Here is a 72,089-nt window from a genome sequence, read left to right as displayed (position 1 = left end):
TGGTATCTCTAAGTTTCTCGATATTTACTGCCTAATATTTATTTATTATATATGCTAATATTTATTTGGCTTACTTACAGTCTGAAAATACATCAAGCTTCCTACGACTTATCTATACGACACTTTACAACCATAATTGCCTACACTACCTTCGCTCCAATTCGTCTCGATAGGTGCAGAAACACTGCTTGCATCATTCATCATAAATTTCTCTAGTATACTTTCAATATACCTGCTTTGATGAATGAATATCGCACCATCTTCTAATCTACAAATTTTAACTCCAAGAAAACTCTTTACTTCTTTTGTACTTGTATTTTTGTACTTTTGCATTCGATTGAAATGAAAGTGTCCTTGCGGTGTCGAAAAAGCGGTATATTTCTTAGATTTCTCGTTCATTGGAATTTGGTGAAATCCTGAGGATAAATCAAGTGCCGAAAAGAATTTTGCGTTTCCTAGTTGTGTTAAAATGTCGTCTATATCAGGTAAAGGGTAAGCGTCTTGTTCTGTGAGTTCATTTAGTTTCCTGAAATCGATAACTATCCTCCATTTCTGTTTTCCTGAGGCGTCTAATTTTTTCGGAACTACCCATACTGGAGAGTTATAAGGGGATTCGGATTCTTCTATAATTTTTTTCTTCAACATGTCTCCTATTTGTCGCGAAATCTCGTCTCGATGACATTCCGGTGCTTCTCTCTAATTATTATATTGCTCAGTGGCTTGATAGTGAGGGGTAAGGGAACATCATATTTTGCGGATTGCAGTAGAGCTTTTGACACGACTAATCATAATTAATTTGGAGCGGTGTCCTTTGGCGTGACTAGTTCCATGCTCCTGTGACATCGACTACACCTTAATCCACGTCAGAGATAAGACTCTTTTGCACACGGCACCACCTTATCATCATGACCTACATCGAGCCTCACAACATTCCCAAACCAAAACATATATAAGCCGAGACTTCAGCAAGCTCAGGCAGTTCTTGTTCAGCCTTTCTCTGAATACTGATTCAGTATATTATTTTACCTCTGTAAAACCATTGTAATCATTGAATTTATAATAAAGTTTGATAAAAGAAAGTTAAGAGTTAGGTTACGGCTCAACCTTCTTTTTTTTATAATCTAAGCCACAAGTTTACGTGGCACTCCCCTGATTGCCATGTTATCTAAAAGGTCGTGCTCAAACAGTTAGATGTGCCAATACATTCTCTAGACAGAGAGAAGCTTCCTTCGGAATACCGCAAGATCCTAACATTGGTCCTCTTTTATTCAACTTATTTATTAACGACGTTGAATCTGTAATTACACGCTGTCATTAAAATCCATAAGCAATATTCCGAAAACTTGCTATAATTACGATACGATTCTAAGCTCGCTTGGAAAAATTTCATTTTGTTATTATGTTGTTATCACAACATTTTGGGTCCAGTTCAATTTAATGCTCTGCTCAGGAATCTTGGGTTTTATCCGTTATTCTATCTATCTCCACTAACTAACTAACTAACTAACGTTGCTGCTAACAATTGCATTAATGGACAGGAAGATTCGTACACTCACTATCTCAACCTTTCGGCTGTACTTTTCCTTCATTTTTAAGTCGTACAAAGTCTTTGTTACGTAAGTCTTTGTTTCTTTCTGTATTGATCTTCTCAAAAAGTATAAAATACATAAGTAAATAAAAATTCATTGGTATAATTTCAATTATTTCGCCACAACTGTAAGTCTTAGTTCCGCTAAAATATAGTATTAATCAATATTCTTCGTAATATTGTCAAAATATAATACTAACGTATAGTAAGATCGGTCATGTCACGAACGTTGTAAGTGGCCGCGTATATGAAAAATGTTCAATCTTAATTTTCTCGAAAACGAAGCAGCAAATAGAAGATCGTTATTGTTACAGTCAGTGGATAGAATTTTGATTGGAAATTTTCAATGTCGCGCTTTATACCAGCGCATTTGATAAAAAAGTAAAGCCCACCTCGTACTCGCGGTTTCGAAGTGCACCGGGAGTGGTGTCTTTGATATTCTGGAAAATCTCCCAAAAGAAAAATTCCTAGTGATCGCAATTCCCTTTCCGATTCTCGACTTACGAACTCTCCGTTTTACCGTTTTCTGCGGTGATCGCAACACGGTTTTCCCGATGAAGCCCAGTCCTTTCGTATGAAACGCCCTTTAACTTCTACCGCTTCGAGCGTAAAACTCGAATATCGTTACTCACGATACATCCTAATACCAGCAGCTCACAGTTCTACTTCGAGGAAACTTTATGCACGTTCACAGACACGCCGACACATATGCGTATCGAGAGAAGAACTCAGCTAGCTGCAGCCCCGGCGCGATTGTATTCGTATTGGATGGCGTTCTACCAACTGCCAAGCTTTTACGACTTACGTGCTACGTTGCTCGCTTTACGTTTATGTTCTATACGTAACGTTATGTCCTCGTAACTTCGTCCAAGCGTGTCGATTGCACCGTCGAAACTTCCAGCTTCGAAGCATCGACGATATCCACAGGGAACGGGAGAGCGGCTTACACAATAGACAAAAGCAAGGGACAATGACCGGAAAGAAATAAGAATTAAGGGACCGGTAAAGACATCGATGAAAATACACTGACGCCAACATAGATTCGGATACTTGTAATATGAAAGCCACAAATGAAAAATATGATCCGCCACATGTTTCATTTCTGATGAAAGAGCAATTTTTAAATTTCATATGCACCTGGGTCTCTTATTATGCGGCACATTTTTCATACGATACACTTTTACACGGTTTTCTTTACGCAGTTTATTTACTTCTACACAGTTTTCTTACCACGTGTTTATTACCTTTTACATGGTTTATTTAACACGTTTTGGTTACAGATACGCGACTTTTTTAACACGTTCATATTGGCACGATTTTCTTAATACGTTTTACTCATTTTTCTCTTCAAATCCAGGAGATCGACAGACGCTTTCGACAAGATACAAATCATATTTTGTTATCTCTGTGATATAGACAAACAGGTGTTTTAGAATTAGAATAGGAGTATATGTTCAATAAGCATCAGTTTGAACGTTTTGTACTTGAACAAGCAAAGCGAATTTGCTTTGAAGACAATTGAGATTATATTCTTTTAAATTTCTTAAATCTGTATAAGATACAAAACATAATAAGGAGTGACGATGAATAAAATTTCGACTTTTGAAAAAAAATATCTTTCTTATTTATCTGAACACGCTACCATTTCTCTCGTGTATGTATTGAATAAAATGTTGTTATCGAATGCATTTTTGTATGTTAAATTGCTTTTTTCACTGTTTGCACGAGTTTATAGTTTATAGTTTAGCACGAGTTTTACGCTTTGTTACAAATTAATCACGACCTTTTCTATACGACTTTTCTTATACGATACACGTCCATCCTGTAAAGAGAGTTTGGTTTTTGGAACATTAAAAAGATGTTAATAATAATTGCACTGAAAGTAATTAATAATAGTAATAATTGTAAAGCTAAACTAATATAACAACTGAACTAATGATAATTAATATAGCTTTCTCACAAATGTATCATTTGTTCTCTAAAAATTTATATTTCATATTAAAATATATGTCGGAGAGGAAAGAACACCGGAGCCTCTGGAATTCTGGATAATCCCGCAACATTGTAATCTAGAGTCTACTATAGCTGTAATTAAACAATTGTAGTTATTCAACCCAATTGTAATTGTCCGAGATTTGTGATAGTGAGCTTGGGCTCGAGGCGACAGTCAGTCGCCAACGTGCCCGCGATCAAGGGGTGAACGCTTTACCTAACAAAGGTATGGAGTAATTCTATAGCTGTCCTTAAAAGAAATATTTGTCGCGGCACGCGACAGTAAACATTCCAACGGTTTAGGTCCCGTGACCTGCCACACGCAGACCCTATTCTTCGAGTAAGATGATTGCCAGATGTCGATGCGTCTCCGCAGTACATGTTCAGCTAGCCTGAGGACCCGTCATAAATCTTACGATTTAGCTAACTAAAGTCTTCCAAACAAACAGTCTTTGTCCCAACTACGAGAAGATAGAGGAGACCTATTTTCAACGAACGACGTCTCCCACCAGCAACTTTTCCTCGAGGGTAGCTAGCATCTTTTTCTAACCGCCGATATGGAAATTGACCAATTAGCAGCAACGCCAATTTCCCTTACTTTCTGAACGAAGGCTATCCTCGACGAATCCGATGATCTCGTGCCCTTAGACACACCCCGATATAGTTTCCCTCTGTGGTATCATCGGGACGGGAAAGGCTTTCTCTCGCGGGATCTCATCGACTAAAGAGTAACGTCTTTATGACCTGTAATTGTTCAGACTTCGTGAGAACGTTCATCCATCATCCCGTTGACCGCGGATTCGTTATCGAACCCGAGACCATAGTCACTAATATCGCGAGTGCCGAATCGCCGTGGTCGATTGTCAAATTTGTATCATCCACACTTGTGCTAATAAACTGTATCTTTATTATACCGCAACGATGGCTAATTTCAATGAAGACTCATTAAACACCCACAACCCTATCCACAACGCCACCCCGACATATACATAGTTCTTCCTATTAGCCATCAAACGACATAAAACGAATTCAATAAAAATGGACTTTTCATATATTTCTGGTATGGTCTTCGTGTGTAATAGAATTTTGAGTTGAGAAATATTTTTTTTTTATTTACAAGTACTTTACAATCAATTCTCGCATTGAGAATTCTGAGTAAGTTTCTCTGACGTGGCGCAATGACATGACTAATTATTTGTAATAAGTTTATTTCTAGCCGAATCTAGTGCTTAGATCTAAAGGATAGTGTTTTCTTAGCCTGCGGATTTGATGCGACGTTTTAAGTAATTGAGTAACTAGGGGGTTTCGACGATTGCTAACTCTTATGATATATCTATCACTACATTTCGTTATTTCCTCTTTGACTGTGGGTATCTTGAGGTCGCGATGTATCGTTTCGTTGTAACATACCAGGGTGCATCTATTAGGGATCTTAGACTTTTCGATTGGAAGTGTTCAAGTATTTCAATTTTTTTTTTTATTTAGTTGTTTACATTCACAATTTGTCCGATTTGGACATTTGGTAGAATTAAGTATTTCAATGTTGGAATTACTTGCTGTTCCCCATAGTTGTGTAGTATCATAAAAAAAGTTTAATTTTAGATCGGTCGAAAATAGAAAAAACCGTGCATGTCGTCCTTCTGTGGTTCGTTCACATTTAAGAGCGCCTATGTGACTAAAGTCACCTAGTTCTTGCAGAGGTATGCGAAAAACGATAAACAGCGTTAGAACAAAAGGACGGTTTCGGGTTCAAGGAGCGATGACCGAGAAGTCAGAGTATGCGAGTCGAAAAGCGAGTGTGTTGCGAGGATCAGAGCTAATCGAGTCGTCGAAGAATAGAGTCGTTAGAGTTGATCGAGTTCGCATTTAGTTTCGATTAAACAAACGTCGTTTTCTGTCCTACTAATATTTGTATATCCAATTTACTAATAATAAATTGCAAGTAATCGGGAAAAATTTATATCTTAATTTTCCGATACTACAGTTGGATTCCATAGGTCCACACAGGTTTTATTATGGTCTTATAGAGCGTAATTTTGCTCTGTGTGCTTAAGTTGGAACGTCGGCCAATGAGTCAATCTGCAAAAAATAAATTTCTTCGAATCCAGCTCAATACTATGAATAATATAAAAGTTATATTACGGAAACTATACGGAAATTTGTATGAAAGATAGGAGAAAGGAATTAGGTATAAAAAATATTCAGAAAATTCAAAAAGACTCAATGATAGAATACTTACCATTGTTCCATAATACAATAGAGCATAAGCTTTTTATGTGATTGACAATATCTAAGAGCAAGCTTTGAATGTTTTAAACATGTATATACAAAGGTATAAAAACCCATCAAGGATCAAATAAAAATACGACGAAGTAGAATTGGATGATAAAATTGAGTAATAAAAAAGGAATTGGCACTAGACCAAAAGCAATAAAATGCACAATGATGATAAAGAAAGTAAAAACAGCCGAAGAAACTATTTGAAATAGTTAGGAAATTTAAAGTATACAGAAACATAGGAAACAAGAAGCGTAAATAAAATATTTGTGAAGCTATATAATGTATAATATTAAAACAACGTTAAATTATATTTCCTGTATAGGGTGTACCAAATATACGGATGTAACTTCAGGAATCTGAATTCAATGCATATCTCTGTATAAACTGGTTTATGATTTCACTCGAGTGTTAGTTATATCTACAGTCTCCTTTTCTAACCCTCCATTATCCATATAACATTCTTCCGGTCCTGTTTAACGCATTACAATGGGAGAATGTCTGGTCTCGCATACCCGGAAAGTGATCAAAGTTATTTCTATAGTTTAGATTTTAGATTGCGAATGTTTGCTCATTTATAGAAAATTTAAATATATGTACATCTATTATAATATTTAGAGCGTAAAGAACAAATCTCCATACAGATTCCATTTCTTTAGTTCTATTCATAAAAATCTGAATGTATATAAGCATTTACAGTTTATTTATGTTTGTTACGTCCTGTGAAATGATCCGGGCGACGTCCTTCAGTGTCTGACCGTCAAGGCCCAAGTCCCTGTGACATCATTTACCTCTCAACCCCATCAGAGATAAGACATCGACCCCCGACTTTCGGACACCATGGGGCTGTGACGCATCTTAGTCCCCATCAGAGATAAGATCTCAACCCCCGACTTTCGGACCCCTTTGGAACCCACACCGAACCCCTCAACATCCCCAAGCCAGGCTGTATATAAGCTGAGACTTCACCCAGCTCGGGCAGTTCTTGTTCTAGTTGCTGTTCTTGTACAACACCCCTTTTTCGGGTCAACGTTATTCTATTGTTGTAAGTGCCAAAATTATAATAAAGTTCGATAAAAGGAAATTAATAGTTGGGTTACGACTCAGCTTTCTTTTCTCTTATAACCCAAGTATCGATTTTACGTGACACTCCATTCGACAGACACTCAATAAACCTAAGGCCCCACCATAAACCGAATCTTATTAGCTTGCAGGAACCTTTAATCCTGCAAATATTTTCGGTTTATAACTGGCCACGTCGGTAGGAGGCTTCCTCCTCCAATCTTCACTTATTAATATTGGCTATAACCAATGGGCATCGCGGATCGTTACCCTCACTGTCCTAACGAAAAGTGTAAACAACGAATCCACGTCCCTAGTTCAAAAGACACACCCACTCCGAGCTTTCCTCCGTAATCGCATAAGAACGAACTTCACTTATTATTGATCGTTAGAATAGTCAACATGTCACTACCGGGTTTCGATCCTTAAATCAATCACTTACTTAACTTATACATACGCCTCAGTGTAACTATCTTCTTTACAAAGTTGTTGGAAATATAAATTTTATGACCCTGTGATTCGCAGCGTTATACCACCTCAACCACCCCTATTCTCTCAACGGAAATCAGAGGATCGATCTATTCGCGGCGTCGATTATTATAATAGTAACGGGAATTTACGACTTCCGTTGACGTGTTTCCTCGCGATTGCGTCTCTCCGCGACTGGTCAAATAAACAATAACATTTTCAAAATACTAAATACTTTGTTGCATTTTTTGCGCGGACCACTATCAAGACATTAATTCCTAAGAAAGATGGAAAGACGCATCCTTTTCAATGATAAACATAAGATAAAAGAACATGCGACTACCCATTTTCGAAGTAATATTTATTACACACCTTTGTACACACACAAACAGTTCTTGTTAGAACCACTGTAATGTACAAAGTCTGACAAATACATTGGATAGTGCCAATGTCATCGCCATATCGAGTTTGACATTTAATATCGGAGAATATCGAAATTACTGTACTATACTATAATATTGTAAATTAAATAAAAATCAATAAATTGGCGGAACATCATCGAATATTAGAAAAGTAACCACGTCCAGTTTCGTTTGACACGTGTTTGCGTGTCGATGTATTTACGTTATTGCTGCGTAGTATTTTTCGATTACGTTACTTTGTTGGACTGATTTTTGTATTTAGTTTTCAGTACAAGTGTTATTCTTTCTTTTTAACTCTCTTCTTGTCGTCATGTTTATATTATGATCTTAATTTCTTTTTCCTTGTGAAAATAGATAGTACAAGTGAAAACTGAAAGTTAAGGCGTTTTCCTTTAAGCGAAGATTTATCCTCAAATAAGAATGCGCTTGTTGCGCAGACTAATTTATCTCCGATAAATACCCAAGATTACTCCGATAACGGTAATTTTTCATCTATGTATTTTAAATTATGCAGTAATTACTGCTGCAATTGGTTCTTCAAAAAATTGTGAAAAAGTAATCAAGCGAAACCCATATGTCAACGACTTCCGAGCACCTCTAAACGAAATAATATAGAACCAAAAAGAAAAATTAATTCGAAAGGAATAGGAATGAAATCCGGACGAGCTGAAGCCTCTAAAAGTTTTCAACGCAAGGATCTCATTGACTAGATAGTCGCTACGGAATGGGTGAATGTCAATCTAAAACAGAAAGACTCGACGCTCTGGATAGCCAAATGAAATCAATAAACTTTAACATTCAAAAGATTCTATCACGAGAGATCAATCCAACCTACAACAAACAGATGCTCACGATCAAGAATGGTCCTGTAGTATAGACGAAAATCAGAACCACGATAATTCATTCATCTCAAACCCGAAATTAAAAGAAAATTCTCATTTTTGTACTACGTTTAATTTCAACTGAAACATCGTTTGCAACACTACGTCGCAAGAAACAACGTTGAATCGGAACTAGTTAAATCCAGTTCCAAGAGGACAACAAACAACTATCATCCGTCTCCGATAAATTCGAAACGCCCCTCTACTAACGATACAAAACCGATTTTGAAGGCTTTCGTAAAGATTAAAGTGAATCCCTGACACACCGACAACGAGAGATCTAAATAACAAAATTCTGCCTATCAAAGTTTTCATAGACGCCAACAATCTAATATTTAAAATATTTTCCGATGATGATTTGATCCGGAGTTCGTTATTTCTTGAATCTATCAGATCGAAACAGCGTTAACAATAAGGTTCTAAGGCATAACAATATGAGTCATTCCCAATTCGAATCGTCCGATGACTCACGTGCCGCTACAACTGTAATTCTTCTAAAAAATCTTATCGATGGTTTTGAGTCTGAAGAAGTTTTACCCGAACTCAAGAAGGTTTCTCTGAACAAAGTTCAATTCATTTCCGTTCATACACATTCAACTATATACATTTTTTAATACATTAACACCTTGACTACCACGCCGAATCAGATGTTTCGCTCAAGACGCCACGGGAGTATTTTTATTATTCAAAGCATATAATGGCAAAATAATAATAAATTGATGATGTAAGACAACATTCTGCCCCAATGGATCGTTTATCTTATTGGTGGTTACGGATGACCACCGTGGCGCCTTGATAACAGTTGATAGCGACATATTATAACAAGGCTTCGTTTATTTCAACAAACCATTCGTATTCGTTATTTCGTTGTAAGTAAAACGTCCAGAATATATTGTTGAAACGTGTAGAAGATATTAGTAAACAGTATTTGCTCATTCTATATATAATAGCAAGGTACGTGCACATTTCTAACTTCAATTATATGATTATAAAGCAGCATTTACGATTATTTTCTAAGCTGTGTTTATAATATTATTCGTAGATTACCCTTCAAATATATAGATGCAAATACAGTACACCGTTAGATGCAAGATTTATTCTCATTTTTTTTCTTATTGATGTTCTAATAAAAATGTTTAATTGTTCAATGGGGCACTTTTTATTTCAAAGTATCTTCTATTTATCGATTATATTCAAAGTGCCCTAACTGTCAATTTTCATACAATTTTTACAATTGTAAGAAGTTGAAGCGCTCCGGTCACCAATGACCACCGCGGCGTCACAGGAGAAACCGTGGTCATATATGACCAACGTGGCAGTCAAAGTGTTAATCAATCTGTCATCACGTTCTCTATAAAAAGTATTAACATATGTATTTTTGTCGACAATCTATTAGTAGCAGACAAGCAAACTTTTTGGTAAGGTTGGAAAACGTAAATAAAGTCGTTAAATTCCGTTAACAGGTTTCCATTGAATATCAACAGCCAAACATACAGGTAGTACTTTATAGTAGAAGATTTTTTCATCGTTTTAATGTCAATTATTTATATTTATATGATATTAGATTCTAGCAGTACACGTATGTATTTATTATTTAAAAATCAGAATTTGAAAAGTTTAAAGTATTCTTCCTTATACTTGAGAAGGTTCATTATATCGGCTTGGTGATGGTCACATTTCGACAAAAACAGATTTCAACAATCTGTTCCATCTCGAACACGTCCTTAACTCATCGACACTGAGATATAACTGAGTACATTTGTAGTAAACGACATTGCTTGCAAACAATGTAGATACGTCTTTGGCGACTATCGATGAACAATGTATACAGACAATATCCGTCAATATAGACGAAGATTTGGTGAACTGTTTTCCAACTCTAGTATGGATAGGGTGCAACTTTTATTAATGAACAATTTACGAACGAATTTACTCACAAACAATTCGCAAACAATTCTGGCCAGTGTGAATGTAGCATAATACTATGTCGAAAGCCATTTGCAATTATTAGAAAATAGATGTATGTACACGTGTATTGTACGAGCGAGGAATGAAAGAGAGGAAGACATAATTGTTATATATAAAATAATTATTTTGTTCTAAGTAAATTTTGTATTTAATAAAACGTTATATATTATAGTTTTACTTTAACAGTAATAGAAACCTTAACTTTGTCACAATTTTGTTTCTTAAAACTACTAATAAACATAATGAATTTTTAAGAAATCGACGACCATATACACAGGATGTCACAAAATACGTGGATAATTGCAGAGTCGGTGAGGCAAGTTCATGTATAAAAATGATTCAGGCACATCTTTCGAGTTATAAACGATTACATTTTACGTTAAAAACTTACTAGCATCAGCTGACAATCTTCTTTTCATGTTTCTTACTTTAAGACTCACCAACTGACAAACAAATGACACCAAGGCACAGGAGATTTCGATTGTTATATTGCGGCTCCTCCTTCTGGATTCCTGATAAGTTCACCGCCTATTCTTATCCTTTCCTCAAAGACGTTCTCTAGGGAACCTACTCTATCTCTTTGAAACGTGTACCTGAATTACGAAAGTGTGCGAATCTTTGACTGTTTGTGGCAAATACCTGGGGAAATCGACAACGATAAGATGACGAAGTAGTGATGGCTACGTGTGAAAGAACAGAATATACTGATACGCCCGCGTATTTCATTCGCAATAGCAGTGTTTGTAAAAGCAAAAACTTTTATTTCAATACGAAAGATCGAGTGATCAAAATACTATTCTGCGAACAAGATGATTGTCAGATGTCGATACATCCTCACAGTATATTTTCAGCTAGCCTAAGGACCCGCTATAAATCTTAGGATTTATTTAGCTAAGCTTCTTCTAACGAACAAATAGTCTTTGCCTTAACAGTCCCTAAATCTATCACCTACTATGGGAAGATACGGAAAATCTGCTTTTCTCACGTACGATGCTTCCCACTAGCAACTTTCTCTCAAGGGCGGTTAGCATCCTTCTTCAACCACCAACGTAGAAATTAACCAATTAATAGTAACGTCCATTTCCCTCACTTTCCGAACGAAGGCTTTCCTCCACGAATCCGATGATCTCGTATCCTCAGACTCACCCCATCGTAGTTTTCCTCTGCAGCATCATCGTGACGGAAAGTCAGTCGTTAGACGTCAGTCCGAGTCGATAATTGGTAGTTAGCAGTAATAATTGATCCGAGTTTCTCGACTTCTTAAGCAATCACCATTCGAATTTGTAATCGCGAATCGCGAACCGCTAATAGTAATCGCGAGTTCTACGCAAAGTGTACATATAGAGTATATATTAATAAATATATATTGTTAAATACACTCAAGTGTTTCTTCCGCACCTATCACGACCTATCCATCTCAACTTCTTTGTCATAAAACCTTAAATAGGATTTGAAAAATACGGTAAACGAATACATTTAATAGATAAAGAACATATTTAGTTACTGACGGGGTATTAAAGCTATAAAAAAAAAACGTTTTAACAAAAGCTGTTTGACTTAAAGGGAACATCATATAGCGTAAGTGACTTTTCTGCAGATCCAGCAGTGGGAGAGATTTAAAAGCCAACTTCGCTTTCTTAAATCGAACCATATATTTCTGCATGCATCTTGGTATTTCCTATAAAAAAAGTATTAATCTATTCAAGTCAGGAAACTATTATTAGTTTATATAGATATTTTAACTTTAATTTGTGAAATTTAATGTATTAACGTATTAAAATTATTAATGTATTAAAGAATATATGGTTGTATGCAAAAAGATGAAATTGACCTTAAAATCTCCCTCGCTACTAGTAGCAAATTTTAATTTGCACCATATGATGTCCTAATGATAAAGAGATATTTTTGATAATCTTAATCGTTGATATCCTATCGTTCCTACTCAAACACTTTGCATATTCATCATATTATTTTTTAAAATTCAAGTAATTATTCTAAAAGTTGTCTCGACAACTGTAAGGTAATTACTCTAAAATTATTCCTCAAAATGTCAGATAATTATCTAGTAAATAGATACATACACTATCATTAATTCACATTATTTTTAACCACTAGAAACAAAAATTTACACATCTAAAGTATTTGAAAGAAGAACGTTTAGCTGCACACCCATTGCTTCTTTAGAAAATATTAAACGCAGTAAAACGTATAAAACAACGATTGGGGAAAGCACGTAGATTCCGTGGAAATTAATTATTAATATAACGACTTCATTCTTTTCCGAAAGATCTAAAGATATATTATGTAGCAAACCTGTTATTACTATCGATATTTACAACAGCTATTAACACTGTCAGACGTTATTCAATAAATTAATATTATAACGATAAAAGATTTGATAAACTGATATTTGACAGTGTAACAATTGATGATCGCTAAACATATGATGAATTTTACTTTATAATTTCTTATATATCCTTTCGATTCTGCCAACTAATCGATTTATTTTTGACGAAAGGACACGAGTGCGCAACACAAATCAACAAAGAGAGTTATTTAGTGGAAACCTCCGTCAATGTTGTTATCCTGTGAAATGGGCGCGCAATTCCGCGTCACCTTGCTCGACGAGAATATCCCACCTCCACAGAGGATCCCGAGGGAATCAGAAGGACTCCGATCGTTAAAGAGACACTGTGAATCCTCTCCTGACCGCCTGATACGGTAGTCCCGGATTTTCGGGCAAATCGGAAGTTTTTCTAGCTTCTAGTTAAGCCGAACAGGCGTATTTTCCGATATCTTCGAATAGCAGCGTCGACAGCCGATCCGGATTTAAGATTCTGTAAGATGCAAGAATTTCCTAGAGAAGAATGATATCTTATCGATGAAAAACCGCTTCGTATTCAGAAACGATTTAAAGCAGTCGTCGAATGATTGAGCGAGCGAGTCCGTCGATTTCCAACGTCGATTTCCAACGTCGATTTCTCTTTACCTTTCTACCGAATTGTCCTTCGATATTCTTGTCTTTCACGGTATCAATTATGCTAGCCCGTTGGGTCAAAAGCATTTTCATCGGTCTCCGCATACGTCGTTATAAACAGGAAGACATGTAACGAATGGAGCACCCTTAGCCCACATCGATACTGCACTAACACAGAAACATTCATCGACGCCGCGCCACCGCGACAATGTTTCACTGCGCACTGGTACTGGCATCCTTTTCCTAATAACGACACGAATTCGCTTTGAACAAGACTTCCCGCATTAACACGTTTGTTGCTCATTGCATTCTCATTACGTACGTTCTTTGTTTCAGATTTACTTCTATATCTTAACATTTTATAACTATATTTAACATAAATCATATTTATTTCTGCAAAATTTCCAGACCTTTAATGAAATCCGAAATATTTAATCGAAATCACACACATATAAAACTAAATGTCGGTTCAAAAAGTTTTCAATAAATGGGTTAAACAGGGAAGAACTTATTACATGATCCTTACAATTGTTATGTTTCTGCAAGACGATTGTGATTTGTACGTAATTCATAAATTACAAAAAAGTTGAGCTCTACAAACAATAAGATAAAAAGTAAATTTATAACATGTACGTACATTGCAAATATTTATTTCCGTAAATGTAAAGTGACATTGAAAAAGACATTCAGATGATGGTGTTCAAGAAAGATATTAATTTAAGAGTAAAGAGTATTAATAACCATAAATCTTTTTCAAATAACTGGACGTAATTAGAAACATTTAAACTTGCTATGATTTTCGGATTTTTATATATTAATCTTGTTCTCGTTTTAGGAAATAAAATTGGAACGAAAAGTCCTACATTCATATTTTGTTCAAACTCCAGATACTTTTTAGTGTTGACAAAAAAAAAAAAAAGAAAAATAGAAATTGGATCGAAAATAATTAAAAGAATATAGCAGAATTAAAACTGTAACTAGACATTATACAATCACAATTCATATGTGGCAAATTCCTTTTAGTTCCTCGGCTTTCGTGTAAAATGACAAGACGTAGAAAGAGAACGGGAATTTAAACTCATTGTGAATCGACAAGATAATTACTATATCAAATGCAAGTACCATTGACATATTGTTGAATATAAAAGTTTCTGATTTGTGGTTAGTTCCGAATTGTATTTGTACTTACGTGAAAACATCACATCAAGATGAAAATGAAGACACCGTGTTGGGTTTTAGGATACAAATCTCCTCTCTCGTTACAAAACAAATGACTGCTATATAAAGTTACGATCATCCCAATATGAATGTATGGTATCTATTTGGACTGTGTTAAGAAAAAATAATCTGGATCTTATACAGAGATTTTAAAATCAAAACCTTGAATGCAGTATAAATATTAAAACAAAATATTGTATTTGTAACATTTATTTCAAAGCTTCTTTATTTTTTCGCATACATTTATTACGTGCATATTTATTTTCAATTATTTGATTTCAAGAAATTTGAAATATTTCATAAATCGAAGATACTGATAAAAATGTACAATATATAAAATGATACAATAAATTTAGAAATATTTAAAAAACTTAAAATTTAGTTTGACAGAATGTTTAATTTCCTTGTTTCGCTGTAAAAGTTTTTCCTATGGATATAATATAAAAGAAAATGAACATGTCCCATAAAATGAAATGCAACGATTAATTTCTAGAAATACCTATGCGATCGAAGCATGGAGAAAGAGTCGATACTTTTACAAAGATTAGGGGAGTATGAACACAGGGAACGAGGATACGTTTTCCCACGGGAAAGTTACTCGACGAAATAAAGTAAATGGAAAAGGATAAAAAGTGTGAAGGGATCTCCAAGAAAAATGTTTGGCCGATCTGAAGTAATGAAAAGTGTTTGCCAATGTTCCAAATGCAGTTTACTCTACCAATTTGAAAGTTTCTCCAAACAGATTGCTGCCATTTGCGTTATATCTAATGGTAATTAAGTATTGCTTAATAATAACATGGAACAGTCACTTGACATTATCTCATTTTATTTCATTCGCACGTAAATTCGCGTTTTAATTCCATTGTTGAGATATTGTAAGTAGCGCAGTCTAATATAGTAGCGTATATGGTATACGTTAAGGTGGTTCTTACATTTTGACTTTTAATTTTTTTTTCCCGTAGCTTCTAAAATTATGACACTTCGTGAGAAAGTGATATCCGAATAATTTCAGAACGGTGGACAAAGAGAAACCGTGCCGTAATTGGATTAAAATTACATTAATTTTGGACAAAACACAATATTGTTCGATAAATTTGGTATATCTGCGATTTTTCTAAAAAAAAGATCCGTCAGTCTGGGCAAATGAAACATCTTAGATAGCAGAATTACAAATAATAACTAATTCGCAAGTAATAAATGATACTGCAGAACGAAGTATAAAGTTAACGACCGACTACAATCATTTATTAATAACTAATTGTGGAAGCGATATTTTATTAGAAGAGTACGAGCAACGCTATTCTAGTGCAACCAAATCTGATTTCATAGAATAATATTGCTCACTCATATATTAAGAATTATTCCCATTTTTTCGGATCTTTCTATCCTACTTTATTTATAAGTCAAATCTTTACATTCTATTTATTATTATGTAAATAGTTATGCATTTCGCTAAACAATGATAAACGATATTTTTCAATGATAAACGTTTTTTTTAACGAATAAAAATTTTTCTTTTTTAATTTTTTTTTAAATCTACAGTGAGATCCGTTATAACGAGACGTGATAAGTGCACGCGTACCGAGCGGAAATTCAAAGTTGATTTTCTTGAAAACAAAGCCTCAAACGAAAAATTTTTATTCTATATTTTCGACTTCTTTTTTCGCGTAGAATCACTCCCTCTCCGCTTGTACCACCAGTTACCAATGACCCTGTATATATATGTCGAGTTTTCATTATGATTAGGGTTAGGAGTTAGTTGCTATGCAATGGAGAAGACATTGACCAGTGCAAATACGACTACTACAGAATTTGACAAGTAACCGCGGTAATCAGACACTCGAGAAGCTAATGACAATGATCCTAGGTCCAACAACGAATCCGCGGCCAACGGGTTAGTAGGCCTATTCCTTCGTCGAAGTCTAAGTTGGAATTGATACCTAGCGTGGAGATAGCAAGACGTTAGTTAACTAGTCCAAGAGCTCGTACACCAGCGAGAGAGTGACTTTCCGTCACGGTGACGCTGTCGAGGAAAACTATGATGGGGTGTGTCTAATCACACGAAATCCTCGAATTCGTGGAGAAATGTCTTCATTCGGAAAGTGAGGGAAATTGATGCTGCTGTTAATTGATCAATTTGGGACAAAGACTGCTTGTTCGTTTGAAGAACCTTAATTAACAAAATCCTAAGGTTCATAGCGGGTCCTCAGGCTAGCTGAACTTGTGCCGTGTAGGTGCATCGACATCTGGTAATCATTTTGTCCGAAGGAACCGTTGGAATGTTTACTGTCGAGTACCTCTACTGGCATTTCTTTTAGTGAGGGCTATATTATTAGTCCACACTTTTGTTAGACGGAGCGTTCATCCCGTTGACCGCGGCTACGTTCGGCGACTGATTGTCGCCTTCAGCCCAAGCTCATTGTCACAAATCTCAAATAAATACAGTTGGGTAGAATGACGGCAAATTGTTTAATTACAGCTGTAGATTTTAATTACAATTTTATGGATTTTCCCGAAGTTCCAGAGGGGAGACTCCGGTGATCTTTCATCTCCGACATATATTTGTCTTTGGTTCTAGTTATGTATAGTGTATTGAAAGAAGATTGCAGAGATTTCCTTTATGTCGAATCAGTGGCATAACTTTTTAATATGTCCTTCAATGAAAAGGTAGAGATTGATAAGAAGGAGAAATGATTTCAAGCAAAGAGGAATATTTCAATTCACATTTGTATGAATTTTCAATTAGATGTAGAACAAGTTGAAAGACGCTAAATCATAGTATTAATTTCTGGACCAAACTAAAAGAAAATCTCATTACGTAGAAAATATCCCACAGGCAAGGTTCCTCCTGTGAACATGGCCTCCTAATCGTGAGGGAAATTCACCGCTCCGGTAGCAGGAATTTTCTCGTTTGCAAGCAGCTTTGCTCCCTACATTGCTAGGTTACTTTAAGTTAGGAAAAGCAGACATAGGACTCTATTCTCTACTTTCCGAGATGTTAACTTTTCGACCGGAAGATGTTGCTTTCCCGTGCGGAAAACCTACACTCATCTGAATACGTATTTTTCGGTATTACCTGTAACGAAACCTCCTAACTTGCCTGCTTTCCTGACACTGGCATGTTTGAGTTTTTCGACAAAAGTCGAATTTTGAAAAAATAATTATCACGAGCCTACAACAAAATAAATCATCTACTATCTCATTATCGAGCTCGTCAACAAAAAGCGTGTTACCTCAACTTAAAGAGAAACATATTTTGTGATAATAAATGAAATTAATACAAATGTGTGTATAAAAGATATTTAAACTCTAGCAAATGAATGGTGGTCATTGATTTTTATTAAGATTCGTCTACAACTATTTTGAAAAAGGATTAATTTTGCCTAATTTGATTTCTTGATACGCTGTCGGAGCCACGATTCTGAATATTTTTTAGAATAACTTTACCGTACATATAATCCTCGCGCGGTCCTAGTTTTCAAGATATTTGCAACGACTGACGATACCATCACAGTGAATTCTATCTACAATTGTGTGTCCATAACAGCATACGCGTTAGAATCATACGGGCATGATTGTATTATATCCTCGTACTGCAATGTGTTTATATGAACCATTTATTACTATTTTGTTTAATCACATCTCAAAAGTGTATCCTTCATTCTGTTTTGTGCAGAAGCTCTGTAAGTATATCTTTATTAATTTTCTGGTGGATAGCGGAATAAGTGGCAATCGTTCACTCGATCCCTTATAAGATTTTTACTTTATCCCCCATTATCAAGTAATTAACTTTTTTGACTTGCACTACTTTTGTATGAAGTGGTTTATATGTCTAACGTTTCAATCTGGAAACACAAGGGGATGAAAAAGAAATGCAGCTGCTTTGTAAGCGATACAATGTTTGCTTACCCTACGAAACATACGACTTGATAACGCAAACCTGGACACTGTCGATTTTTCGGCTACTACGTTAAACTGCCGTCGATCCTTCAGCAATCGTTAATGGACACCCCGTATATATTATAAACAAAAAGTAAGAGTTAAGTTTTGCATCCGGCTGCTCCGTGCTCTTAAGGCGCCCAATAACTAATATTGCATGCATGTTGCCGCGGACACACTGCATAGTGGTATCAATGATTTTTTGCTAATATCTCGGAAGTTGAGACCGTCCATGGATTATATGAAAGAAAGAAGATGTTCGGGACTCGTCCAACAACATATTAAAAAGTCAGCAAAATCATTATATGTTGGTATATCACATATCACCCTTAATTTTATTATACGTTATAGTTTATACCTTTAATATGTGTTACAATTTATAATTGTTATATATTCTCTCGTGCTTCAGCTTCATCAGTTTGATATTCGCCTAAAATAAACGCTTAATGAAATAATTTCTGGTAAAAAGGTTGTATAAGAAAGAGGTACTCTTTTAATCAGTATTTCATAATAATAAAATTACGTAATAAAACATAGTATAGTATAATTAAAAATAGCTTGTATAATCGTAAACATTAATGTAAAAAATTACTATGATGCTTAGGTGTAACATAATTTCCTCGAAAACATAATTGCTATAAACAAATGTGAAATAACATTCACCCGATACTAAAATTTATACTGAATAAAATGACTTAAATGGTTGAAGTATGATATATTAATAATTTTAAATAAAATATTATAACTAAATTAACAAATACGTATTGAATTATGTATCATTATCATTCGCAAAAAATAATTCATCTTTCTTAGGTTAGTATTTTCTGCCATACATACGTATGTACATAGAAGGACTTTAAAACGTCAAAATCAAAGAAAAGGGAGTTAATAAAGACATCAATAAATATTAGAGACTTGTTAAGATATATCTCAATGTTCTTATTGATATCTCATATATTAATAAAAAATGTTTTAAAAATGTTTATTTGTATAATATTTACTAGTACGTTATTGTTTTCTTATATCACAATATTTTCATATTATTAATCTTATTAATTCTTTTAAAATCAAAATTTAATATGCAAATTTACATTAAATATAAATTTAAAAAAAAATATTTATATATATATATAATAAATATATTTATTTTTAATTATTAATTATTCTAATTTAATTTTTATTAATATTATTATAAATATAAAATATTTCAATTATAAAATATTTTTTTTTCAATTATTACTTTTTATAATTAAATATTTATCTATATTATTATAAATATATAAATAACGTTTATTATATAAATTATTTCAATTATTTAAAATATTTTTATTTCAATTATTATTTTAATTAAAATATTAATAAAATAATACCCTTAATTAATTTATTTATTTTATAATTAAATTTCATTTTTATTATAATATAGTAATTTCCATTTTTTTTTTTTTTTTTTTTTTAAAAAAAAATGGAAATTACTATAATAAATTATAATATATAAATCATTATAAAATTTATTTATATTATTAATCTTATTAATTATTTTAAAATCAAAATTTAATATGCAAATTTACATTAAATATAAATTTAAAAAAAAATATTTATATATAATAAATATATTTATTTTTAATTATTAATTATTCTAATTTAATTTTTATTAATATTATTATAAATATAAAATATTTCAATTATAAAATATTTTATTTTCAATTATTACTTTTTATAATTAAATATTTATCTATATTATTATAAATATATAAATAACGTTTATTATATAAATTATTTCAATTATTTAAAATATTTTTATTTCAATTATTATTTTAATTAAAATATTAATAAAATAATACCCTTAATTAATTTATTTATTTTATAATTAAATTTCATTTTTATTATAATATAGTAATTTCCATTTTTTTTTTTTTTTTTTTTTTTTTAAAAAAATGGAAATTACTATAATAAATTATAATATATAAATCATTATAAAATTTATTTATATTATTAATCTTATTAATTATTTTAAAATCAAAATTTAATATGCAAATTTACATTAAATATAAATTTAAAAAAAAATATTTATATATAATAAATATATTTATTTTTAATTATTAATTATTCTAATTTAATTTTTATTAATATTATTATAAATATAAAATATTTCAATTATAAAATATTTTATTTTCAATTATTACTTTTTATAATTAAATATTTATCTATATTATTATAAATATATAAATAACGTTTATTATATAAATTATTTCAATTATTTAAAATATTTTTATTTCAATTATTATTTTAATTAAAATATTAATAAAATAATACCCTTAATTAATTTATTTATTTTATAATTAAATTTCATTTTTATTATAATATAGTAATTTCCATTTTTTTTTTTTTTTTTTTTTAAAAAAAAATGGAAATTACTATAATAAATTATAATATATAAATCATTATTTGTTTAGATAAAATTGAAAGAAATTATTAATAATAGTACAATTCAATGATATAAAAAGTATATTATATAGTTCCAATAAAATAGCGTTAATAAATTGATAGATGAAAGTAACGTAAGAAGAAGCTATAATAGCTTGATTTAATAAAAAATAATTAAACAACAAAATAAGATGATCAATATTAACCCGTGTTTAAACCTATATTTTTGTGGTAGATACTATACGTAACATCGATGTAGGGTGTAGGTTACAACACAGCTATGCATGTTACAACGTACGCTTCTAATCGTTCTGAAATCCTGATAACATTGCTACAGAATTTTGAACTTTATTTTCTAGCTTCTTCGATCTTTCCAGAAGCTGCACTTTTCCTTTCACTGCAAATCAAGTGCACTACAAACTCCGACATTACAGATTATCTTATTTCCTGTTACCTGATGTAACCTCGCCGGGCATGTAACGTTCGTATTTATCAATAGTTCGTATTATGATAAATACCAACCGTGTGTCATTTATCGTTTCCTTACTATACCGCAGGTCCTTGCAAATTAAATGCAAGTGTGACGTAGTGAGGTCGTACAAGGCAAGCAATCTCTCTGGCACACATACTTCTTCGTGAAGGAAAGATATATGTATATTAATTGCAGCAACAAACTAATGAAATTTTTCGCTGTGTTCACTAGTAAAAATAATTAAATATTTTTACAATAAAAATGGACACTATGGTGAGTATACAGGGTATGAGGTGGGGGAACTGCTTACAGGATCGATTCTAGACTCCAAGGCAATAGCAGGAGTTCACGATATACTTATATACATGATATCTTGGACTATGCTCACCTAAAATGCAATTACAACGTAATACTTTTTTAATTTACTTTTGTACTTTTTTTTCCAATTGAAAATCTCATTCAACAACCAGACTCAGACCAACTCATACAAACATCGTGGGCTTTTTTCTATTTCGTTCGCTAATTTTCATTTTTAACGTATATTTTTGGACTTCACGGCTTTAACCCTTTCGTTCAAAATTGCCCTGTGGGCAGCCGGCGTGACAGTGGGGAATCGGTCGCACGGATGGCACGATGCCCGTGTCACGTAGCAGACACAAGAAATCACGAAAATGATAGATCGCCGGTGATCTTGTGACATCAATCACTTCTCAACCTACATCAGAGATAAGACATCGACGCCCGACTTTCGGACGCCAAGGCTGCGACGCACCTTAGTCCCCATCAGAGATAGGATATCGACCCCCGACTTTCGGACTCCTTTGGACACATCACCACCTTATCATCATAACCTACACCGAGCCCCTCAACATCCTCAAACCAAAACGTATATAAACCGAGACTTCACCCAGCTCGGGCAGTTCTTGTTCTAGTTGCTGTTCTTGTACAACACCCTTTTTACGGTTCAGCGTTATTCTATTATTGTAAGTGCCAAAATTATAATAAAGTTCGATAAAAGAAAATTAATAGTTGGGTTACGACTCAGCTTTTTTTTCCCTTACAACCCAAGTATCAATTTTACGTGACATTTTGGCGATCCGTGCCAGGATCCATTCGCTTCAGTGTAAACGAAATCACGATTTCGGCATACGTGCATCATTGAAGATTGAGGGATCAGCGGACCTCTGCATAGATCAGCTCACTTTGCGTGAAAACAACTTCTACGGAAAGCGGACTACGGTCATTGTGTCCGCTGTGTCCGCTGTGTCCGCTTGTGTCAGTGACACAAAGTCAAAGTGAACTAATACAATTTGAAAATTGTTTGAGTTCACACGATCTTTCTTTTTTGATCTCGAGCGTATCGTTTCTTACTATTTATTAGTGTTTGTCTCGCTAACTCCAAATATTTGTTCAACTGTTTTTGCCATAGAGAGAACATATCATTATACGTTAAGTTGGTGGTTTTTGCAATTGCGGACGGTAAATTAGCTTTTCTTTCGAACGTTCATTCAAAAGGGGTAAATCCTGTTCCTTCGTGGAATTGCGTAATAAATTCCATATACTTCTTCTTCGAATGTTGAAATTTAGTTTGCGTCTCATTAGATTCACTTACTGAGAAGTTATCGGAATATTCCTGTGTCGTCAAATCTTTCCATTATAACTTGATTTTTTGGTTTTTTTTTCGAAAAAAATATAATTGTGCAACTAAAGGAAAATTTGGCGGCAAATATTTTGTTTATATCCTTTGAACTCTCTTTCGACATAGGTGCATATTTTCTCTTTTTTTTTTCTTTTTTCTTTCTTTCTCTTTTTTTTTCTAAAGTAAATTACATTCATCATGTGATATATTTTTTTGAGGTAATTTCTGTCTGTACATTTTCTTCTTTTCCCCTAATCCTTTTTCTCTTTCTAATGAATTCTTTTTATTTTTTATTAGATAATTCTTGTGAATCTTCTACTACATCTTCCATATCATTTTGAGTGTGGCTTCTACCTTCAGTAAATTTAATATTTTGAACAGTATCATTAATTTCAATAGCTCTTTCGGTATCAAGTAAATCGCACTTACTATTTAATATATTTTTTGAATTGACTTCTGTCCCTGCAGTTTCTTCTTTTGTATTTTCTTCGACTTTTCTTTGTTCTTCTAATCCACTCTTCATTTTGTGGGATCTTTCTTGTATCTTCATCCTTTTTTAACTTCAACTTTATCCGATCTCCTAGGTCTGCCTCTATGTTTCGCTTCTCTCTTTGCAATATTAGCACCTTTGTCTTCTTCTAGTTGCTTTCTATCATCATAACTCTTCGATCGCCGACTACGTGATAAGGGACTATCAAATACCATATTTATACGTAAACGAGATATTTTATTCCTAGCACGTTGGCTTGAATTTGCTTCATCAATTGCTATTACACTCGTTACTGCATTATCATTTTCTACAGATTTAGACCTATCGTTATCACTACCTGTGTTCGTTAAAAGAACTTCCCTTCGTTGACGAGCATTAATTGTTTCGCTTTCACTATCTGAAATTAATTTTTGTTTAATACCTCTTTTTTTCTTCTTTGGTCACTTTATTTTCTACATTTTCCAATGCTTTTTGTTTATTAATTATTTCAGACTTGTCTTCGATTAATTTCGTCTTTAAAACGCTTTGCAAAATTTTATTTGCGTTTGACTGTTGTTACGTCGGGCGACACTCTACCTAGACCAGGCCACACACCGCGGGCAAGATGGTAACCAGATGTCCGCTCGTCCTCACTATCTACCCTCAATAGTCTCAAGGACCCATCATAAATCTCAATAATTTACTAGCTAAGGTCCTTCAGACCAAACAAGTATCCCTTTTCTAAATCGCCTTCTAAAGAGTATTGTCGACTACAGTTTGACACGGGAAAGTTAGTTTTTCTCACGTATCATGCTTCCCACCAGCAACTTTCTATCGAGGACGGCTAAGGCCCTTCCTAGTCCACCAACCTTCTTTTACCCAATCAGAAGCAATGTCTACTGCCCTTCCTAACCAAAATTGTCACCAACAAATCCGATGATCCCTTGCGTTAGACACACCCACGACTAGCTTTCCTCCGATACAGCATCGTCACTTTAACTCACTTCTCCTACGACATTAGGAAAGTCAAGTCATCGACTTCTCCTACGATATTAGGAGGGTCAAGTCAACTACTTACTTAACTTGTACATTCGCATCAGTGTAATCATTTCTCTACAAAGTTGTTGAAATAAACATAAAGTTATACCTGTTGAATCAGTGTAACTACTCAATTAAACCACCTCTATTATCCTAACCGAAATAGGGGATCGATTATTTCGTGGCGTCGATTATCTAATCGTAACGGGAATTTACGACTCCCGTTGACGTGTTTCCTCGCGATCGCGTCTTTCCGCGAGTGATCGAACAACTGTCTTGTTTGATTGTAAACGATTTCTTCAAATTTTGGCGAAGTAGCAGGCTTTACAGCAACATTATAACGACTGCTCCGTTTACTACTATCTAACATAGATGGAGATAGACTTTTGTCATCTTTATTTTCTAAAGATTTCTCTTGTGTATTAGCATCTAAATTTCTCGACATAAAATCTGCTGAAGTTTTTGGTTCTGCACTGTCACAAACATTTCTTCTATAAGCAAATTTTCATTACTGTAAGCATTATCTTTTGCTTTTTGTATGGATTCTAATGATATATTTTGTTCAACGCCGTCTGTTGATTTTGTATCATTTTCAGCACTTGATTTACTAACTGCTTCTAATTCCTTCATTTCAATTTTCTTATTTCAGTTTTCTTTATTTGCATCATCGTCCAAAATATTTCTTATTGAAATATTATCCTTCTTGTTATGATCTTTCTCTACTTCTCCTAAACTCTTACTTCTTTTATCAAAACATTCTTGTAAATTCTACCCTACTAGTGCGATCTCTGCTGCGAGTTTTCTATTTTTTTCGTTACTTTGCATAGAGAAACGTAACATATCCTCTCGTAAACGGGCAATAGTCTCATTCTGTTTTTGAATACTGTCCAATATTGCTCGCCACATTGGGTCAGTTGAGGTAGACGTTTGAGGTTCGTTTGTCTTAGACATTATTATACTGATTTTGCTATCTGTACTTGAATTTCTAGAGAAGTTGTCTCTTCTCGTTCTGTATTTGGCAAAAGAATCCACAGTTTGCTTACCAGTGTTGATAAAACATACTTTAGTTGGTTTGCCTTCCAGATAGATTGTTTGAACTCTGTTTTCTCCAGGAGTTAAGTGTATTGGTTTCTGAAATAAAATGGTTATCGCAATTGTTGAGAAACGACGTTAAATTTGAGTTTGAATCGTCAGAGAAAGAATCAGTCGAAGAATTAAAGAAGCCTTTAATTGAGAATCCGATACTTAAACTATATCAAGTGGGAGCCGAGTCCGAGCCCCATACTGACGCTTGTAAAGAAGGGTTGGGCGCTGTACTGTTGCAGAAAAATGTCAGTGATGAGAAGTTTCACCCTATATACTATGCTAGCTGGAAGACGTCTCCTACAGAGGAAAAATATACCAGCTACGAGTTGGAAATATTAGCAGTGGTAAAAGCATTGAAAAAATTCCGTGTCTACTTACTGAATATACCGTTTAAAATAGTTCCCGACTACAGTGCGTTTATTTAGACATTGAAAAAGAAAGAGTTATGTTTGCGAGTGTTACATTGGGCACTCTTAATTGAACAGTTTGATTGCACGATTGAACATAGGCCGGGCACAGCGATGCGACATGCGGATGCTCCCAGTCGGAATGCAGTAAAAGTGTTGTTAGTGCAGGAAGGCCGAAGCGGTTTGATCTATCGAGTGCGCAAGGCCCAAGAAGAAGATCAGAAGGTAAAAAAGATAATCGATGCAGTGTATGCCGAGAAGAAAAAAAACTTTACATTAACGAAAAGTGGGTGTTATATCGCGAAGTCGATGGTGGCGAAGCGATAGTTGTGTCGAAGTCGATGCAGTGGGACATCGCTGCGTAGTGTAGTGGTAGTAGGAATGTTCAACATAAAATGACTTAGTAAAAAAGTATAAAATTACGAACCAATAAAGATAATAAAGAATAATGACAATATAGAAAATATGGTTTGCTTGTCTTATAAAATACGTAAAGAAACATTTTATATGTAGAAACAGTGCGAGACAGCTCTTCATTCAGGCAAATGTTATTATTCATACAATTTAAAAAAAGAAATATTGACTTTATTCCGTAATACATATAGTTTTACTATGTGTTCAATTAAGTGCTGTTATTATTAAATACTATACATGTTTGTATTTGTGGAAAATTACAAGACACGTAAAAAGATGTAGAATAACTGTTTCTGTTTCGTTTGTTGCTTGAATTGTTTATATTTACAACACAAGATATCGAGAATCACTGATAATTAGGTACGGTTTAAAAAGAACAAATTAATGCACAATAAACAAATCTACGTCTCCCAAATTATTAAACAGATTGCCAACTGATTATATAATCACGACATTTTTTGTCAAACATAATTTTTTCCCAAAATTCATTAATATAATAAATTTCATTTCAAATGAATTATATATTTCAAATATTGTGTGTGTCTATCTGAAAAATAAATTTTGCGAGACTAATACTACAATTTCATTCATATAAGAAATTTTAACGATTAGAATTTCTTATCATATGTGTAGGAATGTTATATTACAAATTAACAGAAAGAACAGCATGATAAACACAATACCGTTGCACTCTCACAAAATCGAATATAATATCGCGTTTCGCGTATTCGTTTCTCGCTAATTCTACGTCACAAGAACACGACGAACTTCTCTCGACCACGATAAATTCAACTCTGACAGCATTTACCACGCTCATTTTTCCCTTAACAAACCTTGGTAACGCTCACAATACTCCTTGACAATATTAACATATCTTGACAACGTTTATAAACAATCACTCCTCACGCCACGTCCTTCCCTGACGTCACACCATCCCACATATGTATCATGTGAAAAGATTCGATATATTTTCCTATTGTATATATTTTTAATACCGGACTTGGATTTTCTAGTAGTAGCTTGAAATATTTTTAATCAGAAAAATTTAGCCTTATCTCGCAACAATCAGTTTCGTTTGTATCAGTATGTAAGTATATGTTTCCTTGAATGTGTAAGATGAGTTTCGAGAGATTTCTTGAAAAGTATTTTACAAAAATAGTTTTTTATATGCTTAGAAATAAAGTATCAATCGTTCGAATTGGTGTACGTATTCGACTTATAAATTGCATTTCTATTTAACTTGCTTTTTGTTTCACTCGTATTTGTCAGTTCCTTTCCAGGTTTTGGTTTTACACTTGGTTGTATTCTTTTTTTCATTATTTATTATTATCAGTTATATCTCGCTCACCGTTTTCCTTCTTCTTTGACAATTTTCTGTCTACCTACATACATACACACATCTTTCGTCTTCAATTTGTCCCTTCTTCCTACCTACAACTTAATTTTCTCTCTCTGGTATTATTCATTAATTTGCTTAGCCTTTATCCTTCGTCTTTGTTACTTTCTGTTTCTCTTTCTCTCCCTCTCTCTCTTTCTTACTTTCCTTTTATCATTTATTTGCCTACATAATGTTCGTAGCGAGAGATTAGAAACGTGCGCGATGAAGCGACTAAAAAATTTTAAATAAACTTAAAGCGAAACTGCATAAGAAATCGTTTGTTATTAATATATCTGGTATAATTAATTCGTTGAAGCGAATAATTAAGGTATTTAACGTTATTCGTTTCGTATCAGTTACCGTTTGCTAGTTGTCTCAATTTTGTTGTTGTCTGAAATTTTTATAAATAAATCATAAATTAATTATTGTGACAACAAAATAATATTGGTTGCGTAGTACAAATCCAAAAATATTTTAGAATTTATATATTATTTATATATTAATGTATTTATATTAATAATAACTTTAAGCATAAAAGAAGACAGTAATTGTAAATAATATTAAGACATTCACATAACTTATAAAAATAATAAAATATCCATATAAAAATAATTCATCACAGAGGTAATAAGATTTTAAATAAAAATAGAAACAATGCATAAAGCATTTTGATAGCAACCACTTATTTTATATTATTATTTTATAGTTGCTGCACAAGTTATTTCCTTTCCCCAATTTGAAGTTCTTCCTAGCTCATTCTCTTATATTATATCTTTTTTGTTATATTTACACACTATTAAAAATAATTATATCTCTCATCAATGAGCTAAGTTTAGATTGGGCTATATAAAAATGCGGCCGCCTCTCGACAATGAAGTGTAATCGTAATATAAATTGTACTGAAGTTTTTGCGTATATCTCGGAAGACCTAGTAATGGTAACATGTATAAGAAAAAACGCCGATTGACAGGTTAATGGAATTATACAGGATATTCGGTTATAGGCGTAAATAAATTTAAGGGGTGAACCTTCAAGCTAAAATAAAATGAAAATCAAGAACAAAATATTTCGTTTTCGGCTTTGCTTTTTAGTTATTTACAATTCAAAATCAGTCAAAATATCACTGTACGCGAGCAAATCTCCTTACACGAACGAAAGTAGGTCTGCCTAAGCAACGGTATGCACAGGGATCCTAAAATCGAACGGTATATGAGCAGCAGCTTACCTCGTAAAAGTCCTAGAGAAGAAGATTATGACATTTGAAGACGTAAATCATCCCGTACGACGTTTTGTAAGAAAAATCGTAGATTAAACATTATACCTGCCTACTAGATAAAATCCATAACAGCATATCGAAAACCACTTCATAGAATTTCCAAGTAAAAAGGTTAATGTTTCTTTTAATCCTTTGCCTCCACAAATAATCAATAAATAATAGCACATATAAACAATGTTTATACAAATTTCATACACTCACTGCGACTGTCCCGTCCGCGAATGTCCAGACTGTTAATAGAGAAGTCGTAACGAAAATAGCAGTCGTTTTATATTACAGTAAATGTTCAATATAGCCTCTGTTCTTTCGCAAAGTACACAATAATCACGATAAATACAACACGCACTATACACACTATACACACTACATATCCAAATCACTTGCGTTGGAACTAAATAAGAAAGATTAGAAAATAACAGAAAATGCAAAAATACAGAAAATAACTTGTATATACTAGAGTTGAACCAGAGCAACAGTTGGCCGCTAGAGGCAGCAGTTTTAGGGAGACCAATGCAATATACAGCTGTGAACATTCTCATATACTCTTTGGTATAAGTTATACATACTCCTTGGTCATGTGCAGGATAAATCTATTGTATCACCACAGGCAAGGAGCAGGATAAACTTATCATCCAATGTCTTCTTATGTTCTAGGATAACGGGGATATAGAGTCCCTTACCATTGCAGTGTCATTCCAAACGTTATCGACTGAGCATAGAATAAGATTACAGCGTTTGTAATGGTCGGAATTAGAATTAAATTATAATATAAAATTACAACTGAGGTATAGGTCAGAATATCGTATTATTGATTAAGAATAGAATAAACCGTACATGCACTGCGAGAAAGGTGCCCCACGGCTCAGCAGCTACTTAGTCTCCCATACCATTTTAGTATCGGACGAGACATTATCGATTCAGTATAGAATAAGATACCAGCGTTGTTGGAATGGTAGGAATTATAATTAAGTCAATGATCGATCTTTTAGGTTGTTCCAAAAGCTTCTTTCGTTTTATAAGGAAATAATAGATGCACATTATTTTCTGTTCTATTGGAACAAAATGGATCATACATAAGTAAATAAAATAACTTTTGGGACAACCGAATATATTTAACATTAACTATTCAGACTTAATGACAGTAGCGAATGAGAGAATATTATTAGTTTTTACGGGAACTACGACACGACGAATGCATAATTATATATAGTTTTGTTTAATCACTTAAAATGGGATGTCACAAGTTTTCGCGTAAAAGTCATTATAAAAAGTGTGTGTATCCGAATAATACCACTAGTTTTCACCGTTTCCCTGTAAATAATAAGTGATAGATGCATAACGTTGCTAGTTAACTGTGCTTTAGATAATTGGAGGTGGCCCGGTGTATCTCTCGATCGCAGCCGGGACGGTCGTCATCGTAGAGGTTTTAGTCGGTTGAAGTCCGGCACTACTACGCCGCTTTTCCCCAGAAGCGATCTGGTGTCCGTGCAGATTTCCTCCACGTTAATAAAAAAAAAAAAAAAAGATAATTGGAGGTTGAAAATGAATTGGTTGGAGGTTGGAAATGAACATGGATAATACGTGTTCGAAGAAAGGAATCGCAAAAAGAGTATCTGATTTTGCTTTAACTTTCATACTGATGTTACTATGTAAAACTTCCAAAAACACTTTCACATAGAACGAACGTAAGTTGTGTATGATAATATATTGCAGTTCGCCAACTTTTTACAATACAATGCGTGTTGTTTTTTTTTATTCAATTTGTACTCTACAATCTGTCCAGCTGGACATTTGGTAAATTTTTCTAATTTTATTACCCCCAGCGGGATACCATCTTCGAGTTTGTTTATTTTATTTCTTTAAGTGAGGTCAGTGAGGTGTTTTCTTTTTAGTCTTCTTTTTATATGGCTTTTGCTAAGTAGATATTTGGTCTAGAATTTGCCAAAATATATTTAACGCGATAAAAATTATATGGATCAATATCATATGGATATGATAGATTGTAAATTGAATTCCTTCGTTTGATGAAATGGCTATCAAGAAATATTTAGATTTTCACCTATCCAGACAGATTATTAAAGGTTTTGAAGATGTAGGTTTTTTGGGCCATAGCACAGCTGTGGGTTGTCAAGGTCTTGTTTTTATCCTACGGGAGCTATTCACTAATTGAAAACGACTATTGGCTTGTTTTGTTTCGAAATCTGGCATAAAGAGGGACGATTTATCCACAATTTTAGATAAAATTTTAGGTGCATTGAATGAAACTGGTTTCAAAAGTGATTGTTTCTGATCAGTAATCAAATTAATAATCAAAGTATAGCTGATGTCGAACTTTTATTCAAAAACTTTCTTTTACAAGAAATAGCCCCGGAAAGTATACTTTCGTGGCGGCACTCGTCAGCAACTAAGACCAGACGACGGCAGCGAAGTGGTTAGCGCCTTTGGTTGCGATCGTTCAGGATCCAGATTCAAATCCCGGTACCCGTAGTCCGATTTTCCTTTCCACGACATGCTTTGCAAAATGCAGAAGAAACAAAAAAGGAACCAATTTAATCCGTGCAAGTCTTCGGACGCAAAAAAGAAAAAAAAAGTAGTACTTCCAGAGCGACATCTACACCAGCAGCAGCACTATGGCATATTCACCTCACTTTCTTATCAATTTTTTACATTTATTTAAGAGTATGCGGAATAATTTATTAAAAAATTATTTCTTAATTAATGGATCCTGAGTTTCTCGGTCCAATATGATCCCACTGTGAAATTTTGAGAAAAATAAAAATACACGAGCAGCTTATAAATCATCAGAAAGACACATACTGTCAAACACTAGCAGGGTTTAGGTAAGAAAGTGTCATCTGCATTGTTCACCGACAGTTGAACACACGGCTACTTTCTTTGAAACTTTCAATGATTTATTTGATAATTTAAAAACAGTAGATGCGCCCGTGATGCCAACGCAAATAAGCGTACGCTTTCGCGATATTATCCTAACACGGCGGATAATTCGAAAAAACGATTAGAATGGAAATTAACTCTACAGCTGTGCAACGATTTAAAAGTAGAATGAATTACTATGAATTTTTAATTTTACCTATATTTTTTTATACTTTTAATACATACTATTAATTTCATGTTTTGTACAAACAATATGTGAAGTTGTATAATAAAATCATTACCGCAAAATGTAATTGACTTATATTTTATAAAGATAATTGTATAAATAATTTTCAGACTTCTTTGTGTGTTAGGTAGTGAATATTAGTCCTCGATACTTAGAAAATTGCGCGTTGGAAATGTATAGCTCGTTGTGGCGCGCGCGGTTGTCTAAGTGTTAACAACCATGAGGGCACTCTTTCTACCATTTTCTATGACAATGGTTCATTCGCGATCCATATTTCCTTTCAAGCTTATTCCTCGTAATAAATACTACAAGATGCAATAAGAATATTTTTCCTTGGAAATCGCGCTCAAGGTCAATGTTGCGGTCAACTTTTTTCAACAGATCTGCACTGATCCAAAGCTGTAGATTGCACCTATGGTATGGTAGCCAAAACATTTCTTAACACCCTATAGCATAACGATATGTTTAACATTTACTTCGTTCAATATTTATTTTATAAAACATGCCTACGTCCTGGTTTGTATGTTAAGTATTGTATATACGTAATAGAAATTAGTAGCGAAAACTTATGTTGTGTTGAAGACTGTAAGATTCTAGTATTTAATGCACTACCAGCACTCGCTTTAAATTAATTTACGAAAAGAGCTATTGATATCAGACCATATTCTTCAGCCATTCCTCTTTTATCATATCTGAACCTTTCTCTGCGATCATTATAATCGGCGCATTGGTATTACCACTAACTATATTTGGCATAATCGAGCCATCTATGACTCGGAGTCGAGCAACTCCGTAAACTTGAAGCCGAGGATCCACCACAGCTTCTGGGTCCCAATTGGGCCCCATTTTACAGGTACCCGTGGGATGATATACAGTCATGGAGTACTCTCTAATCATGCATTCCCAGTATGGGTCGGTATACATGGAAATATTTTTGCAAGCAGGGAATGGTTTAGGATTCATTTTGCTGTCATAACGTCGAAACGCGCTAGTTTTACTCATTTCAAACACAAATTTGAGTGCTTCGATCAGCGTCGCCATATCTTCCGGTTGCTCGAAGTAGTTTGGATAAATCAACGGATAATCGAAAGGATTGCTGCTTCGAAGTGCGATAAAACCTTTACTTTTTGGTCTTAGAAGCATAGGAATCACGGTCCATAAGTCTTTATTATTAATTTCCCCAAACACGGCATTGTAGAATTTGTTGGTCAGTCCATGAACCTTCCACATATTTCTACCGCCGTCGGAGCACGCCGCTCCTGCCGCCAAAAGCAGTTCTATGTCTGGGAAATCGTCAGAACCGTTCACGAATTTGCTATTGATAAAAGCTACTCCTTCGACACCTCCTAGCAATGTCAAAGGACCGTCTCCAAAAATCGCATATCCTAGCATATCTTGAATATTATATACCCTGCTCTCCACCAACGCAATTTCTTCGTTCACCAAGAACGAAACACCTCCCACACTTACGTGATCTTGAAGATTATGACCCACTCTTAAATCCTGAATCACTGGTATGCCGTGTTTCAATAATTGTTCTTTAGGTCCGATTCCCGACAACATCAGCAATTGAGGGCTATTGACAGATCCCGCGGAAACGATCACCTCCTTTTTCGCACGAACGCGCAACTTTTTTCCGTTTCTGACAAACTCTACGCCATAAGCCACTTTCGACGATGGATCTATTAAAATTTTCGTAACATGAGCTTCCATGACGACGTGTAAATTTTTCCGCGTCCTGATTGGTCGTAGAAAAGCTTTCGCCGTGGAACACCGTCTGCCATGTCTGATCGTCCCTTGGGCAACCATGAATCCAGTGTGTCGTTTTCCATTAATATCTCTGTTTTCGTAACCCATTTCTAGACCTGCTTGGATAAACGCAGTGGCCAAGGGAGTGTGCCATGGCGCTTCTTGAACGGTTAGGTAACCTCCGGTTGAATGATACGGCGTCTCGGCGAGGAGAGGATTTTGATTGTCTTCAGATTTTTTGAAATATTGTAGCACATCGTCGTAGGACCATCCGGTATTGCCTAGCTGTTCCCACGTGTCGTAGTCTTTTTTGTTACCACGAACGTAGAGCATGTAGTTTAGCATGCTGGTCCCTCCGATGACTTTGCCACGTGGCCAGTTGCATTGACCTCCTTCCATCGCTGTGGGCATAATTTAAGGTGAAATATAGCGAAGGCATTGTCAAATATCCACGTTGATTGATTATCGATTCGCGTTATTAATACCTCTTTCGGTTCGCCAATAGATTCATTTTCCGATTGGAATCGATTTACTTGCATTCTACATATATACACTTATTTCAGTTAAAACGCGTATATTCTGGCAGAGAAAAGAAAAAAGCTGGATCAGAAGACAGAAAAACTAATGGATTGTTCGTGGGTTGTCCGGAGGCGTTTAAAGCATTTCGGTTTATTATACAAAGATACAGATTGTATGAATATCAATAAAATCAAAGAAACGCCTGCAGGAAGGCAATCGTGCGAAGACATTTTCTTCGAACCTACAAAAGGATTACAGCAAGATGTTTGAAAAATGAGCAGACTCGCCGAGAAAAACAGCTCATCGATAGTGAACATTTTCGAATGAGAATTTACAAAATCAAAAAGACAAAAAGGGGAGTATGAGCGAACAGATATATAGGCACTTTGTGAGTGGCAATTGACGCAAAAGAGGAACCTAAAAATAGAAAGCAACTTTTGTGTCGACAAGATAAGGATAAGTGGAAAAATGCAGTGGATGCAATAGATTGCATATTGAATAATGAGAGAAATCGTGAGTTACAGAAGAGGAGGAGGAAGGAAGCGAAAAGAGTTGCTCGATATTTCAAGAGGGCAACAAATGGAAAGTAATTACATGGACGATAAAATGAAACCACGACGTTAATTGGATTTGCAGACGTAGAATGAACAGAGGACAAAGACAATAGAAAATCTAATAGTGGATATCTTTTCCAGTTTTTCACAGGTTCCGTGAGCTGGGGCTTTAGAAAACAACTTTATATGAGAACAATCAGAGTTGTTTAAAAATGATTTGCAGTACAACGTTCATTCACCGCACGAAACATACAGAGTATCGCTAATGTCTATCATATCAGTGTTATCGTTGAGCAGAGATGTCAAATAGTTTCAACGATTCCACGCCTATGGTTTTTGTGTGTGCCGCGTCCGACTCAATGTTTGTCCTTTGTTTTTTTCTCTTTTTTCCTCTCTCCTTATCGTCAGTCTAACTGAAACTTTATATATTTACTGTAAAAATTAATTACCTCCTAGTTGAATGTATTAATTTATAGAGACTAACATATATGCGGTACTTTGCATAATTGGGACTGCCGCTTAATCGGATCAAAGGATGCCAGTTCCAGTGTGTCCTAAATAACCGAAATCCACTACAATGCATTCCAAGCGTGACAATACTATGTATCTCGTGTCATTTTAATTTACTTATTTCGACATAAAAAGTAAAACATTGTTTTTAACTATTTCTTCTATAGTTTGATAGATGCTTGTTATCATGATAACAAGCTATTATTAAATGTTATTTACCTCGACAGAAATTCTTATTAGGTTCCGTCTTGTATTTCCAATCGATTTGGGTTAACTGCAGATTAGCAGCAAGAACGGGAATATCGTAGATTTCTGATCCATCACCACCTGCTTCCAAAAGGAGCACGTTCCAATCTTCTATCTCGGACAAGCGATTCGCTAGGACGGACCCTATAGTCGTGTAAATTGCCATTATTAATATGCGTAGCACACAAAAACTTATAAATACGTTGAAATAAAAAATTTGGAGATTCATTTCGAAAAGGTCAAGGAAGAGATGAAATTTGTTTAAATTACGACGCAGAATTTGCCACAAACCTAATATACGTTTCATCGATAGATTTGTCGAAAGAAAGGAATTGTCAAATTTTTGTCTTAATCGATCATACGAGTAACATCGCGCTCATTCTCGTTCGTAAATAACGCACAGGTACGCTTATCTTCGTTATATTTTTTATTAGATTTATGATCGAAAACGTACCTGCAGAACCACCGCCTACAATTATGAAATCGTAATACGACATTAGTGCTCCGGAAGGAACATTCTTCGCAGCGTAATCGTCAACCGCATATTTGATATATAAAAACATAGTTAGAAGTATCCAGCACACCGATCGGGTCAGTCCTGATGTCATCCCCCCCAAAGCAATGTTTCCCACATCCATTTTACTTCTATTCTTGCGATTTCTTTTTCATCTATCTGAAATATCAAGTTTTGCCATCTTATTTTATATGATACGCTCCAAGTGTGCCTCTCAAGCACCACCGATGTTCGGCTATCTACTCCCAGTGTGCCTCTCAAGCACTGTAGACAAAACCGATCAATATGCATCAACATATTGTTTCCTGAGAAAATCGTTGTAATGATGGCGGAAATTGCTCTTTTGAAGACTAGAAACAAGCGTAATAAATGCTTATATACTTTACAAGAGTTCTCAGGAAAGGAAAGGAGAAAACGCTTTGTCATACTATAAGTTTGTCAAATTATTAGTAAGTCAACTCGTAAGTAACTTTCGGAATAACAATGTGTATGGCAGGCCTTCCGGAAACTCCATATAATTAATCAGTTGCCGAAAGGGGAAAAGAAAAAGTGTCTTGTTTGTTCACCAAAAGCAAATAATGCGGTAAAAAGCAAACAGTTTTCTACTGTGAGACCTGTGAACGCAAGCCCCGTTTGCATCCCAATGAATGTTTTAAAAAATTCCACACATTACTTAATTATAATTCATATAAATATTGTAATGAAAATTATATTACTTCTAAGATGAATAAAGATTGTTTTGAATCACTTTAATATTATTATTTACGCGTCATTGTAGCATTTAAAATCTGACACTTAAAAACTTCCACGTCGAAGTACGATGAGAATAAGTTGCGGTTGTCGGTCGATATTCACAATTAAAAGTCGGAGCGTTAAGGGTTCATCTACCTTAACCAACACTGACTTACTAAAAGGATGATCCAAGATCTAGATTGAAATTTTCTGTTTCGCCTTTGCATAGATTAGTGTTGGTTAGGTAGCCTATGTCACAGACAAACCAAGAAATCTAATAATTTGTTATAATATACATACAACAATACGGGCGTAAATAATACTAGAACTCTGTATGCGTGTGTGTGTGTGTGTATGTATATATATATTGTGTAATACCTTCCGTCAGAAGTAAAATACAGTATATTATGGGACATATTTTCGCAGATGTATATTTCGAAAACTAAAACCGAGTGGTGATTATACAGGGTAGAGCGGTAAATATAGAAGAACCGGACAGGTGATGATTTGACGGGAAAAAAAGGGGCAGAATCGTATGCAAAGATTAAAAGCAATTTGGTAGAAATTCAAAACACTGGCAAATAAAAAAGTACTGAATAAAATAAGAAAAGACGTGAAAATGCTACGAAAGATAACAATGATATGGAATTTTCGAAATATTTAGCCCTTTGCGGACGGGAGCAGACGAGAGACATTAGCACGCGCAGTCGAGAAAATATACACGTTAAACGTTTGCGTTATTCATTGTCGAGGCTTCTATTATTTTCTTCAATATTTAGTTCATCATTACTGTCACTATCACGAGAAATATTGAAACGTCTGAACCGATTCCTTGCTGAACGCGATTCGTTTCCACTGTCTGAAGCACCGTCGTCGTCTTCTATCTTATCAGGTTCAAAGTAATATTCGTCGTCACTACTATCACTATCAAACATGTCTTCTCTGGATTTTCTAGGCATCGTGTATAAGGTATTATAAAAAGTATACAAAATATATGAAAAGTTTGCTTATTCGTCTGACAATGACATTGAAAGACTAAAATTTGCTCGGACTCGTCTATCATCCTAGATCGCGAGTTTACGTTAAACGGAGGATAAGACTTCATCACTAAAGATCTCTAATTTTCTTTCGTCAAAAACAAAAACTGTTCAGTGTACAATACCCATGCGCTTATAAATACGCATAAGATTACCACTCAGAAAATTGGACGTACGCCAGCCACTTAACAGTAAGTGTGTGCAACTGTGAACAGATTCAGGCGACTATATACGGACACGCGTCAGTAAAAACACGCAACAATAAAAAAAACTTGCCAGACTAACTTTTATTTATATCTGTTTTTTTTACGTGGGAACAAATTATACATTGTGGAAAGACCGGATAGGAGCTGGCCAAGGTGTAGCAGAGCCGTGTCAAAACATTTGTAAATCATTCATACGGAATATTCTTCTCATATAAAAATAATAAACACGATTCAGAGAGGCAATCAAACGAACACAGCACAGCCGATAATAGTTATTCTGTGCCACGTACAATCATAAGAGTAGTTATTGCAGTGAATTTGTAGAATTGCAGTGAAATTGTTCACATTCTTACAAACATGGAAGCCCCTTTTTCTATTTCGTTCGATAATTTTCATTTTTAACGTATTGAACGTTTTCTTCTATGTCGTACTGCAAAATTTATTAACAAACACTTTCTACAAATTGAACGCTATTATCTGATCCTGGATCGCTCTGTTGTGAATATGTCGAATCTAAGAACAAGGAGAGCAATTGAGATATAACAAGACACCTCACAAAATTCATTTAGATAGACCAGTTTACAAAATAGAAATTAATATGACCCTCGTAGCAATGCTTCTATATGTGGACATATGATATAGCATTCTATAGAATAGCCACATATCGTAGATGAAGTCACAATAAGTGAGACGATATAGGTGAAACTATAAACAGAAACGAAGAAATTCGGGAAACCTGGAACGATATAGAAAGATACAGAAATAGAAGATCGGAAAGATTAGAATCGCGATACGTCCGAATCAGCTAGCAGCAAAAAAAGAAGAATAAAAAGTTACTTGAAATAGTAACATGTAGATTAACTTTTTATTTATGTTATAGGCTACATGGTCGCAATAATTTCGCCTCAAGTTGAAGACGATTGAAACTGATGAAAAATCAAATATTAGCGGAAATACGATAATTTACAGAATACAAGACTACACGCGCGTAAACGATGATGTAATCACACGCGATAACACTAAATGCGGTATAAAGTAAAGCGGTAGATGCTTCCTTGGCGATAATCGCTTGGATACTGAATTACGAGTAGCTAGTTGTAACACAAAGCATTAAATATGTACAACACACGTATATATATAATGCATCTATAATTTGCCTATGATTCAAATTCGCTGCGTAGCATTCCTCCATGTTGTGTTTATATAATCACTTATTACGTCACTAAGAACATTGCTTATGCATTTTGATCTAATTGCTGGCTAATTAATCAATGTAATTACATATTTTGTGAAGAATCTTCTCTCGAGCTATGACACCTCTGTTATTCAGAACGGGAGAAGAGGACAGAAGACTTTGCACAGAAATTATTTCGACATATTTGGTGTAGAGTATGAATTTTACGTACCACGGGTATGTTTTTAAAAAATACTCTAATTGAAAAAGTAGAGAAAGTGAACGACAACGGCAAAGATATAACTTGTTATTCACGGAAATGTGATTTTGTAACAATAAATGTAGTTTTGACAATAACGATAAGTGAAGAAGAAGACCGACAAGATTTTATGTTTATTCTCAGCCCCTAAATTTTGTCGAACAAGAAAATAGATTTTACCAATCGTTTCTGTATTTTTTTCATGTAGTCCGAAATTACAAATAAAAGCAGATTTTTTTTAAGTGCTGTTTTAAGTTGCCGAAATAATGTAATTTTTCCATAAATTATATACGTTACATAAATTACATACGTTTTTCCACCTTTCCATAACACAGGTGATAAACTGTAAAACGACGACTGTTGAACCTCTTAATATTTAATAGTTTATCGTTGGCAATTTTTTGACGAAGAAATCCATCTTAGAGCGAATTGGTTCTAGAGAAGCATTTTCTAAAATTTTTAAAATTGATAGAAAGTTAAGTTCCACTTTTACATTTTATTGCATTTTATAGAATTTTGCATTTTACGGTTAAGCAAAATGATCACTGCTGTATTTCAACCAAGCGTCTAAATGAACAATTTTTTTTCGCTTCAACATCAAAATCTAGATCTTTCAAAAAGCGTATAAGTTCGGAGGATAAGTTGAGATATTCATAAGTTGATAAATCGATCGTGCGAAAATTAAGCGGATCAATTCAAAATTGGCACATTATTTTGGGATGTATAACCGAAGTTAACAATTGGGCTTATCGTAACATCTTAGGGACAATACATAATTATTATGTATATTCGTAGGAGCGTAATTTGTTACGTATCTTCTGAAAGTCAATTCTGGACGTGCAAAGTCCAATAAAGGCATTCTCGAAGACGCTTCTATAAATACAAACAATTTTTCATACGTGGAATTCGTAAAAGCATGAATTAAAAATATACGCAGAGATGGGAATAACAAGAAGCGTCACGTCGCATGAAAAGATGTTAATTTACTTTACTACTTTACTACCGATACTTTTAACTTGTTTTTCGCACCGAATCACCTTTTATGCTTATCACTGCTTATATTTTAACTACCTGGGCGCATCCTAGATGATAATTTGAATGAATTTGATAATTTGATACTGTGTATTCAATCTTTAAACTTGAGCAAATATGGATAATAAATGTTGCACTTAACAAAGATTTAATATGCTTGAAAAAGAATGTACATAAGTATAACATTTTTTTATTTATTTTCACAACGTGTTACACAGTGTTGTTATGTGACTTGTCCTTATAGCACAGATGCAGCTTGAAATATCGTAAAAACTCGATTATTCGAACTGCGGTTTATACATGACAAATATGAATTTAAATATTACTAATTTGAATGTATTAACATTTCGATTAGTCGACTATGACGCTGTGTGCCAATATATCTCCAAATCGTAATATATAGCCTTTATTTATTCGAATAAAACGTGGAATAATTAATCAATTAGATAATGATGAAACCGTAACTGAAATACCAATATCTTACGCTATTGGAAAATCAACTGTTTGTGATACAAAAAAAAAGAAAGTGCGAAATTGTGAATCATAGCGAGAGTTCATGTAATACGTACACAAAAACGTATGAAAACTGCTAATAATAAAATCCTTGATATGACAGTGTATGAATGGTTTTGTTAAAAGCGTGACAATGGAAAGCCTATATCTGGCCCTACATTAAGCGGGCAGGTTTTACAGTGTAATACAAGATTGAATGGCGATTCTAACTTTAAAGTATCACCGGGTTGATCGGCGAATTTTAAAACACGTAACGGTGTTGGTGGATCGAATAAATTGGGCGAAAAATTATCGTCAAATAAATTTGTGGCTGAAATTTGAAAGAAATAATTTACAGAATTATTAAAACAAGAAAATTATATGTCCGAAAATGTCTATAATGCAGATGAAATAGGATTATTATGGAAATTATTTTTGCGAAAGACTTTACTTTGTCAATATGGACACTCAGCACCGAGTCATAGGGTCAATAAAGATACAATTATGACTGTTTTATGTGCGAATGCCTCCGGAAGTTACGAACTTCCTGTATTGCTAATTGGAAAGAATAACAAACCTCGGTGCTTGAAACATGTGAATTCAAATGCTATGCTTGTTATGTATTTATCTCAGAGAAATTCTTGGGTGGATACGAACATCTTTATGAAATGGTTTTCAACAATATTTGTACCAGCAGTCAGAGAACGACAATTAAGTCTAGCTAAGGCAGGCTAGAGAAAACGCGGAAAACATGAATTCACAAAAACCTTTACCACCCAATGTTACATCATTGAGTGCTTTAAACGATGCTATAAAAAGCACTTATTACGTCAGTTCATTCCGATATGTTATAAATCTGAAAATAATGTTTTAATGGCATATATACAGTTAAATACGAAAGAATGTATATATTTTGTTGCCAATACGCGGGATGACATCAGTTATCAAACATTGAAGATAACGACGAAATGTCCCAAATATCGTTGGTAACGTTAATAACGATGTCAATGCAGTTCTATCAATTATTGAAAGGATTAAAGAGATTTCTAACGAAGGGAGCAATAAAGACAAAGAAGGTAGGAATGACATTCCAACGCATTCTGAAGCTTTTACGGCGTCGGAAAAAGCCCTGAGATGGTATGCAACACAAGAAGAAAGTACCCTAGCGGAATTATCAACTTTGAAAAAAATATGAAATTTGGCAGCACAGGAAGATTGGCAGGACAAAGATGAGTAAACAATATTTATATAATGCATATATTGTGTAATAAGTTATATTTTTTTCTGTGTAATATGTTTCTAATCGTTTGATTATCCGAAAATTCGAAACAGAATCAGCTCGTATATGAGATGTACTATATATGCATACTTATCAAGGTCGTTATTAAAGCCGTATGTTAATAGAATCTGAAAACGTGTTTCGTACTGTATATAAATTCTATCTTGCATATGTCTTGCGCATTTATGTTACAAAATATGTACAAACATATTGCATATTTCATGCATATGCAACTTAATTCTTATCTTTCGCAATTATATCAGAAGTATCGTTCGAGGAAATTACACATGTAATATTCCTTCGCTTACTAAAAATCACAGCGCTTTAGAGCGAAACAAAACGAGAAACCCTTTCATAGCACTGCCGCGGGTACAGCATTGCCATTGCTAATTATTTTTTCTGATCTATATCTTACAATTGCAGTAGATTAATTTATAAGGTAGAGGGGTACCGTTGTTTGGAAGGGCTGTAATCTCTTCGAACGAGGTTCTACATACAATTGCGATCGAATTTTACTTACAGGTAAGTTCGTTTGATCGTTCAATCAATTCCGCTCCCTTTCTCCGAGATTGCACGCTTATTTGTACGAAACACAGGATTTTTAACACGCGTTGATTTAGAACGAGTTAAATATTTTATTGAAAGTGACAAATAATAATAATGATGAAAATAAAATACCTAATAAACATCGTTATGAGTGAATACTAATTAGGACTAATAGTTTAGATAGCTGTACTTTTAAGTACATTTAAATCTGCTTTTTCAGCCAAAATTAATGACGCAGAGTCTGGCTTGTATAAGAACACGGATATATTACGGTTGTTACGAACTGACCATTTACATATTTTAAATTTTTTGTCACTTAATTATAGTAACATTCGATATTTGCATGCATGTAGTTACATAATCGCAATCCGAAGAACAGAGGTTTCTCTGACGCACCACAGAAGTTGAAAATTTGCCGCAATCAAGTCGGAGATAATGTATCTAGATATTATACTAATGCTTTGTGCTCAAGAACTTCAGTCGGCCAAAGTAGCAACTCGAGATGATTTAGCGCATATGTGACGCGTGTGTGTCTTACTGGTAGCGTAAAACGATTGTATGCACAAATTAACTTAGACAAACATTATATTTTAATAATTTATCTATATTTACATCTTTGAAAATATGATTTTGTAATATTAATTTCTTTATCTTTTTGTATGATAATTTATAAAGCATTCACCAAGATGCTTCCTTGGTTTGGCCAAAATTCTTCCTTCGTGACATTATGCCAAATTGAATGTGATAACAGTGTCCTCACCCTATCATTTTTACAGCATAATTATTCTTTCAGTTGTTATTTGATTTATTAGCTCACCGGTAAAAAATATCTTCAAAAAATCATTTCTTTTTTTTTCTTACGTGGGGAAATCCTCATGGACACCCCGCCTCACTTCTGGGAAGCGGGGGGTAGTGTTAGACTCTTACCGACTGAAACCCTACGATGGGTTAACAGGAATATCCCGGGACCTTTTTCGAATTGCTGCCGGAGCGCTCCTGCATCTTCTCCCAATCTAAAGGAGTCATTCCTCGGGTCTAATTTCGGGTAGCAGTCCTCGCCCGAACCCAGGCCGAACCCAGGCCGAACCCAGGCCGAACCCAGGCTCAGGCACCAGGACCAACGTGTTGTCGGCATAATACACCGTGCCTGTGTCCGGGGACAGGGGACTGCGAAACACCGCGTCGTAGCCGACGATTCACAAAATTGATCCCAAGACAGAACCCTGTGGAACACCGCGCTCGACGGGTCGCCGCCCTTTTCCATCCTTGCCGGTGTACCCGACCTACCTGTCCCTCAGATAGGCCCGGATGGCACGCATAAGACAGGGAGGCACCTGCAAGAATTCAATGACCTCCACTATCACATCCCAGGGTCCGAGCGGCCCCGCCAGAAGCCGTACTGGTTTTCGTGCCAACCGGGCACCCGCTCCGACATGTGGACCTCCAGACGGGCGGCAATAAGTCTTTCAAAGTGTTTGCTCACCTCGTTTAATAGGCTCACCGGCCGATACGCGGATGACGAGTCTATCGGTCAACCTTCTTCTCGAAGGAAGAACAACCTCGCCATCCGCCATATTCGGGGGTAGGCTCCTTTCTTCAGATACCGTGTAAATAGGTCCGCGTTCAGTGGAGGAGGTGTACGGCTTGTAATTTCGAGAGTTGTACTTTACGAATCGATCACTGTAGAAGGCTGCGATCGAAAAGTTAGAATTTTGTATATAATGACATCCTTCGCTGAAAGCATTGAAGGTAAAGAATATGAACTAAACCATTGAGCTTACTCAATGAATAAACTAAACTACCTTTCATAATATTTCACCGTTTATTTAAGGTAAACATATACAGGGTGGTTGGTAATTGGCGGTACAAGCGGAAAGGGGGCGATTCTACGCGAAAAAAGAAGTCGAAAAAATAGAATAAAAATTTTTCGTTTGTTTTTGAGAAAATCGACTTTGAATTTTCGCTCGGTACGCGTGCATTTTATCGCGTCTCGTTATAACGGATCTCACTGTAGATCGTTGTCTCGATGGAAAAATTAAAAAAAAAAATTTTATTCTATATTTTCGACTTCTTTTTTCGCGTAGAATCACCCTCTTTCCGCTTGTACCACCAGTTACCAACCACTCTTTATACAGTATCACGTTTTATACAGAAAAATATTGTTTAAACGAATATTAATTATGTATCATCATAGAATGAGTGGTGGACAACTAACGTGTTGATTTATTTAATGACGAAACGAGTGAATACTTGTGATAGTCAGATATATTTAAAAATCGTTCTAAGTACAGAATGCAGAGTTAGTATATTACGTCGTAATCGTCACTCGCTCAATGCTACTCGATATAATGATACTGGTTAATAAACGTCCTAGAGAGCATGTTCGTCTATTTCTACTGGTCGGGGGTACCGGAAAGTTTGAATTCAATTCCGGTAGACGGTTACACGTAGCGGCGATATTGTTTTGTTCGGAGTTTGTTTACTTTTAAATCTCGTACATCGAAACGGCGTTAATACTCCTAGGTAAAACAACAACATGAGTCACTCTCGATTCGAATCGTTCTATGACTCGTGTGCCGCTACAAATGTATATTATTATTTTCGACAAAAATGTTGAACAAAATTACAATTTTCAAATCGAATAATTTATATTTGACGCATATGTTGAAAAGTAACACTCTTTTAAGTTTCCTCTGATCCCTTAAAAGATTAAGTAACTATTAACAATACCTATAATGTATGTAAATAACATCATATCCAAAATATTATTCATGATTGAAACATTTCAGTGTTATTAAATTTTTTATTGGAAAAGCAAAATAGTAGTATAATTTTAGAGTTTACAAAGCTTCTTAATAATGAAAAAATTTTTTATATCATATAACATTTATCAGACATCAGTTACATAAAAAATAATAATAATATGATCGTAATAATCATATAAGTAAAACAAAAGTTGGTCCTCTATTAGCATTATCGCGTCCTGAGTCAAGTAAAAAGAGAAAGAAGCAGAGACAAGTGGTTTTGGTTATTTTTACACGATGGCGCTATACAAGGAATCTTAACTTCTCAATTGAAGCGTATTACTACGGACAAATTAACCAACATCGTTCGATCACTAAGCCCTTACCCCCTCTATAGAAATTTGCAAACCTGTATATAAGAGCGTGCGATGACCCATACTTTGTTTACGGTTATACAATGTTTTGTCTTATACTCTGTAATTTCATATTAATCTCATTCTACGCTGCATCGGTAACATTGAGAATGACACTTACATGATAAAGGGCCTTAGAACTTCCCGCCTGTGACAAACTAAGTTCTTGTCTGCGCTAAGGTGAAACTAGGTTCTTGTCTATGCTAGGGTGGAACTAGGTTCTTGTCTATGCTAGTGTGGTACAAAACAGGGTAAATTTCCTTCTTTTGCAACACGGAGCCGCTTGGTGCAGCTCTTGTACCATAGTACAACTCAACCCACGAACGTGAGCATTGTCGCTTCTTCTCTGGTATTGCCATTCGAGAAAAGGCATTTCTGCAGCGCCACACCGGAAAAGGTTTGCCGGGCCGAGCAGTGAAACAGAAAAATTTTCGTGCTAGGTGAGAGATAAAGCGGTGACTGAAAGAGTTGTTGTGGATATTAAACGTGTTATTTTAAATGACGAAACAAGTGAATACTTGTAATAGTCAGATATATTTAAAATCGTTCTAAGTACAGAATACCGAGTTAGTATAATACGTCGCTCGCTCAATGCTACTCAATATAAGGATACTATAGATAGTGATTGTCCTAGAGAACGTGTTCGTTTATTTATACTGGTCGGAGGAGTACTGTAAAGTTTGAATTCGACGCCGATTGACGGTTGCACGTAGCGGCGATATTGTTTTGTCCGGAGTTTCTATACTTTTAAGTCCCGTACATCGTAACGGTGTCAATACCCCGAGGCAAAACAATACCATGAATCATTCTCGATTCGAATCGTCCTATGACTCATGTGCCGCTACAGAGTGAAAACTTCGGATGCTGAAATTTGGTTTACATATTGTTTAAACATTTAGAAATAAATATGCAATATAGCAATCATGAAACGGCGAATAAAAGTGGATAGAGAACTAATAAGCGAGCGGCCGTAGTTTTCAATGCTGTTGCGTTAATTTATCAATTCGAATTGATCGGATACCGTATAATTGACAAACAAATTTTTCCATTACTTCAGATACTGCATTTTTATCACTTGACACATCGTCTAGATCGTCTAGAATGCTTTTTGGAATTCTTGAGATTCCAATAACAGTTTCAATGGATGCTTCTTCCCTTTTCGATAAAATGCTGGATTCTAATGTCAACCAACAATGGGGTGCAATCCTTTACAGAGCAGATTTCCTTGTGATTCATAGAGTTTATTCACATTAATACATCTTTGATTATTTGGATCCAAATTTTACATTTACTTTTGAGATTGGTCATGTTGTCCAACATTATAACAAAAATGCCAGTATCTAAGCACTTAATGATAGTGCATTAATGATAGTGTATTGATTGTACATATAACATTTCGATTTTCAATTTTACATTCATAAAACTGATCAGTTATTTCGATAATTGATAAGTGATTAATCATTTAATTAATGTAATTAAGCATTATTTAAAAAAATTAAATGTAACATACTTTATAAAATAATAGAATAGTCAAATTAAGTATTTATATAATCAATAGCTTTAATCAATTAAATTAAATAAATATAAATAATTAATTCCGAACACTTTAACAATTAATAATAACTATAAATTTAAAATATTCCCAGTTTCCTTTTTACACTTCCTGCATACCATCGTATTGTTGAAAATCGAATGATAAACGAAAAATAGCGGTTTAAAGTATGAAGCATATTTCCACTATTTCAAATTTACAACTCTGGATACAACATTTTACAGTTTAATAAGGTTTAACTTCGCAAGAAGTAGTTACAAATCGTATCACGAATTATAGCGACACTCACTATGGCCTCTTGTCAAAAAGCTCTGAATTCCGTCTAGTTGTACACGTTCTTGGCAAATATACAGAGTGGTTGGTAACTGGTGGTACAAGCGGAAAGGGGGTGATTCTACGCGAAAAAAGAAGTCGAAAATATAGAATAAAAATTTTTTTTTAATTTTTTTTTTAATTTTTTTTTAAATCTACAGTGAGATTCGTTATAACGAGACGTGATAAAGTGCACGCGTACCGAGCGAAAATTCAAAGTCGATTTTCTCGAAAACAAAGCCTCAAACGAAATTTTTTTATTCTATATTTTCGACTTCTTTTTTCGCGTAGAATCACCCCCTTTCTGCTTGTACCGCCAGTTACCAACCACCCTGTATGTACAGCATCATACATTTAACATTGAAACAGAGGGCGGCGAGAACATTGAGAATGGCAACAATATAACATCTACGTGTGCTACTATAATGATATATCGCATTTAAGAGAATACAGAACAATTTCGTTGTTACCGAACGCTAAAGCAATTTAAATTTAACGTCACAATAAACAGCAGGCGATCACTGTTCTCTATACGATAAAGAGAAACGAGCGTCGCCTTTCTGCCAGTCGATTTCATGTTCCTGCGGTTTCGTGAAACTTCACAGCAAGCAAAAGCTGCCGCTTCTATGCACTTTCTCATGTAGCTCGACATGTGTACGTAAAATGTAATTTCAATGTAATTATTCGTATTTTTACGAACTTCACAATTCCTTTTCTATTTCGTTCGATATTTTTGCTTTTTAACGTATTGAAGATTTTCTTTTACGTTGTATCTTCAAATTTGTTAACAGTGACTTTCTACAAATTGACAGCTATTATCTGATTATGAATATGATTTCGAATCGCTATGCTGTGAATACATCAAATGTAAGAATGAAGAACAAGAAAAACAAGTGAGGTACAGCGAGACAACTTACAGAATTTATATTTAGACAGACCTGTTAAAAAGAATGGAAATTAATTTAACCCGTGCATGCTTGGGTCCTTTTGAACCCCAGTACGTTGCGACCGAGTGCCATTATATCGGCAATCGACAGAAGTTGTTTTTATTTATGTTGGAGCGATAATAAGCCAAACGTGCCTCTAAATGACGCATTTGGTATCAATATTCATTGTAATCTCGAAATGTTATGTTCGAGCAAATACAGACATTGCCTTCCGCGCAGTTGACTGAATCGTCCGCCTCTGGAGAGTACAGCCATGTTGGGTATCATTTTGGTCGTAAGAATCGCAACGATCCAACTGAAATGACCTTATAACTTCGAAATACAGAATAAAACACGTTATTTTTCTTATTTCCGCGATTTATTAATAATTTTCTTCGTCGATACCCGTCATAGTTAACAGCGGAAATTGTTTATATCGCAGGATCATATTCCTGATAACCATGTACTACCACTACTCCATGGAACCGGATTGCTCGGAGCAGTGGCCGATGATGAGTGATCTGTTTCGGCGATGACGCAATTATTAATAAGTCGCCGAAATAAGAGATATAAAGTTTCATATTTTTTATTTAGTTATGACAAATTTGGATGAAGTTGCCTCCTCTCCGATTTCGATGATTTTGAAATATATCACAGAGTTTATCAGTCTGGATAACTTTCTTTTATACTCTATTTTATAATTTTCTTTGTGTTAAGATTCTTGTGAACAAAATGATATAAAACGTGGCTATAGCCTCTAAATGTGGACGGTTTGATCAATTACACAGGAAATGGTGTCTAGGTCAAACATTGTGAGATTATATCGAACACTGATGCATCGCTTAGTTCAGAGATACGTTCGGCTGCTCGCCGCTTTAACATAAACAACTAGGCTATCGCATAAATTAATTGCTTGCAGACTAGCGAGGTTTGGTCGTAACGTATTCGGGTTCGAACGGACCCAAACATTGCAGTACGAGGAATAAATAAATTTCTATAATTTTAAACTGGCCTTCCTAAATATGAACTCTGTGGGGTATCTTGCTGCTTCTCCATTACTTTCCTTGCTCGTTATTTTTATATTTAACGCATTCACGACAAAGCGATCCGGAATCAGACAATAGCGGTCAATTCGTAAAAAGCAAAGTTTAACAAATTTGAAATTGCGACGTGAAAGGAAATGTTTAATACGTTCAAAGTGAAAATTACTGAACAAAATAGAAAGAAGAGACGATGTATATAAGAATGCGAATAATTACATGGTAATTACATTTGATGTAAGCACTCCAATAATCAATTAATAACAAAAATATTGAGCTACATGAGGGAGTGCACAGAAGCGGACGCTCTTGCTTGCTTCGAAGCTGCGTGAGGATGCAGGATTGTGAAATCGTCCGATAGAATATCGTATAAAGAACAGTGCTCATCTTCTCTTTATTGTGACGCCAAAAAAGCTCTTTGGCGACAATCAAACCGCTCTGTGTTCTCGTCTAATTATACTTCTATCAGGAATATGCGGTTACCGAAAATCACGGGACTCCCGAATTTCGGTTCCTGTCGATATAAACCAAGCGGGGTCTGGCGGACCTCCGGAAATATAATATGTGTCGGGATCCCGAAAGTATCGGTTGTATACTATCTAAGCATTTTTCTAGCAATAGTCATCGTGAAGAGCGATGTGTCATTGTCTCTTTCGCTCGTTTGCCTGTTACATCGCGATCGGTATTGGCGGCGAAGATACCTCGTTTGTCATCCTTATCATCCACGGTACAGAGAAAATTCATTGTAAATTTTGTAAAGTATAATTTTAATTTTGTAAGAGTATGTATACACACTGATGTTTTGTATCCGTAAAAAGATTATTTAACCACGTTCGATGATAAGTTGCGTTAACGAATAACGAATATCTGTATATTTTTGCATTAAATACTAACAATTGACACGAAATTGTAACTGTAGATAAAAATATAAATGCATTGTAGATACTTTGTAAACTTGAGCCAATTTTCAATGGCATTTTAAATGCAAGTACAAAAGTTTCCAAAAAGTGTAAACTCATGGTGTAAGTGATGGATACTGAGAATATTTATAGATATATTAATTTGTTATACACATTTGTTACTTAATCTTGTTACTGACCTCGTTACTTCCTTTACTGGTAACACAGTTCGGCGCCGAGTTAATTTATTTAAAAATTCGAGTACACATTTGTTACTATACCTTGTTCTTTTATCGCGACCTGTTATCTAGTCAATAGGTCATGGTAAGACGGTGTTCTGCTGCTGCATATCGTGACTCGCTACTTGGTTCGCCTATTCAGCTGAATGTCGGAAAAGTGACCTGCTCCAAAGAAAGTAATCAGGTACCTCTTGACTCTTGATTCGAGATTGAACGTCTGGCTAGGATAACCATGGCATCATCCACACGAGACCATATTGCATCACGAATAAACAACAAGTACACGATTAATATTAAAGACTTAACATTATACCGATGAAAAAGTATACATATGTCTAGTTGCTAATATTTGACAGAAACTGAAAATTTAATGATTTTATTTATGTTTTTCAATCATACCAAAGCATTTCTCCGTGTTTTAACTATTTTTCAACTGTCTGAAAAACAGTGTGTACCCATTAATGCGTAATTACCAAACATCCCAACTTAAAAAGATGCAAATTTTATTCGAATGACGAGTAACAAACAGAGGTAGATAAAGTCATTGCTATTTGTGAAGTGGTGAGATTTTTTTTTATTATTTAATTTGTACTTTACAATTTGTCCAGCTGGACATTTGGTAAATCTTTCTAACTTAATTGCTAAATAACGTGTGGATGGCTATCCCCAGCAGGATACCATCTTCGAGGGGTGAGATTTATGACACGATATTTGCAATTAAGGCGAGCAAAGGCGATGAAAGTAGAAAATTTGAAAATACATGTTGTTTGTCGAAATCACTGTAAAGCAACATGCCTTTTCTTCATGAAAGTGTAAAATATTGTTCGGGAAAAGAAAAAAGATCAACTTTATTTTTTCAAATGGATCTATAAACTTTTTAATACATTAATCGACCTATCATGGCATTCCCTATAAAACGTTATTATCTTATTTATGTTAAAAAGTTATTAGTATTGAACAAAAAAATTTGTTGCAAGGTTTGTAGAACATTTAAATAAATCGTTAAATTTTGGGTTTCTGTCAAACATTAGCAAACAAACGTATGAACAGTGTTTTACGATAGAAAATTTCTTCGTCATTATAATATTAATTATTTATGTCAATATGACAGTTTGGAGAGAATTTTGATCTGTCCGATCGAATCCGTTCACGATCATTTTTTGCATTTCTCCAGTTACGTAGAAATTTGTTGTTGTTCGGTAGCTATTGTTAGCGGTCGACGTGCAAACTTTTTGATTAGCTATTATTATCAGGGGTGGTTTGAAAGGCGAGGCTACCTGATCGAGTATAGGGATGCAAAAGTGTCCGAGTGACCAGAAAATCTGTACGCTGTTTTTTGATAAAAATAACGGATCTCGGTACGCGACTTTTTCAAAATACCGTCGGAACAATCAAGTAACAAGTCACGGTATACAGTAACAAGACGCCGATCACATTTGTTACCATTGGCTAGGTAACAGATTGCGGTAACAAGACAAGCTGTTGTCACAAATGTGTTCCCGGCTTAAGTAAATCGTCTCTGCATAGAACTGCGTTACCAGGAACTACTACGTACTAAAGGGAGTGTCACGTCGGAGACACAAGAAATCACGAAACCGATAGATCGCCGGTGATCTTCTCGTGTCGCAGTTCGAACGTTTCACGAATAAGGTAAAGAAATTGAACTTTGTATATGGTAATAGAATTTATTATGCAAATCCAACCGAGTGACGGTTCAAAGTGTTACAGAATGATTCAAAGTATTACAAGAGACTGAGGGTTTTTATACTGAGGTTTTAGTTCCTCTGGAAGGATTGTCGTCTGGTGTATCTCAGAGGCGCCTATTCCGTTACTATTTGCTTATTGTTTCGATAGCTGTGGTATGCAGGATGTCTAGCCTACCCTATTACTGTTTCGGAGCGGGTGGTCTTCTTGAGCGTGTGACAAGAGTAACGAGTGTCCGTAACAAGATTAAGTACCAAATGTGTACCCGGCTTAAGAATGGCAACAGTGTAACATGTACGCTTACTGCTAGAAGCAAATGTTTCGAGCCATCTATGAGCTGAATACTGATTACTCAGGTTAAATCCGTCGTTTAGTTTGGAAATACGTTCGGCTTCTTATCGTTCTAGCACAAATAACATCCGCTGTTTGCCGAGTAGTACGAACGAATCCAAACACTGCAGTACAAGAGTTAAATTTTATTTTCTTTTTTTTTTTTTATTATTTAATTTGTACTTTAAATTTTGTCCAGCTGGACATTTGGTAAATTTTTCTAACTCCATTGCTAAATAACATGTGGGTGGTTACCCCCAGCGGGATACCATCTTCGAGTTTGATTATTTTATTTCTTTAGTGAGGTCAGTGGAGTGTTCTCTTTTTAGTTTTCTTTTTATGAGAGTTTTGCTCGCTTCAGCAGTCAGCTGGTTTGAATGTGTTGCCGTTCTTCCCTTGTATTTTTTTCTGCGTACCTACCAATTTCTTCTTTGACCGTTGGTATAAGAGTTAAATGAGTTTATTGAACTGGTCTCTCTAAATATAAATTTTGTTAGGTACCTTGTTGTTTTTTAATTGCTTTCTTCGTTCCTTATTCTTACATTCGACGTATTCACAGCAGAACGACCCAAAATCAGATACTAGCTGACAACAACTACAATTTCTAGAAAGTGACCGTTAGCAAATTAGCAAAGTACGACGTGGAAGAAAGTATTTAATAAAATAGAAGTGAAAATTACCGAATGGAATAAAAAAAGTCTTTCTTTTTTTAACTTGGTACACTATTTACAATCAATTCTCATTATAAGTAAATATGAGCTACATGTGAGACCAGAATCGGGCGCGTTTGCTTGCTTCGAAGCTTCAGGAACACGCAGGGGCACGAAATCGTCGGATGAAAACACGAGGTTCGCTGTCTCAGCGATCCTTGATTATGGTGTCAAATTTAAAGTGTTTCGACGACAACCAAACCGTTCTGAGGTATAAAACGTGAAAGGTGCCAAATGAATACTCGGTGTTTTATTCAACAGTTTGTTTATTAACTCGCGATTCCTACTGACGACTGCTTGCTGACAACTCATCTGTTAATCCACTTTCTTCCCTTTGTCATCTTTCGATATCCCCACTACGCACGTTACCGTCTGCGATCGTGATCACGTACGTCTTCTTCCGAGTATTTGATGGAAGGACTAAAGGGATATCGATGGCCCATTAGGCCTGTCGACACTTACGCTTTATCACGACATTGTATATGTTTCGTCGGTCTTTCATAAACAGTCTTCCAGCGATGGTGTACTGTGTACCGAAGAAATCGTTGAAAAGGGAATTGCTCTTTGCGGCCTAGTGCCGCTATAGCTCTATGTTCTCGCCTAATTATACTTCTATCAATGGTTCACATATGGTTCGCGACATTTGACCGCAATAGCAAGCATATATGTTGCATTGTTGTCATTCCCAATGTTGGTGCGAGCACAGTTCCGAGTTAACACTAAACCTACCAGCGGCGGTCAAATTGACCGCTCTTGAACTTCTACACAAATTTAACCATATTTAAACTTTATCATATCGCTCCATAATTTCTCACTTTTCCTAAAACATGCATATAATATATATTTTTCTGTATTTACTTTTAGTTTGCTCTTTTATTTTCTGAGAAAGATTTGTATTCTGCCTTGCCTACTGTGAGTGGTCATTTTGACCGCCCAACAAAATATATAAGTTATTTTTAAAATAAATACAATCAGTACAAAGAAAAGGCGATCTCAAGTAATAACAAATAATAGCAGCTGTTACACCTGCAATCTTGTTATAAAACATAATCCATCCCTCGATCAAGATGGCCACCAGCTGTCAAGACATATCAACTCAGGCCCATAATAATCCTAAGCAACCGCCATAAAATTTAGCATTTTTTACAGTCCATTGTTACAAACATTTTAAAAGTCGAGATGTTTCTTAGGGTTGTTACTTATTGCGATAAAACACGGGAAAAGCTTTCCCAATTCCACCCTCGAATAACCGTCGGTGGAGAACGGTCAATACTCATCAATATTTTCGTGTAAACATCACCGTCACAGACCATATTCTTACTTGCTATTGTCCTTTCGACTAGAATACATCTCAGTTTGTTAGTCAATCAGTCGACATCTGAACTTGTTATTTCTAAAATTCAGACAGAAATCATCTCAGAGCGTTTTGTGTAAAGTTGTTATAAAAGAAAAAGTAAAGCATATCACATTTGACAATAATTTTGTATTCCGTACATAGTATTATTCTGTGATAAATATTTATGAGATGGTTGTTAGTGAAGGTGCCAACAAGAAATACTCTTGATGTTCAACAAAAAAGGTTTATTAAACTATTAACAATCAACAATCAACAATTTACGATCAACGATTAACTATCAACAACAATTAACGATTAACGATTAACTATCAACGATCAACGATTAACAATCAAGAGTTAATAATCACGTATCTCGAATTGTGTTTGCTTCGCTATGACGCTAAACCATTCGCACTTCGCAGTTCGGGGCAGAATGAATCGCTTGTTGGAAACCAAACGGATTCTTTTCTTTGTTGCCCCTCGATATCCCCACTACGCACGCGTTTATTAGATGTCCGCGACAGTTGCCGCGTATGCATTCTTCCGAATATTCGGCGAAAGCCTTACGCTTTGAAGGTATAGCGTTTTGTGTCGCGAAACCAATGGAAAGTTCCATGGTCGAGTGCCACCACATTTACCCTAGAAATGTCAAGACTTTGAAAAAAAAAATTTAAAAAAAAATTATAGACATAGAAGACTGTTCAGTGTGCGATGAAAAAGAAACTTCAGCAACCGGAAACGGTATGGAAACACATGAAAAGCTATTTATTATCGAATCAGAGTTGAATATTATAAATAAGCGTTTACGTGAGGACAAAAAGGAAAGAAATTATCGTTGACAGCAAAGGGTGAGAACCAACGTATCGAAACTGGGCCCGATGAGACAATTCGGAGAGAAATAGATGCAAGTCCCACACCTGACAGGACATTAGTTCATAATACTTTTAGGGATATGCTAAACGGCATATAATGAAAGGACAGGTAAAGACGTCATTTCATCTCGTCATTGATCATCGTATAAGGCATCATATAATAAAATGTACGGAAGAAGAAGCAAATAGAGTATTAGGGACTAAGAGAGAACTAGATGCATTTATTGCTCTGCTATATGCCCGCGGTGCATATTAGGCAAAAAATTTAGATGTCTCATATTTGTGGAATAAAATTTGGAGACCTGCATTTTTTTCAAGAACAATGAGCAGGAATGACTTTGTTGAAATTATGAGGTTTATAAGATTTGATAAGAAGAGCGAAAGAAGCCAACGTTTACGAACCAATAAATTTGCAATAGTATCTACAGTACAGGGTCAATTTACAGAGAATTCACAAAATTGTTATAAACCTGGTGCATATATTACTTTTATATAAAGAATCGCGGGAAAAAAAAACCATGCAATAAAACTATCAACAAGTTCAGATTCATTACTACAAAAAACTTGTCAAGTAAAGAATTGTAAAGGTTACAAAATTACGAAAATTTGTTTAAGATGCAGGAAATATTTATGCGGTAAATGTACGTCTGATAATAAGATAATTTGTAAAAAATGTAGCAAAGTTGAATAAGATATATCTCTATATAAATAAAAGTGTAATTCTATTTAAGTCTATAATTGAAATTAAACAAAAGTAAATTTGGACGAAATTTTATGAAAGTTCATCATTTTATATACATTTAGTTATAAATTAACCATTATCTAAGTTAAATAAAATAAAAACTATTACTTCTTTAATCATCGGTCATTTTGACCGCACTCGGTAGGAATAGGTATACACGAAGTGTCGGTAGGTTTAGTGTTAAGTGGATAACCCTATATATGGGATATAGAAGCAGCGGCCTACAAAGGCAACGAACTAAAAACGAAGAAGCCTGGAAACGGATTTGCGGAAAAGCACGGAATCCGTGGATTACGTTCTTATTCTGTTAATACCGAACGACAGAACGTACGTCGGGCGGCATAACGAAACCTATAAATTTCTTGCCTCTCGAAGGTTTTGGGATAAGTGGCGTGTCTTCCCTTTGTCGTCCCTTTAATTCGTTTAAATGTGTCAACTCCGGCGAGAGGGAATAGGGGTATTACCAATTGATCCTCTCGGAAGAGGCGCAACATACAATTATAGTTGAATTCCACTTAGGTTCGTTTAATTATCTAATTATATTTTGCGTCTCTCCCTCAAGATCAATTGGTGGACGTTTAAAGCATCTAAAGACAACCAGAAATTCGGAAAAACGAGCATAAACTCAAGTACTGCAAGAGAAGAAAAATTGTGATTTATTTGTTATGCTTAATCTATAACATTAAAACGAAGTGTAGCAATTACACAAAAAGACCTTAACCTCTTAGGTACGATACGCCAGTACAGTGTCATCTTATATTACCACGCGCCACTACAAGCGTTCTAACTTATCATCCTATGTTATATAAAGTAAGTTTCCAAATCGCATTTGCAAACATATCTGCCTGCATCATATATAATTGCTAGGTCATAAAATTGGACGAATGTCTTTGAATCTTCCATCCATTCAAAATGGTTCCAAATGGTTCTCTCTTGAATTTCTAAGTTGTTGCGCTCGAAATAAATAACTATCTCAAATTAAAATAGCGAGAACATTTCTTTCTTTCTTGTATGGAGCTATAGTAAAGATTGTTTTCTATTTAATGCATAAGTCTTTACCTTATCAGATATTCTTATTTCCAACGAATCGGATTTTCTATCAATTCTCGAGCTTTATAAGTCTGTAATCTGATAAAATCTGAATACGGTGATCAGTGATCAAGGCAAATAGAGTAATTGTTTTCAAGGATAATATTTCTAAAGATAAAGGATCATTTGAATTAGCTAAAAGAGCTAGAAAATTAAGGACTATTTTTGGACTTTATACCTGGTTATATGCCTGGTTTGGATTCCATAGTCTTATCTTCGCTACACCTTAGAAAAATCTTCTTATTTTTTCATCATATTCTACTTCTGCATCTAGTAAAAGAGAGATTATCGACCAAAGACTATTGAGTGAGTCTTATTTAGCACCTCTCTCAAACTTTTAATACAGACATTCAAGAACGTCCGAGTTGGAACTTCCAAACTGATCTATAGATTTTCCTGGCAAAAGTTCCACCATTAACCCTTTGACTACTGTTGACGCCTAAGGCGTTTAGAAAACTTGCGCTTGTGACACTGTAGGCGTCTGTAGGCGCTTAACACTTTGACTGTCACGTTGGTCATATATGAAATTGTATGAAAATTGACAGTTAGGGCATTTTGAATATAACCGATAAATAGAAGATACTTTGAAATAAGAAGTGTCCCATTGAACAATTAAACATTTTTATTAGAACATCAATAAAAAAAAAATTAGAACAAATCTTGCATCTAACGATGCACTATGTGTTTGCATCCATATCTTTGAGGGGTAATCTACGAATATTATTATAAACATACCTTAGAAAATAATCGTAAATGCTGCTTTATAATCATATAATTGAAGTTAGAAATGTGCATGTACCTTGCTATTATATATAGAATGAGCAAATACTGTCTACTAATATCTTTTACACGTATCAACAATATATTCTGGACGTTTTATTTACAACGAAATAACGAATGCGAATGGTTTGTTGAAATAAACGAAGCCTTGTTATAATATGTCGCTATCAACTGTTACCAAGGCGCCACGGTGATCACCCGTGACCACTAATAAGATAAACGGTCCATTGGGGAAGAATGTTGTCTTATATCATGAATTTATTATTATTTTGCCATTATATGCTTTGAATGATAAAAATACTCCCGTGGCGTCCTGAACGGAACATGTGATTTCGGCGTAACAGTCAAAGTGTTAACCAAGTTCGGTCCACTGACACGAGAAGCACCTATAGGCGCCCGGAAAATTTCGATCTCGTTTCAGTCAGACGTAAGTAAATGCTAATTCAGCAATTACACATTCCGTTAGTCATATATTATTTAAATATGTTTATTTATATTTTGCAGTTATTTTTTGTTTTATCTTTAAAATAACAAAATGGGATAAGAAAATGGTCAGAAAAAGTGCATGCAAACATGATACAACAGGTGATTCTGATTCTGAAGAAACAAATGGTTTTGAAATGTCTTTTCCTTTTTGCAAGCGCATGATTAAAAAACGTCTTTTAATCTCTTCATCAGAATCAGAAGAGTAATGCAGAGTATTGCACGAAAGCTGCACCAAAGCAAAAGAATGTAAAAATAAATTTTACATTCGAATGACGAGAATAGTGGAATCAAAGCGAATGAAAAGAGCAATCATCTGTTCTCGATATTTTTCAAATTTTCTTTTTGGAAGAACTCGTAGAATTCATTGTTGAGCAAACTAACAATTATTCTGAAAATAGTACAAGAGGCGATGTACGTAATTCTAATGCGACTACTGTTCCCGAAATGTATAATTTTTTGGCTATTACCATGCTCGTAGCACGAATACATATGATATCTATATCAGAATATTGGTGTAAGGATAAACTGATAAGAACAGTATCGTTTGGAGAAATAATGTCAAGGGTTCGATATACATTATTACGAAAGAACCTGCATTTTTGTGATAACAACATTAAAAATCACGATCCAATTATGAAAATACGCTATATTCCTGAACAATTAAGAACATCCTTTAAAACTACATTTTATCCATAAGAAAAATTATGTATAGATAAAAGTTTTTTATTTTTCAAACAATATATACCGTAAAAAGAGCAGGTTTGGGATTACATCCTTCGTCTTGTGTGATAGCGTGACAGGCTATATTCAAGATTTAATTGTATATTCCGGAGCGAACATGATAATTTCTGAAGATATACCAACAAAATCGATAGGAAAGTCTAGACAAATAGTAATGACACTTTTTGAAGCATATCTTGGAAAAGGTCACACACTCGTGACCGATAATTGGTACAGCAGCCCCAATTTGTTCCTCGAGTTACATAAAAACCTAACCAACGCATATGGAACGATAAGAAGAAACAGATTGAGTATATCGGAATTGAATAAAAACATACACAAAGAAGAATGTGTATTTCGTTCAACAAAAAATATGTTAGCGTTGAAATGGATGGACAGAAGGAAAGTGTGGATGATTTCCACCTATCATTGCTCCAATATGATTGATACAAACAAGATACATTACCTAACAGAAGAAAAAATAATCAAACTACAATGTATAATTGACTACAATAACACAATGGGTGTGGTTGACAAAATTGATCAGATTTGTTACAGTCTGAATTCTAGCAGAAAAAGTTTAAAATGGCACATAATACATATATTTTATTATAAATTTCATTTATATTTAATAAAATATATTTAATAAAACAAGTTTTACAAAAATACAGCTCAAGTAGAATACATGAATGCAAATCAAACGGTAGAAGTGCTGATAATGAGTCTTTTCGTTTGACGCAAAGGCATTTTACGTCTGCATACGTAAAACACGGCGCAAATGTGTAGTGTGTAGAAAACATAACAGAAGAAGTGAGACACGTTACGAATGTTTCATATTGTACCACGCTTTACTAGATTATTAAACATATCGTGAAAAAAGCTTAATGTTAGTGTTAAATTTTACGTATATACACTAACAATTGAACGTAGAATGCAAACAAGTAAATAATATTGTTTTAATGTAGTGGAATTCTGTATTTTGATTATTTGAATATACTTTCTTAAAAAATACACGCCTTGCGACTGATTCGTAGTCAAAGCTTAAGGCCTCATCATACTGCTTGATCGAAGAATCACTCAAAGAAGATATAATTTCTAATGTTTTTTGGAAACACTTCTTAGATCGAAGCCTTCAAAATAACATCGTGCAAACCAGAGAAAGTTTCCGCCATGATGAATGGAGATTCCTACTCGAAAAGATTAATTTACTGCTTGACATAAAAATTAACGGCTCTTTCATGCCAGCCCGGGATTACTATAATTCCCGTCGCCCTTAAAATCATTAGAAATGGAGAAAACGCGTAAAAAGGCTACTTCAATTTAATGCGAGTGCGTCTATCGCACAACTATTCGGACCTTTAAACCACGAGACATAGATAGCGCTTACATTTTGTGTTTGTACGATTAGTTTGTAAATAGATCGATCTCGGACTTATCAAGAAAATTTCCGATATTTGTTAAAGCTTTATCTAGTCTACGAGATTCTCTATCAACTTCTGTATTTTCTCCGGATCTTATATATGAAGCGTAAATGCAAATATCTCTCTCTTCATACCAAGATTAAATTAAACGCGATAGATTATCGACATTTTAAAAATGAACTTCCCCCATTCTATTAACATAGTAATGTAATGATGGCTACTGTATTATCAAGTCGTAGTAAAGTATCGCAGTTTCTTAAGTCATTAATAAAACATCGTGACCCAAGACAGGCTGCCTTTAACTCGAGATCACTTGTTGGCAATTCACGCTCCTCTTGCGTCCAAAAAGCATGAGATCTCTCATATCGATACGCTGCAGCCTATTCAGATAAGGAGAAATCGGGATCAATTTTGAGTGAAAATTCTGTAAATTTCGAGGATCTATGTGCACAAGAAATATTTCGAAACCAGCATTGTAAGTCCGAATTCAAATCTGACAATTTCATATTTCTATCATAGTCATTATCGATCAACTCTAGAGTTAAATATTTTTCTCGTTCCAACTTTCTTTTGTGCACATGACTGTATTTTTCAGCGGATCAACACGATACCAAATATCCAATAAATTTCGCAAAGTTCCGAATCTTGTAGGTTTTAATATTTAAAAATCTCTTTACTAATTTTTGCGTATATACACTTTTCTCTAAATTTATGGTCAAACCGAGTCGCTTTGAACTATTACACGTCAACTCAACAAATCTTTTACATTGCTCGAACGAATACCTTTATTTCTTAAGTACGACCGGAAATATTTCAGTATTTTCGTAAAAACGAAAGATGCCATGCTTAATCCAAACAGTAGACAATTGAACTTGTAACATGTTATTAAAATCAAATCTGAAGGATTTAGTTCAACTTTGTTATGGGAATTAATATTAATAGACGTGTTTAAGGCCAACTGTACTCATAAAATACTCAGCACTGTTGATGAGAATTTTGATGCTACTCGCTGGATCTCTAATTTGATATTAATGAACTCGTTTAACTTTTTTGAGTTTAAAATTAGTCGGTAACCTCCCGCAAATTTAGGTGTTAAAAATATATCCGAAATAAATTGGAAAAAGGTACGTTCAAAAATAGCACCTTGACTTGCTAATTGACTAATAATATCTATACGTATATTAAATTCTTTGTTCGAACAATTTCTATTTGGCTGTCTGTAATTTCGAAAAACTTGAGAATGAAAAGGTATTTCGTAACCGCATAATTACACTGAAATCGTCGGATATTGTGCCAATTTTTTAAATTTATGAATATAGTTTTTAAGTCGACCGGATGCAGAATTTACTGGAGTTATGTGCAACCCTTTTTTAATGTTCACACGTTCGCGAAAAGACAGTACCAAAGGGATGTCGAGGGATCAGCGAGGGGCGTAAATCTTCTGGATTTATGTCGATATCGCAAGGCAGTGTGGTTGCCTATAACATCTTATGGCGATACGAGGGATGACTACGTTGAAATGTGCATTATTACAGCGAAAACAGAATATGTTCACTAATAGATAATATATATAAATATATAAAAATAATGATAACTACAATTTGAGAAAAAATAGATAACGCGTAACGGACGTGAGTTGCGTGTGAATGTAAAAATACGTGTGAAATGCAAAGTATTGAGTGAACGTTTGTATGAAATCGAAATTTTTTGATAGATGATGGGTGTGTTTGCGAAATAACTTCGAAGTGAGTCATCTTCAAATTGCAGAAATCTATCAATTTGGAAGTAATAATGGAGACAACCGCTTTATTCTTATTTTACTGAATTTTGTAAGGAAGAGAATTACACTGTAATTAATACTTAATTGACGTCGCGTAATAAATTCTATATATTCCCAAGAGCGACCGTAACAGGTAATAAGCTTGGAAAGCATACCGATTCTAATAATATGTACATACATACATGTTGGCAGTAAAGGAACAGAGTCTAGAAACGTACTAGTCCTTGGTAATGTATAAAGGCAAACTCGACGAGGATATTAATTTTCGAAACTGACAGATACACCGTCCGATAGATTCATAAACTTAATATTAGTGTTACTGACCGACTTACATTTATGGAGAGAGGGAGTGTACTGTTGTTCAATATCAAAATATCAATAGAGAAACAGGAAGCAGAAAAGTCAATCAGAAAATATTATATAATCGAATTATAACAGATTTTTATTGATCGAAATTTGGTCGAGGTACATTTTAACGTGACCTAGGATAATTTATCGTTATTCATAGTAATTTATCTCCTCAGAAATTTGTTGCGAGCGCAATTCTAGCGACCCCATTTTGTTATTATATTAAACATTCCCGTTCAAAAGTTGAATTCCGTAACGAGCTGTCGACCACTCGCTAATTCAAAAAGCAAATTGTTGTCGAACGTTGCGTAAACCATAAGCTGTTTTAACAATAGAATCTGTTCGACCTTTCATTTATTAAGAGCATTTTACAAAATTTATCGGAAATTTTTCCGGAACGAAATTGTTGAATTACATACAGTCTGAACGTGTAGACCATTTGTTGAGAACCCTATCGTCCCATCCTCCGGCGTATCGCGAAAAGTCAATAACGTTACATAGGAGGTTTTTATTAAATATGAGATTGTGTATACTAGCAGCATCTGCTTCCGTCAGGAGATTTTTTTTATTTACTACAATGATAAACTTACCACGATATAGATGTCTCTCTGACGAAATGTTTAAAGCAGAGACAATTTTGGGAGCGAGTGTGATTACATTATAAAAATTCACGAATTTTAAGTTTAAAAATTTATTACGGCCAAATAGAAGTATAATTAAATTAAATAACAAATTATTTGCAAATAATTTATTTGTGTTTCTCACAAAAAAAAAATGTATTTCTCACGAAAATGTTAATATAATATAATACATCGTATATTGATATAGTATAATGATATAATATAACACACTATAGTACATTTAATATATATTTAATACTATAGTACACTTAATAATATAGTAGTATAATAATAATTTAATAATTATAATAATTTTGGTCATTTCCTAATCAGTTTTCCAATTTTTTTAAGTTTTTATAAGTGTCCTCATGAATGTAGGTACATGTAGTGCGGTATTACGATTTGTCCTTGAACATAGAATTGGAAAAATGTCTACTAAACGTGAGAAATGGATTCCAATCAACCTGTAACTAACTGAATTGCATTCGCCGAATGAACATTAAAGACAAAACATGAGACATAAGAGACGCATATGGAGATTCCGAAGAAAATTGCCAGTAAACATAAAAAGTGAGTACATTGTATTATGCGATAAGTCAGAAAGAAAGCAATGAATTTCTCGTGAAGAAACTCCATAAGAGACACCGACGAGTTTAAATCGAAATATTTTCTATACCATTAACTATATCGAAAAATGTTTCAAAGAAAAGTTGAATGGCTTCAAGGCAAGCATATTCTGATGTTATTAGTTTTTCTGTGGGTGCACGCGTAAATGTCGTGTGAAGGTCGACTTTGCTTTTTTGAATTTTTCGAAAATCGTGTACCTTTAACACGTTTTGAGCCGCACGCTGCCGCACGTACGTGGCCGCGTTTCCCGCACAATATCAGGAAGTAAGTACATTGTGGATTCGCATGATTCTGCATACGTGTAGCCTCGATTCTGAAACTGCATCGGAAGGTACTTCATAAGTGTGTAACGAGTATTTTTAGCGATATTATTGTTATATACAATAACTAAAACATGAACAAGAAGGGTGAATTCACGTTTCATAAACAAAAGACGATGATTCATATTTCTTGTTGACACCTCATAACAAAAAGACGACGATTCACAACCGCGGACATTAACGTTTGGTAAACACAAGCGGACATTCACGTCTTCTGTCCAAAAAGTGAGAATATGTTAATGATTAATCGATGTAGCTCGACGTCTTCTGTAAATAATTATTAGCCTACTTATGTATGTCGGAAAACTATTAGTTTAATAGGTACTTTAACTTTTGTTTCATTCAGCTTATCGCATAAAAAACAGGAAAAGATGTAAGGCACTGCCTGTGTATCTGTTTTAACGTAAACGAACATTAATTTGGATTTGGTAACTTGTAATAGTATACAACATTTGATCTAAATTTATCGTGTTTGTTACGTAATAGGAGATTGCTGATTTCATGATTCTCATTATCAATATTAAAGTCATTATTTTTAATACTAATTTATTGTTACAATAATTTAAGTTATCATTTACACATATAATTGTAAAATAAAAAAGATGGTATGCCGTTGGGGGTAGCTATCCATATGTTATTTAGCAATTAAACTAGAAAATTTTACCGAATGTCCAACTGGACAAATTGTAAAGTACAAATTAAATAATAATAAAAAAAAATATATAGATCCTGAAACTATTCCACTGTATATATGTATATTAGGAAAAATGAGACAAATTGGATTGCTGCAGCGTTTGAATCGTTTTTAGCATAATCATCCTCGCTTTACAATTATTATAATTTCATGACAATAAGAGAAGAAAAAGGAAGAAAAGACAATTTTTGAGATTTTGAAACTATTTAATCCAAAACCTCCTTGAAGAAACAAAATTATTTTTGATCTTATTTAACTAATTAATTTTGAAGAAAAAAATTAAATATGTACTTTGATTTTCCGATTCTTTTGTTATATGATACATTTTATTGTTTTTGATCACTTGATTTATTGAATGACTAATAAAATGTAATTTCCTATGAATGGAATGTTGCAACAAACTACGTATTAAACATTTGTTTTATTATATTCTAACGCAAGTTTCTAACTCAAGCACCTTTATATTTCACAGCACGTGTAGAGCTTAAAATATCTGAGACATAGATTAATAAGCCTGAATTCGTGTTTCTGACAGATAAGATTGAACGGGCGATTCTTCTCTTTCTTTATTCCTCCCTTGTTTTAGCGCATAGGTACATTTCTCTTTTATTCAAACTTAATCCAAGCTGTATCCATTGCAAGATTACGAAAGAAACTGTAATAAACATTTTTAATGTTTAAATTTTTTATTAATATTAAAAAGGACATTTTTATTTCTATAAAATGGTATAGATAAATTTTATATGGAAATTAGAAATTGAAACAACATATCTATAAATATTATAAAATACATATAAAACTCTCTTTCATTTATATAAGTACCTGTTATTAAGACATTATTTACACAGAGCAAGCATAGCAAATAATATTAAACTGAAGAAAATAAGGAAATAAGAAGGAAATATTTACACATTATTATTTCCTAATTTTTGCTAACCATATTTCTGATTTACTATATTTTCATATATAACACATATCATATATCATATATAACACAGTCATGAACATTCATGAACTAAGGACAAATTATTCAATGTTACATTAACCTAAATCACAAATTACATTTAACAATTATATTTTGAAATATGAATATTTACATTACGGTAGCTTGTATCCACTTCAACTTACCGTTACGATAAAAATAACGATGTAATAACCATGTGGAAAATAACGATAGCCGAAACACTATAAATAGTGTTACACTTCTCGATCGATTATAGCTAAATTTTTATAATGAATATTTCGATCGAATATAACTGATTGCACGCGATATACTTGTGCATACTCTGAGAAGCTTTGAAGATTAAAGACCAAGAAAAGTATTGCTGATAATGAACAAGAGAGAATGATAACTCGAGTTCATACTCGGGTATATTTATAAAATATTAGATTGCGCGTTATATACGAAACAAAGAATTTATGCTTACTCAACACAGTTTGCATGTTATGAAATTACATTGTTATAATAAACATTTTGTTTATTGGATAGACCGATGCTTATTATGTTCTATAAGTATAATTTGCAATCGATTTACGATTCGTTTTGGATACAGATGATTCGTTTATACAGAGTGATTCATAAATGCAGATTCCATACTTCCGCGGTTAAATTTACTGAATCCGTTTTTACTATAATGAGGAAAAAGAGCGAGAACTTTGAACATTTTCTTTAATCATTCACAATTCGAAAACTAAGGTATGTAAAACATATGTTCATATGTAATTTTTTACTTGCTTTAGTCTGTATCTAGGTACGATGAATTATTTATGACTCAGCTTTATATATTGTTACGTAAATTTGTTATATAAACAGACATTTCAAGAACATACTGGGAATAAATTTTCATCATTTCTTACTTTTAGACATTCATGAATGCATTACATACTCTTTTTTTTTATGAAATTAGGATATGATTTTAACGCAGGTAATTTTCTCACTTGAAACACTCTGCTGTAGTCATTTATGCGAAAGTGAATTTTATGGAGAAATTACAGCATAACATTTATACTTCCCGATTAGTCAGGCAAACCTCGAATTATTGCCCGAATCCCTATAATTCGAAAACCTTTGCATTATTCATTATACTAATAAATCACAATATTTAATGAAATCGTCTTTGGCACTAATGATATGTTTAGATCACTATGCATATTTTATAGTATTTTTTCACTATGCTTGCAACAAATATCTTGTAATTTTGACAATGATTACAAAACGTATTTGCACACTACTGTTTTCATTTTAACACTTGCATACCTATTAATCAAGTCCATGTGCACCAAATTTCGCATCATTTTGTAGTACTTTCATACGAGTATAAAAGTTTGACAATATGGAAACGAAGATACACATACACATTATACACTACCGTACATCAATATTTAAACACTTGGTCCAATACAATCAAAGCATTAATATTTTTATACTTTTAACGCTATAATAGAAGAATTTTTGCCATAACTAGGATCCAATGTTCTGCCAAACTGAAGTTGAAACAAGGAATATAAATAGCTTTTTTTACACGAGGAGGGGAAAATAGCTTTATGCATATCCACTAGCCACACTGCTAGGTTGTATGGGACTCAAAATGGTAATGCTCATATGATGGATATTCGTCACTCCACGGTGCGGCAAACGTAATACTTTGGCAATCTAATAAATAGCTGGTACTACATAAAATCAATAGAAACTTTAAGAATGCGATCGAGAACATATTTTAATCAGTCTAAAATCTTAACAATTAACAGGTTACATTTGACATTTAAAGTCGCTTAACTCAGATATTTGTGAATGCAATTTTCATCCACTTTCAATTGTGGCTCTTTTATTTCTACTAAATATCAATTATTGTTTTTTTTTTTCGATATCCACTAACTACATATAGTTGCTTAAGATAGGATCGGAGGCGAAAATTATATTAGAGAGTTGTATTTGAAGTGTATCTTATTTATATATTTGCAATTGTTTGAAAGTATTCAAATACTCATGCACAATAGTATATATGTAAATAAAACCTGACAAAAAGACGCATCATTAGGAGATCAAGATATGTACTAATACCTTTTGTTGTTACGGTAGTGTGTACGGTTTTTCAAATTCGTTTCAGATTTTATCAATATAATCACGATAATCTTACCTCATAACGGTCTTAATGAAATTTCAAAAAATTTCGTATAACACACGATGATATATTTATACAAATTTTCTACGCGTAGAGTGCGGATACCCTCGTGGGCCACTATTACATATAATAAAAAGTTATGACCTGATTACGTTGATTTTTAACCCTTTTGCTTTGGGTGCCGCTTATAGGCGGCGACCACGCGACGATCGGCATACACCATGAGCATACACCCATGTATCAGGCATACACCACTGCCATCTGTAGTCAATAATATATTTTTTCGTTCGGCAGAACATTTTCTGTTGATTTTATTGATATATTGGATTAATCGCTTCTTAATAATTACTCATTGTTGAAACAACATCACAACATTTCACGCAATATATTTCATATATCCAAACGATCATATAGTATTTCATACTAAAAAATCTATTAAATCCATTGAAAGTGAAACAAAGATTGTTTTATTATTGTTTTATTCAGCACAGTTGTTATTTAAGACTTAGGAAAACATTTATACAGCAATCACGCCACTGTGCGCATTTGCGGCGCGCGCCTCCGTACAGGGAGAAGCGAAGGATTTAAAAGCCAATATGCAAGATATGAATGAATTTATAGTGAATTTGTCAAGCCTTGTAAATTTTCTTTTCCTACAAGCTTTATATTTTTAGATTCATTGACATCGAAATTATAAACTACTAATCTACATGTTTATTTCTTCTGCCTTGAGAATTCTACGCATATTTACATAAACAATACGAATATTTTTGAACGAAGGAAATAGTTAATGTTACAGCGACATCTATATTTAATGATGAACAACTTCACGTCACTACATGGATTTAATAAATATATAAAACGAATAATGTGTAACTATAATAAAAACAATCTGCAATCTGAAGAGACTATAAATACGTACAAATTAATATGAAATTGGCTGTTGAATATCAAACAAATTGATTAAATGAAATTTTATGTTTAATCGGTTGTTAATAACCGTATCAGCTATTGTGATATGTTATTGGCGACTTAGTAATTGTATTTTATTAAAATTTCTTCAGTTCTGTTTTATAGAAGGAGAATTAATATAAATAAGTGGATGAATGAAATTTATTTATACTATTACAAGGAGGTTGTTACATTTTTATTTCTAGTTTCTTACACTTTATTTCTTACACGTATATACAGGGTGATTGGTAACTGGTGGTACAAGCGGAAAGGGGGTGATATTACGCGAAAAAAGAAGTCGAAAATATAGAATAAATATTTTTCGTTTGAGGCTTTGTTTTCGAGAAAATCGACTTTGAATTTTCGCTCGGTACGTGTGCGGTACGTTATAACGGATCTCTCTGTAAATCGTTGTCTCGATGGAAAAATTAAAAAAAAAAAATTAAAAAAAAAATTGTTATTCCATATTTTCGACTTCTTTTTTCGCGTAGAATCACCCCCTTTCCGCTTGTACCATCAGTTACCAACCACCCTGTATATTCTCACATTGAGTACTTAATTTCTATATTACATTGCTATGAAGAGAAATTAATATTAAAGTATGATTTAGTATCAAAACATTTGTTTCAGATAAGATGAAGTGATGCACAATTTTTTTCGTATTACATGTATGACATAAAAGACTTGTTTTCGATATTCATGAGTGAGTTAATTTTGTGTGATTTATCTTGATTCTTGAAATTACCTGCACTTGCCTTGAAAGGGAATTAAATGTTAACTTCTTTTCATAAAAATTATATGTCATAATTAATAAACATAGGACATTTATCGTTACAATAATCCTTTCAAATTGCTTTTTTTTAAGTGGCAAATTTCATATCTAGTTATCCTACATTGTGACGCATTTACTTAAAACATCGATACTTACAATCATGATCAAATCAATCGTTTCAAATTCATCAGAAATTTACAAAATACATACTGACACCATAAATCATAACTACGCTTCTATACCTACCACGTACGTTAGCCTGGTAACAAATATTGATTTACGCTTTAGAATGCTAAAGGGAGACTATTGTTTAAATTTATTGTATTGAAAACTCGATACAATAAAAATAAAACAGAGATATATATACGTATATATTTAAAAAAGCGGACGCCGTTCAGTTTTATTCCGTTCTAAGCAAACAAAATCGTATATTTTTTCAAAAATTAGTATTTTTACAGTATGAATAAAGAAATACAAACCTACAAAAATGAATAGTGGTTAAATGTACAATTAATGTCAATAAATACTGTGACTTATTAGTATAACGAATAATTGATTGTTTAAATGGTATAATGCCCTTTGCAATACCATTGCAACGCTATCGAAGTTTCAAAATATTTTGTATTACGTACGTACATAATAACGGTGGCTTGCTGTACAAATATTGTGTGTCCAATGTAATGTTTTCGCGATACAAACAATTCTAAAAATTCAATGATACCTCATAATTAAATAAATACTTCTTGCATTGTATTTATCTTTATCAATGCTATTATAAAATTAATTGCAAATTGTGCATTAAATGTCACATAAGAAGATAAAATGTCAAAGGTGGGCGTTTCTCGAAAATATTTCTATACATATACATTAAATGCAGTAAACTGAAATATTATTTTTGATAAATTTATGAAGTAGACTTACATAAGTATAATTTCCATACATCATAAAGAAGCCGTGAAGAACATTTTGCTGCACAGAAAAACTGAAATTTTTCGAAAACAATATTTGTGTCATAAACCATCGATATTACGTAATATATATTCATCGATCAAGCGTCCTTCGTGAGTCACTATAAGTTTTCGATGATCGTGAGGGGTAATTGTTTGTTAACGTTGTCAAGGAGTGTTGTGAGCGTTACCAAGGTATGTTAAGGAAAAAGTGAGCATGGAAAACAT

At 34.0% G+C, this 72,089-nt stretch overlaps 1 protein-coding gene across 4 annotated transcripts; it reads right to left on the bottom strand.

Annotated features, from left to right (window-relative positions):
* Positions 1–33,035: 33,035 nt before the first annotated feature.
* On the bottom strand, positions 33,036–39,678 carry LOC138185448 (glucose dehydrogenase [FAD, quinone]-like). 4 transcript variants are annotated; one of them, XM_069124427.1, is made up of 4 exons: positions 39,570–39,678; positions 36,549–36,767; positions 36,068–36,238; positions 33,036–34,666 (listed from the first exon to the last, which is right to left on the bottom strand). In XM_069124427.1, the coding sequence occupies exons 2-4, from the start codon at positions 36,730–36,732 to the stop codon at positions 33,171–33,173; spliced, it is 1,851 nt and encodes a 616-aa protein (XP_068980528.1). In that variant the 5' UTR covers positions 36,733–36,767; positions 39,570–39,678; the 3' UTR covers positions 33,036–33,170. The 4 variants fall into 4 exon arrangements, with proteins under 4 accessions (XP_068980528.1, XP_068980526.1, XP_068980527.1 ...); XM_069124425.1 differs by having other exon boundaries at positions 39,421–39,667; XM_069124426.1 differs by having other exon boundaries at positions 39,446–39,667.
* Between the last annotated feature and the right edge of the window lie 32,411 nt (positions 39,679–72,089).

Source organism: Bombus flavifrons, chromosome 12 (assembly GCF_040668555.2).
Source record: "Bombus flavifrons isolate JBK064 chromosome 12, iyBomFlav1_principal, whole genome shotgun sequence".
Classification (NCBI taxonomy): domain Eukaryota; kingdom Metazoa; phylum Arthropoda; class Insecta; order Hymenoptera; family Apidae; genus Bombus; species Bombus flavifrons.
This window is presented reverse-complemented; position numbering and strand designations above follow the sequence as displayed.

Bases quoted from the DNA above. Each gene is read 5' to 3' on its own strand.
- LOC138185448 (XM_069124427.1), bottom strand. From the start codon at position 36,732: ATGGATGTGGGAAACATTGCTTTGGGGGGGATGACATCAGGACTGACC. The intron at 36,239-36,548 runs GTACGTTTTCGA...ACACGACTATAG, and splicing joins TGTAGGCGGTGGTTCTGCAG to GGTCCGTCCTAGCGAATCGC. The intron at 34,667-36,067 runs GTAAATAACATT...TTATGCCCACAG, and splicing joins TAATAAGAATTTCTGTCGAG to CGATGGAAGGAGGTCAATGC.